The sequence below is a fragment of the Suricata suricatta genome, chromosome 8 (genome assembly GCF_006229205.1).
Source record: "Suricata suricatta isolate VVHF042 chromosome 8, meerkat_22Aug2017_6uvM2_HiC, whole genome shotgun sequence".
Classification (NCBI taxonomy): Eukaryota; Metazoa; Chordata; class Mammalia; order Carnivora; family Herpestidae; genus Suricata; species Suricata suricatta.
The window spans coordinates 69,160,386-69,220,597 of NC_043707.1; the positions used below are offsets into that span (position 1 = coordinate 69,160,386).

General features: G+C 40.3%; 1 protein-coding gene across 1 annotated transcript; it reads left to right on the forward strand.

The window, feature by feature from the left end:
- The first annotated feature begins 17,180 nt into the window (after positions 1-17,180).
- On the forward strand, positions 17,181-49,167 carry GTF2B (general transcription factor IIB). The gene is made up of 7 exons (XM_029948434.1): positions 17,181-17,276; positions 22,007-22,113; positions 40,839-40,972; positions 44,687-44,833; positions 44,966-45,095; positions 46,543-46,824; positions 48,743-49,167. Exons 1-7 carry the CDS (start codon positions 17,260-17,262, stop codon positions 48,874-48,876), a joined length of 951 nt encoding a protein of 316 aa, XP_029804294.1. The 5' UTR covers positions 17,181-17,259; the 3' UTR covers positions 48,877-49,167.
- The last annotated feature ends 11,045 nt before the right edge of the window (positions 49,168-60,212 follow it).

A 60,212-nucleotide genomic window follows, 5' to 3' on the forward strand; every position in this document is an offset into this window, starting at 1 on the left:
AACCACACTGAGATACTACCTCACGCCAGTCAGAGTGGCTAAAATGAACAAATCAAGAGACTATAGATGCTGGCGAGGGTGTGGAGAGACGGGTACCCTCCTACACTGTTGGTGGGAATGTAAACTGGTGCAGCCACTCTGGAAAACAGTGTGGAGGTTCCTCAAAAAACTATCCACAGAACTCCCCTATGACCCAGCAATAGCCCTGCTAGGGTTTTACCCAAGGGATACAGAAGTGCTGATGCATAGGGGCACATGTACCCCAATAGCCAAATCATGGAAAGAGCCTAAATGCCCATCACCTGATGAATGGATCAAGAAGATGTGGTATATATATACAATGGAGTATTACATGGCAATGAGAAAGATTGAAATCTGGCCATTTGTAGGAAAGTGGATGGACCTCGAGGGTGTCATGCTAAGCGAAATAAGTCAAGCAGAAAAGGACAGATCCCATATGTTTGCACTCATATGTCTAACAAGAGAACAGGAGAAACCTAATGGAGGACCATGGGGAAGGGAGGGGGAAAGAGAGTTGGGGAGAGAGAGGGACGCAAAAGTTGAGAGATTATTGAATACTGAAATCGAACCGAGGGTTGAAGGGGGAGGGGGAGGGGGAAAAGGGGTGGTGGTAATGGAGTAGGGCACTTGTGGGGAAGAGCACTGGGTGTTATATGGAAACTAATTTGACAATAAACTATTTAAAAACATTTAAAAAAATAAGCTGGAGTTCTCAGTAGACAGTGTTCTATAATACTACAGTCTGGAACTGTGATCATTGAAGCCTCAAATGCCAGCTCCAACATTGGGGTTCTAGAATTTCTGTGGCCACTGGAGGACTTCCCATTTTTAGTCCAATTATCAGATTAAGACTGGTCCATAGTGAACTCCTTGTCTCAGTTAACAAAGAGACAGAGCTTTCCATCTTTCCACTTGGCTGGGATGAGGAGAGTTTTAAAAAAGGGGGCACCTGGGTGGCTCAGTCAGTTGAGCATCTGACTTTGGCTCAGGTCATGATCTCACAGTTTGTGTGTTCAAGCCCACGTCGGGCTCTTTGCTGGCAGCTCAGAGTCTAGAGCCTGCTTCTGATTCTGTGTGTCCCTCTCTCTCTCTGCCCCTCCACTGCTCATGATCTGTCTCTCAAAGAATAAATAAATGTTAAAAAAATATTCAAAGTATCACTCTGGCTGCTCTGTTGAGAATAGACTGAAGGATCAGCAAAGGTGAAGATAAGGAGACACGTTACAGTAATTCACATAAAAAAAATCACTGTGGTGGCAATGGAAGATTAGAAATGGTCAGATTCTGGATTTTTTTTTTTTTAAAGCAGAGCCAAGAGGATTTGCTAATAGAGTTTTTTTAATGTTTTATTTATTTTTGAGTGAGAGAGAGAGAGACAGTGTGAGCAGGGGGAGGGTCAGAGAGAGAGGGAGACACAGAACCCGAAGACAGTCTCCAGGCTCTGAGCTGTCAGCCCAGAGCCCGACATGGGGCTCGAACTCATGAACTGTGAGATCATGACCTGAGCTGAAGTCAGACACTTAACTGACTAAGCCACCCAGGTGCCTGCTATAAGGGACATGTGACAAATTAAAGAATCAAGAATGAGTCGAGTGTCAATTTTTAATAAAATTTGTATCACTAACTTACTTTGACAGTATTCTTAGTGGTACAATCTCTTCTCCCATGTTTTGCCTCATTATGTTATTTCTTATGCTTCCTTTTTGCCTTTAGGTGGGATTCATGTTTTATATCTCCTCTACCCTTTTCCTCTGTAGTAGAGACTTCTAAATCTTAAAATTACATAACAAGGAATAGAGGCAAAAGTTAACTAAGAAAACCTTATTTATCTAATCCTAACCTTAAAGTTGCAAATACCTGTTTTCTTTGGAAACTGCTGAAGCATCTTTTTTAAATGTTGTCTTTCTGAGCCATTTACTTTACTTTCCAATAGGGGACTAAGGTGTTCTGCATCTTCAGAGCTACTTCGCTTCCGAAAGGTAAGCTGGATATTTCAGCTCTTTTCCATTTTTTTTTTCTTTTCCTTTGAGAGTGGCTTTTGGGATTTAGTAATCTGTACTTCAGGGCCCTCAGATATGGTTCTGGATCTTCTCATTTTACAGTTGCTCCTCTTGCTTGTGCCTATAGTTGGCTTTCTGGTCTGGATTTTGTCTTCCTTCTTCATTCAGCCTTTCTTCTTTTTCTTTTCTTTTCTTTTTTTTTTTTTTTTTGTAACTCCCTTTTCTGTGCTGTAACAATGCTATGATTAGTTTTTATTTCACTTCAACTACATCTACTTACATATTAATGTTAAATGATATGCCAACTACTCTAAGGGCACGAATGAGCTTATTTTTTTTTTTTTATTGTATAAGGAAATAAACCAAGTTCTCTTGGTGCTTCTACTGGTAGGTTGTTAAGAAAGTGAAATAAAATCATTTAAAAAACAATTTATTTTACTATTTAAAATGCAAATTTTCATTGCTTTTCTTTTTTTTAATTTAATTTAATTTTTATTTTTTTAATTTTTTTTTCATTACTTTTCTTTATAGGTTCTGGATCTACCTCAATATTTTGCTGCTTGTTCTTTTGTTTCAAATTCTACAAAGGCAGATCCCTTTGGATCTCCAGTAGACTTATCATGTGGTAGACTTCTATAAAAAGACATGACCAGGGGAGCCCGAGTGGCTTAGTCAGTTAAGCATCCAACTTCAGCTCTGGTCATAATTTCATGGTTCATGAGTTTGAGCCCCACTTTGGTCTCTGTGCTGACAGCTTGGAGCCTGCTTCAGATTCTGGTGTCTCCCTCTCTCTCTGCCCTATCCCTGTTCATGCTCTCTCTCAAAATAAATAAACATCAAATAAAAAAATGACATGGCCACATTTTCCAAATATTTTTTCAGTCCAGCTGTGATGAATATTTTTGGAAAGTAACTCCTTTTTGCTAAACTTCTAAGTAAAAAAATTCTTTCTTAGAAGGTCAATACATTTTTACTTAGAATGTTAACAACAACAACAACAAAAAAGTCCTCTTTTTGCCTGAAGCAACTGGAAGGATTGAGGTCATGAAGGCTCCAGGAGAAGCAGATTTGGGGGAAGGTCAGGAGGTCAAATGTGAACACATTGACTTTGAGATTCTCTTTCCACTTTCAGCTGGAGATTTTGGGTAGCAGCTGGAGAGTCGGCTTGGAGTTTAGGGAAGAGGTTGGACATGTACGCATCTGAAAGGCTGTGGTGTATTGATTGTATTTAGACATCAGCATGGAGAGAAGTACCAAGTATGTCATTATTAGCAACAAGAAGACCAATAACTTAGTTCAGGAGTTTTGCAAAATCTTACTGCAAAGTGGAATAACTTTTGCAAGTTTTCTCATTTGATGACTCCACTTTTGTACACACATGCTGCCTACCTTCAACCCTCTGTAATTCGGATTCCGTGTCAAATATTGTGCTAAGCTCTCTAAAGATCTCCACTCATGTTCTAGACTTGAAGGAAACCTCTTAGTCCCATCTGGCTTTAGCTCTTAGTATTTACCACTGCAGACCACTCTGGCCTTCTTAACCCCTGTCCTTTCTTGTTCCTGCAACACTGCACACCCATGAGGAGCCTCCCCCGTTCCCAGCTGCTCCTTCTCAGTCTTCTTTACCTGTTCTTTAAATATTGATATTTTACTTTCTCACTAAATAACTTCAGTTACTCTCTATGTGTCAGTGATCCCCAAGTTTGTGTCTCCAGCCTCGTTCTTTCGGTTGAATTTCAGACCCATAAACCCAGCACCCCATTTGTCATCTGATATGGATGTTTCACAGGCAAACCGTTTACCCAGTCTGGTCTCCTCTCCAATCCGGGGGGTGGAAAAAGACACTTTCTCTGAAGCTCCAGCTTCACACTGTGTCATATTGGTCCATTCTTGAGCCACATGTTGTGCCAAGTAGATTGGACCTACTAAATACTTCAGGCCAAATCCAAGGTCGATTGAACACAAACTACATTGGTTGACAGAAGGGACAGAATGAAGAGGGAAAATGAATGAGCAAACATCTTAAGTAATGAAGAATCCTCTAATCACTCTTCATCACTCTTTTTTTTTAATGTTTTTTAATTTATTTTTGAGGGACAGAGAGAGGCAGTGTGAGCAGGGGACGGTCAGAGAGAGAGGGAGACAAAGAATCTGAAGCAGTCTCCAGGCTCTGAGCTAGCCATCAGCACAGAGCCCAACGCGGGCTCAAACCCATGAACCATGAGATCATGACCTGAGCCGAAGCTGGACGCTTAACTGACTGAGCCACCCAGGTGCCCCCATCACTCTTTTTTTTAATCTTTATTTTTTGGGAGAGAGAGACACACAGAATGTGAGTGGGGGAGGGGCAGAGAGAACAGAAGCCGAAGCAGGCTCCAGGCTGTGAGCTGTCAGCACACAGGGCTTGAACTCACAGACCACAAGATCATGACCTGAGCTGAAGTCAGACACTTAACTGACTGAGCCACCCAGGCACCCCCACTCTTTATCACTCTTAACGTAAGGAATACCCTCCTCATCAGGGCCTGCAATGCCCTGCATGATATGGTCCCTCTCACCTCCCTAGTCTCATCTTCCTGGTCATTTTTTACAACTCACAGGTCAGTAATGCTGAACTCTCAATTTCTTCTCCTCCTCCTTCCTTTCCCTCTCCTCCTCCTCCTTCCTCTTCTTTTCCTCCCTCTCCTCCTCCTCCTCCTTCCTCTTCTTTTCCTCCCTCTCCTCCTCCTTCTCCTTTATCTTAGAGAGAGATGGACTTGGGGAGGGGGCAGAGGGAGAGAGGGAGAAATTTAAGCAGGTTCCACACTCAGTGCAGAGCCTGAAGCAGGGCTTGATGCCATGACCCAGAGATCATGACCTGAGCTGAAATCAAGTCAGATGTTCAATCAGCTGAGCCACCCTGGTGCCCCTCCTTTTGATTTCTAAATGCGTTTGGTTTTTTTTCTTCTCTCTGCCTTCTAACACATGTCATTGCCTGATGGTCATGCTTAATTTTATGTGTTAGTTTGTCTGGGCTGTAGTTCCCTGATGTGTGATCAAACATTATTCTGGATATTTCATTAAGGGTGCTTTAAATGAGATTAACATTTAAATCAGATTTTATGTGAAGCAAATTGCCCTCCATGATGTGGGTGGGCCTCATCCAATCAGTTGTAGACCTGAGAACAAAAGCAGAGGGAATTCTGCCAGCAGACACACTTCAGACCTGAACTGCAGCACTGTGTGGTCTCCAGCCTGCAGGCCCACCCTGCAGATTTCGGATTTGCCGGCATCCATAGTCGTGTGAGCCAATTAAAAAAAAAAAATCTCCTTTATATACCTATTCATTGGTTCTGTTTCTCTGGAGAATTCTGACTAACCCAGGTGGATTAGCAAAATTAAGAGAAGTCGTCTATAAATTCCCAAAGTTGGGTGAGAAGTCTTTCAGTGACATCACACCATATGATAGTAAGGGATGTTGACTTTGCACAGTGAACAATGATGAATTTTGGCAGATCTTTATGGAAGAGAGAGAGGGATTATGGAAAAAATATGGTTTGGCTAACCAGAAGCCAATTATATTCTTCTCCTTTGGCCACTTCTACAGAGAGGCTAAAAAGCCAAAAGTTCCCATTTCTCAGCTCCCCCGACAACGAATCAAAACTACCTCAGAAGAGCTTCCCTTCATGGAAGAAGATAAAGGCAGAGTCATCCTTAGACTTTTTGTCTTTTTCATCCACTTCACCCTTCCGCCTTCTCCCTGCCTTGGGTGCGGATGGAAGGTCCAGAGGCACTGCCGCCATATTGCATTCGTGCAGCCGCTGGCATGAGAGTGAAGGCCTGTGTGGTAGGGATGACGGAGCAGGAAGATGGGAGAGGCTGGGGCCTTGGAAGCAATTTGAGGCACTGCACCTACCCCCAAACTCTGTAATGCAGGAAACCAATAAACCCCTAGTAGTTTAAGCCACTCCAGTAGGGTTTCCTCTTATTTACAGATGAATGCATTACTACTTGATACACAGAATAGGGTACGAAGATCAAATTTTTCTGCTGGAAGATAAACTGACCTGATGAAAATTCCTCTAGGCACAAAGAGATGCTGGTCAGAAGGCCTCTGATCCTGCAGAAAAAGCAGGGAGAAGGCCCGAAGGACTTAGCGTGGGAGAAAGGCAAATAATCACAAATCGTCGTCAGATTTGTGAACTTTTCCCATCATTCTTATGATGAAAACAATTATATAACTACATAATTACCAAATATTTAAATCAAAAATTACTCCCAAATAAAGCAGGGAATCTCCGTGGTCTCAGTTGGATAAACCCATGGGTGAAACCAAACAAAACAAAAACTTCAACCATGTTCTTGAGACATGAGGATTTCATCTTATTGCTGCCCTGAGAGTACAGCTAATTACTCAATCATGCCAATTAAATAGGAAGTTCACCTGCTGACAAACAGCTATCTTGGGATCTCACAGAATAAATTGTAGAAATAATTGGATTTTCTAATCAATATTAACTTCATCATATTACACAGCTGCTACTTCTACATTTAGACACAGCATTTTCCCCCCTTATATAAACTTTCCATTTGTAGCAAAATCTCATGGTTAAAAAAGATGAATAATAATTTTGTCCTTTTGTCCCTGAGAGTGGTGACCCTGTCCGAAGCATTATTTTCACAAACTCTTCTATCCCTCCCATTAGTTAGCCATTAAAAGTATAAATATCATATTTTAGCTGAAACCTTAAAACTGCATCTTCAAACACCACAACTCCATTACTCTACAGCTGTGTAAATTTCTGAGGTGACTTATTATGACATCACTTCTATAATTATTCTTGGAGCGTCCTGCTGGCCAATATATGCATGAAAGTACAAAACGCATGAAAACTTCATCAGTTTTCTAACATATTTTCTCTCTGGAATGCCCTTCTCCTGGTAAGACCCTGGTTGGCCCTACCTAGCCTAGGAAGTGGCCATTTTAATTTAAAAAAATTTTTTTAAGTGTATTTATTTTGAAAAGCGGGGAGCACCTGGGTGGCCCAGTCTGTTGAGCATCCAACTTCGGTTCAGGTCATGATCTCACCGTTTGTGGGTTCGAGCCCTGCGTTGGGCTCTGTGCTGACAGCTCAGAGCGTGGAGCCTGCTTCGGATTCTGTATCTCCCTCTCTGTCTGACCCTCCCCTGCTCGCACTGTGTCTCTCAAAAAAATAAAAAAGAAACATTTAAAAATTTTTAAAAAACTATTTAAAAAAAATGAGAGCAGGGCAGAGGCAGAGAGAGAGAAAGAGGAAGAATCCCAAGCAGGCTCCGTGCAGTCAGCACAGCTCAAACCCATGAACCCATGAGATCGTGGCCTGAGGCAAAATCAAGAGTCAGGCCCCCCGCATTTTGATCTCCAGTAGTCAGGAAGTGACTGGCCATTGTAAAGGGAAGTCAGCTCAGGAGATGTCTCTGGCGAAAACCCCTCAAGGCCATTTCATCTCCCTCAGAGTAAAAGCCAAGATTCTTACTCTGACCTTCCAGCCCCTGCATGACCTGATTGTGCTCTCCACTAACCTTATCTCCTACAGCTCTCTCCTTCCCTCGAGGCACTCCTTAAGGATCCCTGATCACAAGGTGTGGCTCCAGATTAGCCCCCGCCCCTTTTTAAGATTTGATATGTAAGTAATCCCTCGACCCAATGTGGGCTCGAACTTAGAACCTTGAGATCAAGAGTCTCATGCTCTGTGCCAGCCAGGTGCCGCCAGATCAGGCTCTTTGCACTTGAGGTTCCCTCTTCCTGGAATACTTCTTCCCAGTGTCCACCTGGCTACCTCAGATCTTTACTCAAATGTCACTTCAGGAGAAGTTATCTGACCCGCATTCAAAGTTGTAAGCCCTGCCTCCCTCCATCCCTTTCCTGACTTATTTTTCTCCTTGGCACTTGGCACCATGGGACTTAGAGTATGTGTCTCGTATTTAATTCACCATCTAGGTCCTCTCCTAATACATATTCCGTGAGACCAGGGACTTTAGTGTTCTGCTCACCGCCCTATCTCCAGCACCTAAAGCCGAGTCTGCCAGGTAGTAGGCACTCAACAAACATTTGAATTTCTGCAGATGCAGTTTGGCCCTCAGAACAGCATTGGTTCATTGTTGTTGTTGTGTCTTTAACACTGGCTATCTCTTTGGCCCATGGCCTTCGGTTGTGAATGATTTTTGAAGTGCCGAAGATTGTTCCTAAAACTGCTGATATGATTAGCATGTCTCAGACTCTTCTTCTTGACTCCGGAGTCATCGTGCATGGGCAGCCGGCTAATCAATAATGGGATTCTGTCTGATCTCTGGAAGCCCAGTCCCAAGATACAGAGTTGTACCTGGCTTCTGGCTCCAAGATAATTAGATTCAGTTAGTGGTCTGCAAGCGTTTTTAAGCCATGTAGAGCATATATGCACATGCAAAAGCACACACATGCACAAACACATACACAAAGGTTAAAATTATATCCATCTCCCCTTTGCTTAACAATAAATATTTCTAATCAGGCTCTGCTTTTTTGTTTAAAATCATGTTGAAAGGATATCTCAGCCCCTGCTCTCCAAATATGGGGAAATAAGCACTTAAATCAGTGCAACATTTCTGAAAGGCAATTTCACGGTATCTATCAAAACATTTTGAACATGCCTCTTGATGCCCTGATTCTATCACTAGGTATTTCTGATGTGTTTTTTTTAATTTAAATACTTATTTTTGAGAGAGAGAGAGTGTGTGTGAACAGGGGAGGGGCAGAAAGAGAGGGAGACGGAATTTGAAGCAGGCTCCAGGCTTTGAGCTGTTAGCATGGGGCTCAAACCGTGAACCAGGAGATCATGACTTGAGCTGAAGCCAGACGCTTAACCCACTGAGACTCCCAGGTGCCCCGGTATTTCTGTTCTCTTTACATGTACACATTCACCCATACATATGAACAAGAGTGTTCATGACAGCATTGTTTATAATGCCAAAAACTGGAAATAATCAATTCCTCCATTTTCGGTGGCATAGTTAAATCTAGTCAAAGAATGAAGTTCATTTCTGTTGCTTGAAAAAACAGACTACTGAATATTATATGTTTGTACAAATAAAACAGAAGTACATCAGTGAATTAATTCGCCAGAGTACGATATTGGTACATTTACATGAATTTGAATTGTGCAAATTAGGTATTGAAACATATAAAATTTTTAACAGTTTTTCTTGTGCTCAGAATTTTAAATAATTTTAACTTCCCAAATTAAAAATGTATTTAAAATGTTATATGATTTCAAACCTGTCGGCCCAGTGGTTACAGGATTGTAGCATAGTTGTGTCACCTGAGCTGTAAACAGCGCCATCTTTTGGCCAAAGTGCTAAGGTGGGAGGGAGTTTGGGAAGTCTGAAGCACTGAACGACCACCAGTGTGGTATGGCGCCCTCTGGTGCTGTTTTCAGGAATAGCCTTTTATTCAGAAAATGGGAGCAGCTGTCTGCAGTTCTGACAGCTGACCTTAAGAAGGCATATTAATGTTTCTTTTCTTTTAATCTCACAATCAGTATTTACAGATTTCCATTAACAGATGCAAATACTTTTGAGTTCCAAATAAAAGTCCTTGCAGGTATGTTCTATCATAGTGTAGTTTAGTAGTTTGAAGGCAAGCCATAACTAAATTCTTACTAAACTTAACTTTCTCATTAAAGTGTAGCTAACATGTTGTTCTGGAATGATTTTATGAAAATTTGAAAGAATCAAACACGTCTAGTTTTTTTAGATGTAGAGATCTGTGACCATTTACTTTGGTGGGAAATTCTCAGGATTTCTCTTGTAAAAATCAAACTAACGACCTTGGGTTCCCTGGGAATCATTTTTTTTTTTTAACACTAGCTTCACACATAACAGAAAAGAAAGCAAAAAGATATAACCAATCCCTCATTTGCAATAAACGAAAATGGAAGACTACAACAAGCGCGTAACAGAACTGAAAGGGTGTGGATGATAGTCCACAGATCTGCTAGAAATGAGCATTCGACGAGAGGCTGTGGAGTAGCCTGAGTGGTCAGAACGGAGGAAAAAGTGGCATGGGTTTGTGATGGCACGTTTTCTGCATCTTGATGCAAAAGCCATAGAATCAAGTCGCTAAGACAGTGGAAGATGGCTAACTCATTGTGGGCTTTGTCGTTTTAATTTAAAAGCTACATTCAAATTTACTTCGATTTTTCTTTAACATGAAAAAACCCACTTGCAGTAGAAGTAGTCTATATAACTGACGGTGTACCGAGTGCCATCTGTAGAGGCTCTACTTGAGAATCACTTATCTTACCGTCCCACCCATGAGGTGACTTGGTGTCGCAGCGGGTACACTGTTAATACTCAGATAACAATACCAGCAATGATAGCAGACACTCATGTGATGTCTGAACAGGAGGCTGTGAGCAGACTACCCATTTTGACTAAGATCAGTGTAGAACAGTGGGGGCAAATGCTTTACTTCACAAGTGTGAGACAGGGTCCGTTCACCTCATTAATGTGAGACAGTAAAATACTAGATAGGAAGAGTCAGAAAATAGCAAGAGCGAACAAGTACAATGGACAGTTTTATAGAAGAGGGAAAGCATGAAGGATGCAAAAAAGGAAGAGGGAAAGCTATAATTCAGAAAGCTCTTTTGGTGAAGAACAGAATAATGATATTTTAAATATATTATTTCTTTCATTCAACCAACAAACCACACAAACCAACTTTTATTGGGTGTCTTCTGCATGCAAAGGATTAGTCACGAAGGTCCAAGGAAAATTATGCTTCCGCCCTCAGTGAGCTCACTGCAGTTCCTTTCAAGCCCCTGAAATAGCAGAATCAGCTGTGGTAAAGCATTGCTCAGAACAGATCCTTGGTACATGCATTGGTTTTCCCACTTACCTTGCACTAGGACCTAAGGACCTTCTGTACATCATTCCCCTGTTTCAAAGGCAAAGGTTACTTCCCGTTTTATAGCATTATTACCAAAGCTCCAATTTCCCTATTTTTAGCATTTATCTTGCATCCAATGTTATATTATAAATATCACTGCAATGGACATCTTTCCAAACATAGTACCCTATATTTTACATCATTTCCTTACATTGGTTCTCAGGAGAGGGATTACTGGCTCAAGAGGCTTTAACATTCTTGGACTGTGGCCAAATTGCTTTCTGAGAAGGTGTATCAATTTATACTAATGAGCAATGCATGCTAAGAATGAAAGAAGCCATTTTATATTCTTGTTACATGGTCATCCTTTATAATTAGTACTTCCAGAGTTTTCATTTAATATTCATATCATATGAGTTTATTTGGAAATAAGTACGTAATGTGACACAATAAGGTTTTTAGCATGTGATTTTCATGGAAACAATAAATATCTAATATTAAAACTTAGTCTTAAAGAAAGTGTCAAGTAACAGGTCACATGAATATGAGCATGTTTCATATTCTCATTCCCCCCGCTAATAGTTCATCAAGGCACTTGAAAACCATTAATAAAACATTACAGGTAATCATTAGAAAACATTTTTTAATGTTTTCTTTTTTAAGAGAAAGAGAGGGAACGGGGGAAGGGAAGAGAGAGGGAGACACAGAATCAAATCAGGCTCCAGGCGCCGAGCTGTCAGCACAGAGCCCAACGCGGGGCTCACACTCACAAACTGTGTGATCATGACCTGAGCCGACGTTAGATGCTTAACCAATAGAGCCACCAAGGCACCCCTAAAGGTAAATCTTATGTACACTAAAATAAATATGCTTAAAAACAGCTTTAGGAAATTATAATCATGTATATCATTTAATGTCCCCAGATTTTTTATTAGAAAATGAGGAAGTTGGTATTCTTGGGGAAAATATTAGTTTTAAGACATAGAATAAAACAGCACTAAACAGTGCAGCATAACTTTTGATGTCACATGCTTAATGTCAAATGATATCTTTTTGGAAAAATGTTAATTTTAATAGATACAAGCTATTAATATGAATCTTTTAGAGTTATTTTGTTTTCCTTTTATCAGAGTAATTTAGAAGTAAGGAAAAGGACTCAGTGAGTATTGAATTAAAAAGTGAACTAATTTCTAGCAATCTTTGTTCCTGATTCTGTAAGGAGATAATTGACAGTTAATATCATCTATTTACAGATTATTAATGTTTTAAGCATAAATTCTTACTTCCCAGCGTATGGAGAAGCCGCTGACTTTTCTCAGTGAAAAGCTAGGTGTATTCTCAAATGGAGGACAAGCTGCCAATATGGGGCATAAAAGATGTCACATAAATCACCAAGCAAATGGAAAAGTTAAATTCGGGATCACGTACACAAGTACAGTTAGCAACGGGATAGCAGCCAGGCACATTTCAGTGCGGGCAGCACGCGGTCTGACAAACACAAGTAATCTTATGCAGACAGCTGATTGGAATATTTTAGGGCGCAGCTGCCCCACGAAATCAGGCCCGCGCGACCGCTGCCGGTGCGCTGCTTGTGGAGTCCGTTCCCTGGTCCTCAAATCTGTACACTGAATTTCTGTGCGTTGGGTTTCTATTCGAAGGCACACTGCATGGGCTCTGATGCAAATTGCTAGGGTTCCAATCCCAGCTCTGCCATCTACTAGCCATGTGATTTCAGGCCATTAACCGTCCTGTGCCTCAAATTTCCTTATCTATAAAATGGGGACAGGAATGGTATCCAACTTACAGAGCCGTTGGGAAGATTAAATGAGTTAATACATGCAAAGCCTTAAAACAGTACCAGTCACATAGTAAGCGCTCTATGAGTGTATGCTCCTTTTTCTTTTTTAATAAACCAGGCAAGCCTTGATTCTACCTTTACTTTTTTAATAACTTTTTTAATGTTTATTCCTTTTTTTTAAGAGAAAGAGCGAGACAGAGTGTGAGGGAGGGAGGGGCATAGAGAGAGAGAGGGAGACACAGAATTGGAAACAGGCTCTAGGGTCTGAGCTGTGAGCCTGACATGGGGCTCGAACTCACAAATGGCAAGATCATGACCTGAACCAAACTTGGACACTCAATCAACTGAGCCACTCAGGCGCCCCTAACTTTATTACTCTTTTTAATGTTTACTTATTTTTGAGAGAGAGAGAGAGATGGTGAGAGAGAGAGAGGGAGAATCCCAAGCAGCCTCTGCACTATCAGCACAGAGCTGGACATGGGGCTCGGTCCCACAAACCATGAGACCTGACTTGAAGTCAAGAGTCAGACTCTCAACTGACTGAGCTACCCAGGCGCTCCTGTATGTTACTATCATTAATATCATGATTATTAATTTTTATTACTACTACCTGAATTTAAGGAAAATTTTTGTGTCCTTATTAAAGAATCTAAAGGACAGGGATAGCTGGGTGGCTCAGTTGGTTGAGCACCCGACTCTTGGTTTTAGCTCTGGTCATGATCTCACGGTTTGGTTTGTGGGTTTGAACCCTGCACTGGGCTCTGTGCTAACGGTGTGGAGCCTGATCAGGATTCTCTTTCTCTCTCTCTCTCTCTCTCTCTCTCTCTCTTTCTCTCTCAAAATAAATAAGTAAACTTAAAAAAAAAGAATCAAAAGGATAGTGAATGCTTCTACAAATAGCATCTATACTTCCCAGGGGACAGTAACTTGGCCCCCAAAATATAGTCCTGCAGTATCAGTTACACAGCGGGCATGCATAGCAGGGGACAAGTTTTAGAGTCAGGCTTTCCTGGTTTGAATTCCACCTCCACCACTAACTTATTGTGTGACCCCAGGCACTTTACCTCTCTAAGCCTTTAGAAGGGGAATAATGACATCTTTCTGATATGATAACCCAGAATTAGATAACCTAATGAATGCGAGGCACCTGACAGATGGACTGATGTATAAGGACTGTATTCTGGCAGTTCCCACATGGGCCCTCCTCTTCCCCCTCTGGCTCCCTGCCACCTTCAGCAGGGTCTTATATTTCTGCCTGGTGAAACCAAGCCACCACAAAGCAGGCCCAGGACAATCACTAACTGAAAACTTCATGTGTAAGGATATCATTGGCTATATAGTAGGCATCATAATGCTATTTTTAAGACACATACACTAAAATATGTGTGAGTCAAGGTGATATATGGGCATTGTTTCTAAAATGCCTTAGCAAAGGGAGACGGAAAGGAAGAAACGGATACATGAAACAAAGTCAGCAAAATCTTGATTCCTGTTTAATCAGGAAGAGAGATACATGAGGATTCATTATATTATACCCTAATTTTTAGTGTGTTTGAATGTCTTCATACATGAAAAAAATTTTGAAAAATTAAAAAACCCTCACATTTCTAGGAGTAATAATATTACACCAGTTATCAAGCACATGAGGTTTATCTAATATTCTAGGCATTTCATCCCATTTGTAAGAGTCCAAGTCAGATCTGGTCATAGAATTCACCGAATCCTCCATTCTTCCTAGTACAGCAGACTATGTCCCATAATTTCCAAACGAATATTCGTCAAACCTTGCTTACATTAGGAAAATGTCATTTTCTCCAATGTCACCATAACAGACACTTAAATATCAATGTTTCCAAAAGTGAGGTCACAGGATAGATTTAATGAACCTCCACACATTATGCCAAGTAAAAAAAAAAAAAAAAAAAACAGACACAAGAGAAAATATATTAAGATTCCAACTGCATGAAAAGTCCAGAAAAGACAAATCTGTAAGACAGAAACTAGATTAGTGATTCCTGGGCCTGGAAGTGGAAGTTGCATTAACTGTATGTCGGCATGAGTGCTTTTACTGGGATGATGGGAATGTGCTAAAGCTGGATTGTATGGAGGTGCCCAGCTTGGTAAGGTTACTAAAGGGGCGCTTAGCTGGCTCAGTCAGTAGAGCACGTGACTCTTGATCTTGGGGTTGTGGGCTTGAGCCCCACATTGGGTGTAGAGATTACTCAAAAGTAAAATCTTAAAATGAAAATTTTAAATTACTAAAAACCACTGACTTCTAAGCAGGTGAATTCTACAGTATGTGATTAGACATCAATAAAGTTTTTAAAAATATAGGTGGGTCACAAACTTTTAAAAAATCATTTATTAGTCATGTAAACGCATTTTGTACTTTAGAAGAACCATAGCACATCAAGTTGTGGTTTTACAGTAGTGATGTGAACTTTTAAAATAAATGTTTTAAGTTAAAAAAGATGCATTTGGGGCGCCTGGGTGGCTCAGTCCATTAAGTGTCCGACTCCGGCTCAGGTCATGATCTCATGGTCTGTGGGCTTAAGCCCCACGTTGGGCTCTGTGCTGACAGCTCAGAGCCTGGAGCCTGCTTCAGATTCTGTGTCTCCCTCTCCCTCTGCCTCTCCTCAGGTTGTACTCTCTCTCTCTCAATAATAAATAAAGTTTTTTAAAAAGTTAAAAAAAAAAGATGAGGTAATTTAAATGATTTGAATGAATTATCTTACTTCATTCATTCACATATTTAAGTTAAATAAAAATGATGATATTAACAAACCAGAAGTTTTGTTAAATGGTAGTCTGGGTCATTGATTCCTATGTGATAAAATCCAAACTCTGTGTGTGTGTGTGTGTGTGTGTGTGTGTGTGTGTGTGTGTGTGTGTGTTGTGGTTTTTAGTCTCAGGATCAGATGTAAAGATGAAATGGTATTAACTGTTGATGAAAGGGCTGTATAAATTGCCAATGCTGTACTAACAAAAGAAAAGGAATGGCCTACCTTCATTTTAATATGAAGGAAATCCTAACTAGATTATGATGGATGAGAGACTCTCCAGGTCGGGCAGGAGTAATTTAACAGGTTGCCCAGCTTTCTTGCTCTGGGGTTCCAACGTCCTTCCTTCCCTCCTTCTTTCTTCCTTCTGCAAACATTACTATGCCTACCATAAACCATTCGGTGGTAGGTCCTTATTCCTGATCTTCCAGAGGTGCTCAGTTGTCCTCTTCCTCTTCTTCCCCTTCTTCTTCCAGGTCAAGGTGCTCTACCTACGAAAACTTCCTGCCCCATTGGGGTGGAGTACCTCCCAAGCCCTTTTCTGGTTGCACTTGGCACAGCTGAAATGAACTGATATTTTTGAAACTTTTCCAGACATTAGGGGGAACCCCCACCTCCTACCCCTGCATCAGCCAAAGTACGGTCAAAAAAAATTTTTAATACAGAATTACAGATTGGAAGACTGAAAGAAAAACAAAGCAAAACAAAACTCTCCCATCTCCAGCCAGGTTTCATTTCCTAAACTTCTGCTTCTTACACCCCTTGTTCTTTCTAAGAAAGCGAGTCTTGCCCATCCTTCAAGAGAACAACGAGGGCTCAGTGGCATTTAAGTCCCATGTCCAAGTGAACAAAGCAGCCACTATATTCTAAGTCCTCATCCCCATAGAAACCTGGAGCACCCTCTTTCCTTTGGTTCCCACAGGGACAAGGGCAGTTTATTTTCAGCAGATTGTTGGTAGTGTTGTTATTATTATTACTATTCTGAGGTTACTTTGGCTAATTAATAAATCTAAGGAATTTTGAGGTATCAAACGTTCTACTCAGTTCTCTGTACTTCAGCTAACAAACAAATTTGCAAAGGCGATGAAAATAAATTAAGATAGGGCCCACATTTGCCTGCCTCAGGGGTGCAGAGTGTTCTCACAAGGTTTTGTTTCATCTCCTGCCAATTCTAAAAGGGAATGTAAGGCAGATACTATTACCCCTTGCACGGAAAGAAGGAACGTGCCTAAGAAGTCACAGCTTGCTGGCTGATGACAGAGCCTGAATTGACACCTGCTCTGGATGATCTAAGTGAACTTTTCTCTTTACTCCAAATTCCTTAGTGGAATCACCCATCAGGGCCAGTAAAAATTGCGCTCAAACTGGAGTAATGGATTCCCCCCTGGGAAGGGTATGGTTAGCCCTCGGGAAGGTGGGCTTTGCCCCCACCACGAAGGCCAGGTTGTCTTTGTGTTTTAAATCAGCAGGTTGAGGGTATCTCAGGGGCACCTCGTTTGCAGAGTTCCCTTGAGAATTTTCCTGGGTAGTTTCGTCGACTCCCTCAGCACCATAGCAAAACACAGAAACAGAATAGGAAACGAAAAAACGCAAAGCACGTGGCCTACAGGATCTCACTTTTCTTGGCCTTTCTCCCGACCCGTAGCCGCGCCCTATTACGACTGCGTGTGTGACTCGCCTATAAAAGGCCGGCTCCGCGCGTCTTGTCGCCACAGTCTCTTCCTGTTCTGGGTGCGTTTGTTGTGGCTTCCAGCTGGGACCGCAGTGGCCGTGAAGATGGCGTCTACCAGCCGGTCAGTACGTCCGGCCGGGCCGGCTAGGTGAGGGGCGGGCGGAGCGTGCCAGGGCCGCCGCCGGGCTGCCGCGCGGGGCTGAGCGCTCCGGAGGTGCGGGCAGACGCGGCGGACTGGCTGGCCGACCCGGACAAAGGCACTTCCAGACGGCAGGGCTGTCAGGGGTGTCGCAGGGGGTACCGAGCCGTCTGCCTTACCGCTCCCCAGCCCTGGCTCGTTTTCTCACCCAGACACCAGCACCCTGTGGGAGCCCCTGGCTTCGCAGCCCCTTGCGTCGCATCTTTCTGGGGGTATTTTAGCCGCTCTTTTTCCTTGTTAATTTTCCCTACGCTTGTTTTTCCAGCTGTGGCTCAGCTAGCCCACGGCCCTTTCCAAAGAGCGGGAAAGGGCTAGTTCCAGGCCCCCTATCGATCTGACAGCTGGAAAGTTAGGGACGTCAGCACTGGTAAGCCTGGTGGAAACCGGGTGCCATCCCAGAGGCCTTTCGAAAGCGAGGCATTTCTCAAGAGTTGATAAGTTTCCTTCTAGGAGGTTTATTTTTCTATAGATGTCTTCTACGTACTCCTGAAGGAAATCTTGCCTGCAAAAAATTACTTAACCTATGCCGGGAAGTCACTGTCTAATATATTTTTAAAATGTGATGTATTCCGAGCTACAGGAAATGCTTGCACTGCCCTTAGAGACAGCCTTTCATCCTGTGATCAGAAAAATGCTTGTAGACCCTAATTATATCTCTCATGACCACTATGAGGTAGATATTAGTATTTTTGCATAAGTGTAAACTGAGTCATGCCAAGGTTGACTTTTCCAAGGTTAGTGTTAGAACAAAGTGTAGAATCTCTTCTCTGTTTCCTGTTTTCACACAGTTGGCCCCCAGTTAACTCATAATGTATTAAAAGTATCAAGTTCTGTAGCTTCAGAGAAGCAACTGTGGCATAATTTTTCTGAACTTGTTACCTTCTGGGAAATTCAGTTCCTGATGAAAGCCATTATCACAACATAGTAAGCTGGAGAAGTCCAGGCCATTTTGTGCTGACTGCTAAGACTTGCTACTTTATGTATTTTTTAAAAAAGGTGTTGGGGGAGGCAGTCTTCCCTAAAACAACCTGGAAACAACTCGTAGAGCCAGTGACACTCTTGTTTACTGATTTTAATTTTATGATTGAATGGTCAATCATTCTGTCTGGGTGTGGCTCTGTTGGGAAAGGCTTCCTTGTAGGTAAGTGGATAACTTCAGTTTCCCAAAGGCACCTAAATACGACTTATATTCTCATGGCAATAGATCTGAAAGGTAAATGTGATCGTATTTGGGCACAGCTTTTCCATACAGTAGGACAGGAAATTGTAAGAAATGTTGCAACATTAAATATACTAAATTTATGTGATAGATTCTTTACCTAAGGAATTTTGCTTTGTGTGACTTTTTTTTCTTCCTTGGTTAAAAAATAATCTTTGAAATAATTTTTTTTTTCTGGACATGTCTTAGGTCTTAAATATATGTGTCATTGCAGTTGTCTGTCTCTGAAGTTTTTCTACCAGTGAGAACAAAGGTTAAATGTTAGTATTTCTGCCTTTGGCTTTGCTCCCCACTGAGGAAGATGTGCAATTACTAGCTTATGAAATTGCCTGGTGTTTTCACAGGGAAAAGCACCAATGTTGCGAGTTCAAGTCCAAACTCCACTACTTAGTCTGTGATTTCAGGCTAAGGATTCTCTGATTATAATCTTTAGAAGTGAAATAATGCTTATTTTGCAGGGTTGCTGTGAAGAGTGTGTGTGTATGTGTGTGTGTAGAATTAGACACACTGTGGACACCCAATAAGTGATAGCTGTGAAGTGAGATGTGGTTCCTTAGGTACTTTAAATTGTGTTAATGTCACTGGTGGTTGTTGTTTACTCCATTCCTTTCTCTCCCTTACTTCCCCCCCACCCTACTCTTGTGGTTCCTCTTTTGTGTTACGCTTGTGGGTGTTCTGATTAAAAGTTGACTAGTGTATCGTGATTCATTTGGTTTCATATAGGTAACACGTACAAATCACACAAAGATAAGAAAAGTGAAAAGCAGTTTCTTTTCTTCCCTAACTCTCAGCTGTCTAATTCTCCCTCAAAGCAACCATTGTAACCAGTTTCTTGGTGATTTCCTAATGATTTTGTGGTTTAACAAACAGATGCATGTCGTGCTAACCTCTCTTCTTCCCCCAAAGGCTGTTGTGAATACAGTTTGCTACCTTGCTTTTTATCTTTTTCATGAAGTTAGTACACACATTTTAAGTGCTCAGTTCGGTTAGAAAATGAGCACACACACGTAGCTACCACCAGGTCAAGAAATCAAATACCACCAGCACCCTGGAAGCCTCTTTGTCCCCTCCGTCATTCCCCTTCCAAAGACAACCGCATCCTGACTTCTAACTCCTTAGGTTTGTTTTGCCCACTTTAAGGTTTATGTGAATGGCTTATGTTTTTTCTTCTCTGTCTAGTTTCTTTTGAACATTTTGAGAATCATCTTTGTGAGTGCATAAACTGTAATTCATACTTGGTCCAGTTTTGTATAAAACCCCTACCTTCCTCTTTTCACTTAACATATCTTTGAAATGTTTACATATTGTTTATATACATACAGACAGGATAGTCTATCTACGTTTTAGTAGCACAAAACATATTAGTTTTTATAGTTATAGGCCGTGTGACCTTTTGTAATTACTGTTATTCTAATATTTTTTTATTTCAACATAGTTTTTCATAATTTATACTAAGTTTTTAATTAATTTGTTATAATGTATTAGAATATTTTCCCAGTAGGAATTTATGGGATAAGTGTGACTATAAAGCAAATCTCTATTTCCCCATTTTCCCAAAGAAAATATCCAAGACAATTCCTGGTTAACAGAAATATATAGATATTGGGAATGTGGATTGTTTTAGCACTTTCTCAGTGGCAGTCACCTACGTTGAGAGTTAACTTTCTGATTTGTGTTTGCTGACATTAGAAAATTTATCCCAAACCACAAATACCTACTGACTACTCTAAGAATGGTCAATGGAATCTTCTAAATGTATATTTGTTGATATCTTCTAAATGTATATTTGTGATGACCGTAACATAACCTTGTATTGTAGTATTTCAAATCAGCGTTTAACGAGGGCTTATTTTCCATAATACCAAGTATTTACTAATTTGTTTTATTCAAGTAATCTCTATACCCAACATGGGGCTTGAACTCACAAACCTGAGATAGTTGCACACTCTTCCAACTGAGCCAGACAAGTGCCCCTACAGAGTTCGTGTCCTTTTTTTTTTTCTTTTTGAGAGAGAGACAGAGAGTGCTCATGCATGCATAATCGGGGTAGAGGAGCAGAAAGAAAATCTTAAGCAGGCTCCAGGGTAGGCATAGAGCTCCACCCGAGGCTTGATCCAACAACTCTGGGATCATGACCTGAGCCAAAACCAAGAGTCAGTCACTCAACCAACTGAGCCACCCAGGTGCCCCGATACCAAACATTTATAATTGTGTATAATTAATAAATCCAAGTTAAATATTTTTGTTGCTTTTTATTTTATTTCTTTTTAAAAAATATTTATTGATTTATTTTCAGAGAAAGTGCACTATCTGGGGAGGGGCAGAGGGAGAGAGAGAGAATCCTAAGCAGGCTCCATGCTGTCAGCACAGAGCCCTATGCTGGGCTCTATCTCATGAACCTGAGCCAAAATCAAGCATTGGATGCCTCAGCTGTGCTGACAGCTCAGCGCCTGGAGCCTGCTTCGGATTGTGTCTCCCTCTCTCCGCCCCTCCCGAACTTGCGCTCTTCCTCTCGCTCTCTCAAAAATAAAATAAACCATTAAAAAAAAAGAAAAGAGTTGCCTAACCAACTGAACCACCCAGGTGCCCCAATTTATATACTTATTTATTTTTTTTACTAAGCTCTATGCCCAACATGGGGCTTGAGCTCACGACCCTGAGATCAAGAGTCACGGGCTCTACTGACTGAGCCAGCCAGGTCCCCCCTTTTGTTGCTTTTTAAAACTGATTTTATTTTGTCATTTAAGATTGGTATGTCTTTCACAGACTGCTTTGTTTTCAAAATAAAATGATCAAGCACATTAGTACTATCACAAATAGATTAAAAAGTAGCTTTTGAAACCATTTCTTGAATGATAGCAAATGACTCGATTTCTGGACTAAGTGAAATCATTCTTCTTAAGTTCAGCAGAGGTACATCTACCACCTTCCTTTATGATACCGATTAGGTGCAGTGTACTGTTCTAAATCTATCACTAAACTATCCAGCAAGTAGGAAACAAACACGACTTGAAATTTATTCTCTGACCAGAGAAGTGGTAAATCGCACAATCTGGTTGATTATATGTAAACATCACAGGTTATAAATGGTAGCTGGTCATTTCTACGCTAATCAAGATTTTTAAAAATCTCGGTAGCCTACATGCTAAGAGAAAAAAATATTTGCTTTCCATTTAGGTTTTTAAAGCCTTCCATGTCTTCAAATAAGTTAGATTCCATTGGAACTGTTTTTTTCTAAGAACACTATCTGTTAACGACTGGCTAGAATTAAAAATTACCTCACTGGGATGTTTATTTTGAAGATTTATGGTACATGGATAGTATTGGAAAAGTATTCAAAACCCTCTTTTCCCCTTAAAACACTACTTTTTTACATGTTGGTTGGGAGGATATGAAAAATTTCCTTTTTTTTTTTCTTTTTTTTTCCATTTAGTTTGGATGCTCTTCCAAGAGTCACATGTCCAAATCATCCAGATGCGATTTTAGTGGAGGACTACAGAGCAGGTGACATGATCTGTCCAGAATGTGGCCTGGTTGTAGGTGAGCAATTTATTATGATTTTTATTGAAATCACTGTTTTGGATACTTTGCTTTTATGTATTTCCTAAAGTGTCTTTTAATGAATACATTTTGATTTTTTTTCCCCGTCAGGTAATTCATATTTATTATAAAACAAAAAGAATTAGGGAAAAAAAGAGTAAAATCAGAGACACCATATTTTATTGTTTATACAAATGCATATATTTCATAATGTGAGGTATGAAGGAACATTAAAAATTGAGGACAGCCAATCCAGAAGAAAAGGCCCTCAGTCTGTAGTCTCCTGGGTCCTTAGTCTTAAATATTTGATGGAGTTTGGGGATGTGATGGTGACACTTATGTGTATAAAATAATGAATAAATTTAATCCAACTTTTGTGGCTGTTAGATATTTAAACATTTGTTTCAGGATAGTAAAGGTATATCTGTACTGAGTCTCCTTCAAGGCCTTTTAGTTAATAGAGCAACTAAATAGAATGACATATGAGTTTCTAGTATAAAATTGTTATTGTCAAAAATACTACTTCTTAAAATTTTTCGTTTTGTTCCTGCTTGCTTACTTATCCAGATATGTAGCTCAACTTTAGAATAGAGATGGTCTGTTAAAAATTATTCTATGGTAGAGTTGTCGCTAGCAGCTGAAAAAAGGAGTAATACTTAGCAGTTTGAGATACTTAAAAAATGAAAGTGCTAGTAGGATTATGGGGTGTGTAACAGCAGGTTGGTGGTGGTGTGCTGTGCAATAGTGTCGGAGGGTATAACATTCACCCGGGTAGCCTGCTTGCCTCAGACCTCCAGTGGGAGGCTTAAGTCAGACAGAGTTGCTAATAGGAACTGAAATCCACGTACAGTTGAGTTGTGCTCAGTAAGCAATATTAACAGCCTGTGTGTGCTGGGCATTCTTTAAAATGATTTACATATTCACCACGTTTATCCTCAGAGAAACCCTTGAGGTGAGTACTAATATTACCTTCATTTTAGAGATGAGAAGCTGAAGTTTAGTGTGGCAGTGGAGCTCCACCGTCTGCATGGAGCCAGTTTTCTATCCTGTATTGGCTTTTGTAGTAAAGGGAGTTTAGCCAGAGATTGGCAAACTGACCCATTACCTGTTTTATATATGACCTGCCTGCTAAGAATGGCTTTTACATTTTTATGTGGTTGGGGAAAAAAATCAAAAGAATAATAATATTTGGGGGCATATGAAAATAGTATCAAATTCAGATTTCAGTTTCCATACATAAAGTTGTATTGGAACACAGCCATACTTGCTTGTTACATATTATCTATGACTGCTTTCACAGGGTGACAGTAGGATTCTGTAGTTGCAACAGAAACCATATGTGGTGCTCTTACACTTCATACTGCCGCCCAGAGCACTATAAATCCCAGTAAAGCACTTAAACTCCTCCACATTTTGAGTACAAAGTTTATCTTCATGCTGCAGCATTTTATTTTGTTACCATTGCATAGCCATCGTGTCAAACAAAAAGGAAGAAAGTGAACTTTTGGAAGCCATGCTCTTAAGGCACAGTGCAGTGTGGGTTATTTTGTTATTGATCAAGATGGCAAAACTGTGTTTATTATGCAGTGATATTACAGCTCTGCTAATAGACTACAAGAAACTTAGACATAACCACTCATCCTGGCAATTCAGTAAAACAGTGATCAGAAAATTTAGAAAATATAAAGTGGACTATCTCATCACAGAAGAATTTCTTCACAAAAATAAGAGAAAAATAAGGCTGCAGCTAAATTAAGTTTCTGAGTGACTTATTTGTAGCTTATGCAGGGAAAGCTAATGATTATTTAATGATGAGTTAATTAGTTTATGTTGGATTGTGGTAGTTGAAGAAATGTGTCCAGAGAAAATTTTTTTAAGATGAACTTGTTTAAGATGATTAGCCTCTCAGAAAAACAGTTGCTTGAAGAGTTGAGGATGTTGGAAGCAACACTGATAGTCAATCAGTTAAAGTCCAGGCAAATTTCAGGTATTTTTCCTAGGCTCTTGATGACCAGATAGATGTTACTGATACTGCTGAGTTGTTTATTCAAGGAGTCAATGCACAGTTTCTAGAGTTTGAATCATCTGCTTGGAACATCTGCAGGAGAAACAGTTTTTAAAGAAATCACAAGAATGCTAATTCAGTACAACCTGAAGTGGAAACTGCTAAGATGTGTTATAACTGATGGTGGTAAAAATATGTGTGGAAGAAGGCTTAGTTGGACAAATTTACAAAGGTTGCGAAAATGTAAGATTTTTAAAGCTTATAGTTAGTTACTCATTGTATTCGTCAGCAGGTAGTTGGTAGAAAAGGCTTGAATCTATCCTATTACTGATCAGTAGTGTTAGTAGTGAACTTCATTCACTCTCGTGGACTTACCTGTCATCACTTCATTGAATCTTTGTTCGGAAATAGAAGCTGAATCTTGACTCGACCACCGCACAGTAATTTGATAGCTTAGCTGCAGCAGAGTTTTCTTGTAATTGTTTTTGAGCTCAGGGCCAAGGTTGAAATCTTTCTGAACCAGTAGTGTCTTCAGCCACTACTGTTTAACTGAATGGTTTTAGAAATTAGCTTTTGCTACAGACTCGCTAATATTTTATAATCAATTCAATCTAGAATTGGAAGTCAAAACAGTGCCTATAGTAAAGTCAATTTGATAACAACCAACATTATTTGAATCCCAAATGATGTCAAATTGCTTTAATATATTTTATATACTTTTCACTGTTGTCAAAAGTTAGGACAGGAAGTAGAGTCTTTATTCCCTCACATACCTGCCCCAGGTATGTATTTAAAACTCAAGCTATATTTTAATCCGTGGTTTTCAGACCTGAATGTAAGTGCACAGGAAATTTTCGTATTTCCAAATCCGTTTAACTTTGCAATTAAGGAGCTTCCACCTAACTTTCAATTGGGAGTGATTAATCTACAATGTAATGACATGTTAAAAGGCAAAATATCAGAAGAATGTAATAAAATTCTGTAAATGCCTTTCAAGCAGTGAATATGCTCAATTAAAATCATATGCTTGCAGATTAATATCAGTTTTTGGCAGTACTTATCTGTGTGTGAAAAAGACTTTTTAAAAATGAAATACATAAAATCCTGTTAACAGCTTTGACAGATGAACATTTGTAATTGATTTTGATGATAAAGGACACTAACTGAATTCTAATTAAGTGAAATATCCTCACCCCAAAAGAGAATGCTGTTCTTCCTCAGTAGTAGATTTGTATTATGACAAATTATCTCAATTGTTACATTTTTAATTTCATCAGTAAAAAAATCAGTGGAGTTTTTCCTCTTTATGAAAGTACCTAGGTAGTATCCTCAGTTTAGCCTCTTGACCCACAAAGCCTAAAATATTTACTATATGGCCCTTTACAGAAAAGGTTTGCTAACCTGGAAGTTAAATGAGAGCATTCTAATTCCAAAGTATTAAGATCAAACTGATAATAGGTAGGAGTGAGACAGAAGCTTGAATATAATTCCAGCTTCTTGGGTCTCCTAAATGTAGCCACTTAAAAAATAATGCAGAAATACTGCATCATATCTCCAGCCTCCCATCAGCTTCACTTCTACTTCAGACTAGCAAGATAGTTGGGTAGGATTAACCAACTGGAGAAGGAAGATCTAATTCACAAGGTTAACGTGGTTTTTTTGTGCTTGAAATCCCTAACTTTTACTTGCATTTTTCTGCTTTTATCTAAACCAAAGGAAGTTAATTTTCTTTTAGTTTTGCTTCATTTATTGGTATTGAACACCAGCATTGGAGCTACTGTGTTTTATTCTAACTAAAGCAAGTAGGCTAGATTGTAAAGCCTGAAAATTAAGGACAATCTGATTAAACTTCCTTTTTATATACAGAAATATCTTTTTGTAACAATTGGTTTTTCAGACCTAAACTATAAAGAGCTGTTTTAAAGTATACAGCACTAGCTTCACTCACGTGTTTGTAGTTGAATCTGTAATTTAATCTGCAGCATGTCCTGCAGGCGAAGAAGCTATTCCATGAGGATGGGCAGGCAAGAGTCTGTCTGCTAACAAAGTTCTGTTTTGCTGAAGAGATTATCAAACAAATTATGTTGAAAAGAGCTTAATTGAATAGGACAGACCATGAGTCAAATTTTAAAAACACATGTACACATGAACATAAATACACAAACACATATATTACTGTCATAGATCAATAATAAATTTAGATTCTATATATAATTGGACTTGCATCAACTCGCTGGTTTATTTTTTATTTTTTAACATATATATTTTCAATGTTTTATTTATTTTTGAGAGAGAGAGAGCATGAGCAGGGGAAGGTCAGAGAGAGAGGGACACACAGAATCTGAAGACAGGCTCCAGGCTCTGAGCTAGCTATCAGCACAGAGCCTGACGTGGGGCTCGAACCCAGGAACCGCAAGATCATGACCTGAGCCGAAGCCAGACGCTCAACTGACTTAGCCACCCAGGCGCCCCTGGTTTATTTATTTTAAATCTTTATGATATTTTTTTATTTTGAGAGAGAGTGCATAAATAGAGGATAGGGGCAAAGGGAGAGAGAGACGATCTCAAGCAGGCTCCACACCCAACCAGCGCAGAGCCTGACTTGGGACTTGATTCCAGGACCCTGGGATCATGACCCAAACCAAAATCAAGTTGGGTGTTCAACCTACTGAGTCACCCAGGCACCCCCAACTTGCTGGCTTAAAGGCATAGCTCTTTGTTGCCAGCTCAGTTCTGCTTTTATCTTGTAAGCTGTGGAGACAGGGAAGAAATCAGACGAGGCAAATATTCTGCAGTTCACTGAGGACAGGAAACTTGTGGCTTTTCTCAGATTTGAGATATTGATGTTCATAGAGATTTAAATCCTGATGTCATCATGTATCTCCTAATAAATAGTCTTGGTTTACATGGTTTGAATGTGCTTATTATAACATTTTACTTGTCTGAAACTTTTTAGATTATACCATATTTATTGAGTAAGCGTTCATAGTAGGCATTGATTTAAATAATCACCAGACGACTTTAGAAACTGGAACTCTTAGAATTGTTTTTGGACAACTCTATATTTAATTTGGCTTAAAACTGGGCAGCCCATTGTCACTAACTCCCCTTTTTTTAAAAAAATTTATTTTTTAGCATGTAAGTGGGGTAGAAGGGCAGAGAGAGAGAGAGAAAATCCCAAGCAGGCTCCACACTCAGCACAGAGCCCAATGCAGGGCTTGATCCCATGACCCTGGGATCATGACTTGAGCCAAAACCAAGAGTCAGATGCTCAACCAACTGAGCCACCCAGGCACACCCAGCTACTCTTTACTTTCTAACTCAAGACTAGATACTACTCCCCTGTCCTCTTTTGAGGCGTATATTACCCTTCGTAACTGTTACCTTCTTTAATGAGATAATTTGTAATACAAAAAATATATTTATCCCGTATGATAAAAATTGCCTTTTCTCCAGTCTCTAACAACACTTTTTTTTTTTTTTTTTTTTTTTTTAACTGTCCTTTAAACCTTCATTCATAGGCTCCTCCGTGCCCACCACTGGGTCTCAAAACCAATGCCAAAGTGTTTTAGGTTTTACTTAAAGAAACATCATACTTAGAGGAGGCAGTTTCTGTTTCAATTACATGACAAACTATTGGAGAACTTAGTGGCTTGTGGTAACCATTTTATCTTGCTTATGATTTTATGGGCCAGTAATTTGAGGAGGACTTATCTGGGCCATTCTTTCCACATGGCACTGATTGGACCTGGAGGATTCATTTCCATGATGGCTTCTCCACCTACATTTCTGGTTCCTCTCTGCTCTTTGGCCTCCCCACACAGGCCATGCTCTAGGATTTCTCCTTAGTTATCTTAGAGTAGTCATATTTCGTACTGGTGGTTCTGTGGAGACTGGACGTGGGTAGTTAAGGGCTGTGCCCAGCATCGGATCACTTCTGTACTAGAATAGTCATAGGACCCACCTGTATTGGAAGGAGTAGAGAAACGGGCACCAACCACCTCAGTGTCCTAGACAGGGTCATGTTTCAGAAGAACCTGTTGATGAGAGATATTGCTGCCATCTTTGGAAAATACGATTTGTCGAACACTCAGTGTCTTGTTTAATTTTTTTCCCCCAGTGCTTAAGTTGTGTGATAATTTAGTTTCACCTATAACTTAGGTTCCCAGTATTTTGTGACTATTTTAAATACTGTTTAGCATTTAATAATTGTCTAATTGACTTTCTTTCCTCTTTTATTTGAATTACAGGATTTTTAATTTTTTTTTTTTTGAGAGAGCGAGCAAGCATGAGTGGGAGAGAGGCAGAGAGAGAGAGGGACAGAAGATCTGAAGTGGGCTCTGCACTGACAGCAGTGAGCCCAATGTGGGGCTTGAACTCACAAACCATGAGATCATGATATGAGTTGAAGTTGGATGCTCAATCATTTGAGCCACCCAGCTGCCATTTGAGTTATAGGATTTTTATTTTAAAAGGTGAAAGATTTATGTGATCTGAAGAGAAAACAGAGTGTGGATTTTTATTTTTAACATAGGGCATATTTTGATTTGTCATTGACTATTTATTCTTACCATTGATCTGTAGGATATTGGTTCTGAACTCTAAAATAAGGTCAACTTTTATGGGGCACCTGGGTGGCTCAGTCAGTTAAGCGTCCGACTTCGGCTCAGGTCATGATCTCATGGTTCGTGGGTTCGAGTCCCACGTCGGATTCTGTGCTGACAGCTAGCTCAGAGCCTGGAGCCTGCTTTGGATTCTGTATCTCCCTCTGTCTCTGACCCTCCCCTGCTCATGCTGTCTCTCTGTCTCTCAAAAATAAATAAAAAACAAAACAAAACAAAATAAACAAGATAAAATAAGGTCAACTTTTAAAGCAGAGCTTTGTCATTTCTACCTTGAAACTATAGGCTTTAACAGCACTGTTTTGTGGGATTCCCCCCCAAACCCTAACAGTGTGATTGTGTCACTTTAAAAATTGAGCACTAGATGGCAGTATAATCATATTTAGATTATCAAGTTTTTCATAAATTTGACCTTGTACGTTGTTTATAGTCAGCAAAGTATTAGGTTAGTAAGCTGCTATAATAGCTGCTAAAACATGAAATTGGTTATGGCTTCTATAAATTAGGATTTCAAATAAGGTGGTGTTTAGATCTAGTGGTATCATTTCTAGTAAAAGCTGCATTTTATGTACCATTTAAAACTGAAATCTTTCATTGTTCTTAGAAGGAATATGAGGAAACAACCAGAAAATAGTATAGGTGGATTTGAATAAGAAAAATGAGTCAATTTGACCTCTCTTTCCTCAAGTTATTCTGGATATTGTTTATACCTGATTCTGAAGGATGAATGTGCATTAAGGGGCACCTGGGTGGTTTAGGGCATGATCCCACAGTTCATGAATTTGAGGCCCACGTTGGGCTCTCTGCTGTTCGCACAGAGCCTGCTTTGGATCCTCTGTCTCCTTCCCGCCCCGCGCCCCTCCCCTGCTTTCTCTTACTCTCTGTCAAATATAAACAAACATTAAAAAAAAAAATCAGCTCTTTAAAGATTCCAGACCCCATTTCTCGAAATTCTAGCTTAGATCATACATGAGTAACTTATTAGGGAACATAAATTTATACTGTTAATTTTACGGTTTACCACAGTCTTTTTAGATCTTCTGTACCTTTAGAGTTTTTGTATTTTCCATGTCTCCAGACCTGGACTGCATACCCTGTAGAGCAGATACCTTAAGTGTGTCCGTAGCTCCTAGTATAACTAAGGGGCCCTCAATTCTAGGCTTGGCTCTACTAGTTAATGAACTATGTAACTATAACCAAGTTATATAATCTAAGCTTAACTTTCTTCATGTGTAAAAATAAGCCATCCCCCCCGCCGCCCCAAAATAGGGAGCAGGTACCATACAGCTCAGAATTGTTAGAAATTGTTAAGAATCAAATGAGATAACATATAAAATATGTAGTATGATTTCAGTGATACATTTTTTTGTGGGTACAAGTACTCCTTTTTTCTTGATCTTATGGAAAAGTAAGTGATTCTAAGTCTGAGATGCCATTCTTCATAGCAGGTGACTTGCAAAATGTTTTTGAGTGGGTCCTGCATAGTGAAGCTCTTCAGCTATATCATTTTAAAGATTACTGGGTTGCCATCTTTAAATTTGCATTAGTGTTTCTTAAAGGAAATATTCAGGCTTAATGTTTAAGCTGTATTTTAAAATTAAGGAATATTCACTTTCAAATTCTTGCTTTGGCATTTCTTACAAGCCTTCAGAGACCACCTTCTTATCTAATTTAGAACTTTTTAAATTAATTACTCACACAGTGCTCACACAGAAAGAGACTGTGTGAGCAGGGGAGAAGGGCAGAGGGGGAGTAAGAGTCTCAGGCAGGTTCCATGCTCAGTGTGGAGCCCAGCACAGGGCTCGATCTCACAATCCTGTGATCATGATCTGAGCTGAAATCAAGATTCGAACACTCAGCTGACTGAGCCGCTCAGGCACCCTTAGAATTGTTAATACTTTGATGCTACTTTTCCTTTACCTTAATTAATAAACTTTACTCGGTTTATACAGCTACTCTTTGTGGGACACTGAGGCTTGGAGTAAGTACTAAGATAATTAGCTGAAGATTCCACATCTAGTAAGTGACAGAGCAGTTCAAATCCAGGTCTATAGGACTGAACAGGCCTGTTTCTGTTACAGCATGTTGCAGGTCAGGGAGAGTGATAGAGGATCAGAGGTATAAGCAAGCTCTGGAGCAACTCTGGCCAGTGTGTGAAAGGGAGCAGGGTGCAATAATACAGCACAGCACGGTAAAAGCTCTATTGCGGATCTTCCAAGTTTGGTGAGAACACGAAGGAAGGAAGCAGTGATTTCCTGGGGAAATTACTGTTGAATTTACATTGAAACATGATCATTGGGCATGAGTAAGGGTTTTTGGAGAGAAGGTCATTCCAAGTGGAGGGAAAAAGAAACATGTGCCATAGGCTAGAGGCTTGAAAGTGGGAGTATGGGAATGACTCAAATTATTGTGACTAACGTTAGGATGCATCTTCCCTGAGAGCTGCAGGCCTTTAGCTTAGATGCTACGGCAAACCTGCCTTATTTGAGGAAAAGCAAGATATATTGAGATAGTCAGGGATGGAATTTACTATGCATTTTGCATTTTCCTTTAAAATGGTTTTCAAGATGGTAATTATACTCTTGACTTGTACAGTTTTGTGTTTTTTTGTTTCACTGTTTATTTAATTTAGAATATACACTATTTTTTTTTAACATATGCAATTATTTTCCATCATTTACAATACAGTAGTTACAATGACACTCCAAATGGATAAGCAAAGTAAAAAATCAGAACCCCCACTTCTATTTCATGTAATTAGACTTATACAGAAGTTAGAAGGTTAAGTAACAACTAGTTAATCACCTAATTTCACAGCTATCTGAAGTGGCAATCATTATATAGCAGCTTATCTATGATACATTCAAGATACATGATACAATTTATTTCTTGCCCATAAGCTACAACACCGCCTGCTTAATACCTTTCCTTACATTCCACCTCTATACTACAATATACTTGAGGTCCATGCAAAAAAGTAGCTACCTTTTATATAGGAAATGGATGATTAAGTCTTTGGTGTTGTAAAAGCAACTTCATTTAAACCTAACCACCCCCACCACCAAAAAAAGAAGAGGAAAAAAAAAAGTAATGAAAATAATAAGCAAAAAACCCAAAACACACTTCCTAGGGGGAAAAAAGAACAACAAAAAAACAAAAAAACCCATCATGTAATTTCTGTCCTTGACGGAATGTATTAAATAAGCAAACACCACCAACAAGCAAAACAAATACTACAATGTAAAAATATTAAAAAAAAAAAAAAAAAGAAAACCCTTGTGTTTGTTTTTTAAGGGCCTAAACATCATGGATAAAGTAGGCTTTTATGGGCTGGTCTGGGGAAATTAACCATGATGTGGGTTGTTTTTAAAAGGTAATTCATTTTGAGTTCTTGCCCAGTTTACATTTGGGGAACATAAACTATGATTTAGAGACCAGTTATAGTATTAATGGTATTTCTTTTTAAAGTATCTTGAAAATTATCTTTAATGCAAGCTTTCTTATAACATATAGTAACCCTAAACCAAAAATCAGGAATCTGAAGTATCGCCAGAAGGGATGGTTAGAACAGAGTAAATGACTGAAGAAGGTATGAAAGCCAAAGATGCATTTCATTTTCAGCATTAAATTTAACAAATGTAGTGTGTTGACTTAATTTTCCACAGAACCTTAATTTCTTTAATTAAAAAACTCCAATTTGGGGCACCTGGTGGCTCTGTCAGTTAAGCATCTGACTTCTGCTCAGGTCATGATCTGACAGTTTGTGGGTTTGCGCCTTGGGTCAGACTCTGCTCATGGCTCAGAGCCTGGATCCTGCTTCGGATTCTGTTTTTCCCTCTCTCTCTGCCCACTCCTCACTCACACTTTGTCTCTGTCTCTCTCTCTCTAAAATAAATAAACATAAATGAAAAATGAAAAAAAAACCTCCATGTTTAAGGTTTGTCCACCCTGAGTACTACATTTTGATTACTAAACTTTTAGAGTTGGCGTGTTTTGAAAAATTGTGTAGTTTCAGACAAAATGGTGTGTTTTTTTATTAATAGTTTATTACCAAGTTGGTTTCCATATAACACCCAGTGCTCTTTCCCACAAGTGCCCCTCTCTGTGACCATCACCCCCCCTTCCACTTCCCTCCTCCCTCTTCAACCCTCAGTTTGTTCTCAGCATTCAGAAGTCTCTCATGATTTGCTTCACCCTCTCTCCCCAACTCTCCCCCCGCTTTCCCCTTCCCATGGTCTCCTATTAAGTTTCTCCTGTTAGACTTATGAGTGACAACATATGGTATCTGTCCTTCTCTGCCTGACTTATTTCACTTAGCATGACTCCCTCAAGGTCCACCCACTTTCCTACAAATGGCCAGATTTCATTTTTTCTCATTGCCATGTAGTACTCCACTATATACATACGCCACATCTTTTTCTATTCATCGGTTGATGGACATTTAGGCTCTTTCCATGATTTGGCTATTGTTGACATTGCTGCTATGAACATTGGGGTACGTGTGCCCCTATGCATCAGCACTTCTGTTTCCCTTGGGTAAATCCCTAGCAGTACTGTTGCTGGGTCATGAGGCAGTTCTGTGGATAGTTTTTTGAGGAACCTCCACACTGTTTTCCAGAGCGGCTGCACCAGTTTACATTCCCACCAACAGTGTAGGAGGGTACCCGTCTCTCCACACCCTCGCCAGCATCTATAGTCTCTTGATTTGTTCATTTTAGCCACTCTGACTGACGTGAAGTGGGATCTCAGTGTGGTTTTGATTTGTGTTTCCACGATGCCATAGTGGCCATCTGGATGTCCTCTTTGGAGAAGTGTCAGACCAAATGGTTTTAGGCAAACCTAGCCTATGTAAACAAGTAACTTGCAGACTGTTGTTCTAAGACTCCAACATCTGAATTTCCTACTACTGGTTGTATACCAGAATGCTTAAATAACATCACTTTCCAGAAAGATGGCAGAGAGAATCAAAATTTGAAGTGATTCTTAATACTCTTTTTTAAAATTTCTTTTTTAATTTAAGTTTACAATAAGAAACAAAAACATTCTGAATATAGGTCAAGCCTAGAAAATCAGACTTTCCAATATTGGCTTCCTGGCTATTTTTAGTATGTTGCAGAGTCCCCCTGCACCATTTAGATTGCTGCTATAAGTCATTCTGGGGTTTTTTGTTTTGTTTTGTCTTAAGTTTTAAAGTGTGCAGGGGAGGGAGGCAGAGAGAGAGAGAGAGAGAGAGAGAGGTGGAGAGAGAGAATCCTAAGCAGACTCCTCAGTCAGTGCAGAACCCCATGTGGGGCTTGATCTCACGACTCTGGGATCATGACCTGAGCTGAAATCAAGAGTCAGATGCTCAACCAGATGAGCCTCCCAGGTGCCACAAGCCATTCTGGTTGTAATGTTGTACTACAAAATACCTCTGGTTGGATTTGTAGATTATAGCTGCTTGGTAAGGAGCTCAGAAATCTGTTTGTCTTTGTGTACTGTTTCCTTTATAGTATAAGGCAAAATGTACTAGTTCTTCTGGACATTCTTTCTCGTCTCCTTTCTCTCATAGCTAACACATTTCTTGTAGTAGGAGAGGCCACTGGTTGTCCCACTCTGTTTTTAGTAATAGAATCCCTATGTTTTAACTGGGCATGTTACTGCCCAGTTGGACTGTATTTCCCAGCTTCCCTTGTAGCTAGGTATGACCATGTGATCTAACCAGTGGGTTGTACGTAAAATGGATACGTACAACTCTGGATCCTGCCATAGTCAAGTGCCTCCTTTTTCTCCTTTCCGCTGGCTAGAATGCAGACATGATCATGCGAACCACTAACAACCATGTTAGGCTGGAAAGTGGTCATCATGGTGAGGATGGCTTATTAAAAAGACAGGAGGAGCCTGGGTCACACTAGTCCTGGACTATTAACTGTTAATGTGAGGAAGTTCTAGACTGTTTAAATCACTATTATTTTTGCTTTAATTACAAACCTGCCTGTATCCTTCCTAATAAATATGTAGAGTCATACTGGGAATTTATTTGGGTCATCTGTTAACTGCCAGGCACTGTGGGTACCCAGACAGACTGAGAATTACCGGCGGTGGTGGATTGGAAGGTTTTCCAACATGACCACCGGTACTGGACATGGAGTGTTAGTTCTTTAGTACAGGAGAACAGGCTGCATAAGCACAACAGTCCACCTCAGGCTTCTAAAAACAGATTATGGTGAAGAGGAGCAGTGATCCAGTGGACTTACCAAAATTTTCCTGATGTAGCTCACTAGAAGAAAGTTACAGAAAATAAATGACTTTTTGTGATTAGTGAAATAAAATTTCCCTCATGTTTCTACTAAATGTTGTCAGAGGGGTGCCTGGGTGGTTCAGTCTATTTAGCATCTCATTCTGGATTTTGGCTCAGGTCATGATCTCATGGTTTGTGGGATTGAGCCCCATGTTTGGCTCTGCACTGGTTGGGTTCTGCTTGGGATTCTCTCTCCCTCTCTCTCTCGTCCCTCCCCCCCATGTATGTGTGCTCGCTCTCGCTCTCTCTTTCTCTTTCTTTCTCTCTCTCATAATTTTTTTAAAAAGTCAGAAAGAAATAATGTAGCACAAAGAGACAAACACCATAATAAAACTGTTTGAGTTAATAATGAGCTGACTTAACATTCTAGGAAATTGGATCAGTAAAGCGGAGGAGAAGCCTGACAATATAAAGAGTGAATGAGAAAGTGGTAAAGACGAGATAGCCATTATGGTTCTACTTGAAGATCCAGATGAGTATTGTATTAAAGGTACAATAGAAGAAAACATTACATTATACTGGAAGACCCTCAGGGTTTTGAGTCAAGAATCCACACACCGCTGGGGAATGTATCTTTTAAACATTTAAAAAATGTTATTAGTAAAGACCTGCAAGCAACCAGCCAGTAAAATTAATTGGTAAAAATTCCTTGGTTTGTTGTGTGGCAGAAAAAGGAAGTCCTAGAACAATCTTTTTTTTAATGAATTTATACAAAAATCCCACAAAATACAGTGCTTAATTCTATTTGCTGATTGTCATGTGGTGGAAGAGCATTGATGACTATTTGCTTATATTTCTGGTTCTTCTTTTTTGAGCTACATGGTACATTGATGTTTTTCCACCTTCATTAAAGTTAAGCATCACTCCTAGACTGTCTTTGGCCAAGACGTGTGAGTGGAAATATTGCTGTTAGTGTGTGTAAGTCAGTGCGGAACTTACACGTTCCCTTCCCCCTGGCATGTCTCAAGTGGCAGGGATTCTATTATCCTGAATAAAGATGGCATAGAAAACTGGCCTGTCCCTATATAGACATGTCGTATGAATAAGAAAGATCTTCCCTTTAAGCCACTAATCTTCTGAAATTATTTATTACTCCAGAATAACTTAATTTATCTTAACACATGAGTACTAGAAGACTAATAACCCACAAACAACTATGGCTAGCTTTTTATAATGTAAACAAAGAGAAGACGTAAGAAACGCTATGGTTTATTAAGATGACAGATATTTAAAGAACTCTTACACATTCCTAATACAAGATGCTCTGTAAAATGACGTTTTAATAGATGACTATTTCAAGTTCACCTGTTACTTTTATGCATAGTGTGAAATATTGGAGACATTTCTATTTTTAAATCAAAGGCATTGTTTTGAAAGTTCTGACAAGCGCTTTAGATATAACATAGAAATGGGAGTTAAACATTGGAAGGGGAACAAGTTCTTTGCCACTGATGAGATTCTATATCTAGAATATTCAGATCAAATTTTAAAAATTAATAGTCTATTATAAGTGGCTGAATATAAGCATATAAAATATTGCAGCAATTTCTAGTTAGAAAATGAGATTTTTAACAGAAAAAATTAGATCTAGTCATAAATGTGACATACATATAGTCTAAAAGAGGAGTTTGAGGAGGAGTACATTTTCCCTTGTCTGAGAAGATTGGTAATTGTTCTGTCATTCCCAAAATCATGGACAGGTTTGGTGTAGCTTAATTCAAAATAAACAGTATTTCGATGGGAGTGAGTTTTTATTTTTTATTTATTGAGGTATAATTGCGTGCAGTAAAATGCACAGATCCCAGATACACAGTTTGCATCTGGACACTGCATATCCTGGTGTGATCACACTAATCAAGATGTTTAGACCATTTCCTTTCGTTCTCAAAGTTCCCTTATGTTTCTTTCTAATCTGTCACTTCTGTCCCCCAGTCCAGCAGCAACCACTGTACTGATTTCTATCTTCATAGATTATTTTGCATGTTTTTGAACTTCCTATAATTTTTTTAAAAGTTTACTTATTTTGAAAGACTGCACGTGAGCCGGGGCAGGGAGGGCAGAGAGGGAAAGAGAAAACATCCCACGCAGACTCCACCCTGCATGGGGCTCAGACTCATGGAAACTGCAAGGTCATGACCTGAGCAGAAACAAAGTCAGACACTTAAATGGTGCCCCTGAACGTCCTATAATTAGAATTATATAGTATTTTTTTTTATTAACTGACTTTTTTCAGGCTCAGAATATCGTTTTTGAATGCGTTTTATTACTGCATGTATCAGTTTATTTGCTGAGGGATATCCCATTGTATACATTTTCCTATTAATGGACATTTAGTCTGTTTCCAGTTTTTAGCTAATATGAGTAATGCTGCTATGAACATTCTTGTCTGAGACTTTTGGAGCTAACTATGTAAGAGTGGAAATGCCAGCTCGTGCGGTAGGTGCCAAAGTAGTTGGTGTGAATGTTTTTGGCAATTTTTCTCAAATTCTTCTTGAAAAATGAGATGAAACTTCACTCTCTTTAGCATATGGTAAAATATTTTAGTTCATACTCTTTAGACAGCACTCTACTACCTGGATTGAGAACTGTACATGTGTGTAACATACAATACATACATGTTGCGTGTGTTCACTTCTTTGAGTGGAGAACCTGATCAAAGTGTATGTAATCACACTTTAGATGGATGAACATCCTGTTTCATATGTTACTGTTGTGGTATTTCGGTTATTATAAATCCTCATATATAGACTTTCTGTCCAGTGTACACTTCACAAAAATCAGTGTTTGGTTAAGAACACAACTGATAAAAATTGGCATGTTTTTCCTGTTTGTGGAAGGTTAAAGGATATGGGAGGGTGCATGTGTTTATTGGCAGGCTTCTTGACCCAAGGCTGATTATACACTTCCCCTTGAAAAGACCTGTATTGCAGTTTTCTTTCAGAGCATCTTTTAAAATGCTGCCTCATTTAGGTTTCTTCAAATGAGAATCCTTTATGCGCTCTGATTTTTCTGAATGGTCTGCCCTGTTTTGTTACTCGTGCACTTAATCTGGTGCTCTAGTTATAGTCTCATGATGTGCTATTTAAGTTATTTTGGGAATTTTATTTCTTATAAATGCTATGTTTTGAGCAGTAAAATATAAAAAGAGGGAATGACTTTTAGCATACATCACAGATTGTTGAATGAGTCATGTAGATTGTTCCCACGTATGTAGAAAAATTACATCACTACTCGGTTCTGGCTCTGCTATTTATACTGTCCTAGGCCAGCTCTCCCCAGCCCCCTTTCCCCCAATCCATCTTGTCTTTTTAAAGGCGGTACAAAGCAACCAATGAAAGAGAATCTTGGTAGGTTATTTTGGGGCCAAAAGGAAAATGCTATGAAATAAAGTATTAGGTAAGATGTTTCATCTTTAGATTTCTAGAGAGACTTAAAAAAAGATGTGACCATACCTACGTGCCTTTTCATTTACACTGTTCTCTTAATTCATTCATAAAACAAATTAATGATGACACATGAGTTTTTATTTGAACTTAGAATTTTGCAAGTAACTCCAGATATGAAGGGCATTGTAGTTTTTCATTTTTTGTATGTTTGTGTATTTTTGTTTTTCTGACTAGGAAAGTTAGATTCACTTATTTTTCTTTGAAAACATATTGCATGGACACATCATGGTATCACTTTAATTGGCGGCTGCTGGTAAAGGGGCTGACCTGTTTAAAAATCTTGTGATGTTTTTGACAGATGTGGTGAATAGAGCTTTTCATGGAACAGGCACAGTGTTATCTAATGAAAAGGCAGAAAGTATATATACCAAAATATATATTTACAGTGGCTTTCCCTGGTGTTGAGAATACAGGTAATTTTGTATTTTGCACGTGTCCACATGCACACACACAGAAACGAAGTGATATTAAGCAAGTGTTCTTATAGTTCTTTTATAAAAAGGAAGAAAGATCAACTGGCCTCTGAGATGCAGGCTTGTCTAGTTAGTACTGCAGTAAGACTTCAGTCCATCATTGTAGGTTTTGTTGCTTTCAGGTAAGTTTTTAAAGTCATAGTTTATATAGTTAGAATTGCTTCCCAAGTTTAGGGATGGTTTTTTTTTTTTTTTTTTTTTTTTGAGGGGGAAGCAGAAAAATCTGTCATGATAGTCCATCTTTTTCTCTTTATTTTGGGCCACCTCTTCAATCTCTAGTCTCCTGACATTGCCCGGTAAACGATCTCCCTGCTTTCCGTGCCCACGCTTCCCACACAGGGACCGCAGGTGGGGACCGCGCCTCTCACCTCAGTTCCCTTGTGACGGGAGAGAGTCCAAGTGGTATCTGGTTACTCCCAAGTGTTTCTAGTGTTCAAAGAAAGATAAAATATTCCAGAACCATCAGGAGTGAATGATTGTTGCACACTTAACTGCTTCCTTAAATATAACACTAAGATTAGATGAAGGTTACTGTACTTGGTTCATAAGCATTTTAATTAATGTACTACTTAATATGTCAGATGATTTAGCTGCGTCTACTTTGAGTTCCTGCTTTTGTCTTTGCCGTCCTCATCACACACCTGCAGCAGAGCAGTCGACTACTTTTAAAGTCTCAAAAGGAGGGAAATGTCAGAATACGTGTCACATTGTTTTCATTTTCGTAGTAATAAATAGCTAATATCAAGCACTTACCTTGAACTTTTTAATCACGTTACATGTGCTGTACCTGTTTTGGTTTATTTAATCTTTACAATCTTTAGACTGAGGTTATTGGGGAGATTTAAAGCTGAGAAATGCCATAATTTGTCCAAGGCTAAGTGACAAATGGTAGTGTCCATGCTCATAATCATTGTATTAATTGGCTTTTGGTTCTAGAACTTCTTTTAATTGTTGAGGTAACTAATTTCTGCCATTTATTTCTCCTTTCTGTTTAGGCAACAATGAAAACGCTCTGGTTCCAGCTTTTTGTTTTCTCACACTTTGGGGGAATAGCTCATGTTACAAATACAGTATTGAACAGTCTTTGGGATCTGTTGTGCATTTTTCTGGTTGTGTCATCTTGCACAAATTTTATTTCTAAAGTGGCAATAAAAGTGGCACCTATCTTTATCAGGCTGCGAGGATTAAAGGCGAACATGTACACAATGACTAGCATGGACAGGTGTTCAGAGTTAATAACTCTCGTCGCTGAGGGCATGTTACCAGCTACTGAGCCTTCCCTTTAAATCAGTGACCAACCAGATCTGTTTGTATCTGGTTTCCTAGTGTGACCTATTTTACCATTGGCCCTTTGTTTAAAAAGAAGAGATTCCCTACCTTGCTTTCTTCTCACTAATTCTAGGCATAACATTTTATTCTGTATATATTATTTGGCCAAAAATAATTTTTTCATCCAGTAGTTACTAAAATATAAGCTTCAGCTTAGTTTTCTGCAAAGCATTTCCCATGAAAGCTTAATAACTTTTTATATGAAACCGTGTGCATCAATACCATTGTGAAAAGTGCTTTTTTTTCCTATGCCCTTGTAAATTTTGGTTTTTAAATCACATTTATCTTTGTATCACATATGAGTGGCTTTATTTTGCTGTTTGTGTTTATTTTGACTAAAATTTTTTCTTCTAAGAGTTAGATTATGACTAATCAAAACGTAATGTTTAAAAAGGGTTATGATTGGACTGGCCTCATAGTTAAATGAGCGCTTAGGAAAGATGTATGAGACCTGATACTTAAGCTGGAGCCTAGATGTCCTTGTTGAGATTTCCTAGGGAAAAAAAGGGCTGAGTTGGGCATTAAAGAGTGTTCAGTAGATCCTATTTAGATTTGTGCTTATATTTTTAGGTGACCGAGTTATCGATGTGGGGTCTGAATGGAGAACTTTCAGCAATGATAAAGCAACAAAAGATCCATCTCGAGTTGGAGACTCTCAAAATCCTCTTCTGAGTGATGGTGATTTGTCTACCATGATTGGCAAGGTAATAAACCCACTCAGCAGGAAATAGGAGGTGTGGACTGACCAAAGACCTGGCTGTTGGGGAACTTTGCAAAAGTATCAGTCTCTGCCCTCCTGGGGAATCTTGACTTGAGATAAGATTTGCCAGTAATACTGTTGTGAATGATTATTCCCTGATACATTTCTTCCACACAGATCAAAATTATCTCAGGCCCTTGTTTTCATAAAGCACATTTTGCACAATTGAGTGTAGAATGATCTTTATGAGTTCTTATTGATATGTTCCTTGAATATTATGAATGTCTTTTCTCCCCCCCCCATTACCTAAGATAAATTGTAGGTCAGTGTAGCCTATTTTCTAATATTGGTGAATCTGTGACTTACCTAAATGACATATATAAGTTTCACATTTCCTCATCAGTAAAGTGAGAATAAGAGTGCTTCATAGAAACATTGAGGGTTACATGGGAATGTAATAAATACTGTTATAAATAATAATTTATTATTATAAGTAGTACTGTACAGTATTTATAACACAGCATGTAGTGTGTGTTCAGTGAATGGCAGCTGCTGCTGTTAGATAAGGCAGGAGTGTAATGGCGACATGGCTCTTTTATCGGAATTGGAAGTAGTGGTGGCAGTATTCCAGAGAACTAATCAAGTGATGCTATTTCAGGACTTCATCTATACTACTGCATAAATTATTATTTTTTCATGCTCTATAAAGTATATATAAAATTTGAAAAATGGTGTAAGCTGTTAAAAGTTGATAGTATCTTAAGCAGGTGATTTCTGCATTTGCTTTAGCCTTACAGGCGGAGTAAAAAGTATACGGAGGACATTTTAAAATCTAAGATTGCAATTGAAAGACACTGACTCTTTTAAATGTTTATTTCTTAATAGGAGATACAGGATTCATACACAAACATAAAAAGAACACAATAGACTTTCTCTGCCCTTGTCCCCCAAACTCCGTGCCCACCACAACCCCTTTCCTTGTCAGGAACAGGGTGACCACTATCACTACTTTTGCCCTGTACCCTCTGACAGTTGTTTATGCATGCACGGCAAAGATTCTCAAGATGCTACATCTGTCATATACTGAATTTCTGTATGGATTTGGGAGTATTCCTGGACACTCTGTCTTTTCTCTCTCCTGGTCTAGTCAGTCACATGTCACACCACACTGTGTTAACATCCAGTAGTATTAGTTTTCCCTCATTGCGCTAGTCTTTTCCATTTAAAGGTTAGGATTACTTTGTATAAAAAAATTATTTTCAGTGAGGTTTTGGTTAGACTTATTTGCCAATTGACTTTGGGAAAATAGACTTCCTCCTGATAAATCTTCCTATCCAAAAACATTTCCTGAAGTCATGTGTATCCTTCAGAGGATGTTAGCTTCATAAAGGTCTTGAATGTTTAAGTTGATTCCTAGATACTTATCTTTTTTGTCGTTTTATATTGGCGTATCTTTCATTGTCTTCTGTTTAATTATATACATGAAGGCTATTGATTTCTATTAGTTTTTACCTTGCCTCCAATGAATTCTATTTTTGTAGCAGTTTTACAGTGATTTTGAATGTTCTAGGTATACAGAAATACCATCTGCAAAGAGTTTATCACTTCTCAAATTAGTACTTTTTTCTCTTGCCTAATATTAAAATAATTACACCAGTATAGTTAATATAATTTTATCTAATTACATTATGTAACTATAATTACATCATATTGGCTAGTTTTCCTAATACAGGCCAACCTCAGAGATAATGTGGGTTTGGTTCCAGATGACCACAGTAAAGCAAATATCTCAATAAAGGAGTCAAATGCCTTTTATTAGTTTCTTAGCACATATACAAGTCATATTTACAATACAGTTTATTAAGTGTGCAGTAGCATTGTCAAAAAAAATGCATTTATGTTAAAAAACTGTATTGCTAATAATCATAACCTGAGCTTTCAGCAAGCTGTAGTCCTTTTGCTGTAGTCCTTACACGGTCTTGCCTCGATGTTGATTGGTTTCTGAATGGTAGGTGACTTTTTTAAGTTTATTGGTTTTGAGAGAACACGCATGTGCACATGCAAGCAGGGGAGCGCAGAGGGGGAGGCAGAGAGTCTCAAGCAGGTTCTGTGCTCTCAGCGCAGAACCCAGCACAGGCCTTGATCCCATGACTGTGAGTGAGATCATGACCTGAGCAGAAATAATCACTTAACCAACTGAGCAACCCAGGTACCCTGGCAACTTCTTAAATTGAGACAGTAATGAAGTTGGCTCCATCAATTGACTCTTCCTTTTCACAAGTGATTTCTTTGTAGCTCATAATGGTGTTGGATAGCATTTTACCCACAGTAGAAGTTCTCTCAAAATTGGGAGTCAGTCCTCTCAAACCCTGTGGCTGCTTTATCGACAAAGTTTATGGAAGTCCTAGATGGCATCTTCCAATAGAAGGCTGTTAGATCTACATTGAAAATCTGTTGTTTAGTGTAATCACCTTCATGAATCCTCTTAGCTGGATCTTCTAAGATCACTCGCTGCAGCCTCTCCATCAGCACTTGCTGCTTCATCTTGCACCCTCTGTGCTAGAGACAGCTTCTTTTCCTTAAACCTTACAAACCGACCTCTGGAGTAGCTTCCAAATTTCTCCTGCAGCATCCTCACCTCTCCCCGTCTTCACAGAGAAAAAAGGTAGGGCTTCCTCTGGATTAGGCTTTGGCTTAAGGGAATGGTGTGGCTGTTTTGATTTCTGTGTGGATCACTAAGACTTTTTCCCTTTTAGCAATATGACTATTGCATTTTCTTATTATTGGTGTGTTCTCTGGAGTAGCACTTTTAATTTTCTTCAAGAACTTTCCTTTTGCATTCACAACTTGGCTGTTTGGCACAAGAGGCCTCTCTTTTGGCCCTTTTCAGCTTTTGACTTGCCTTCCTCACTAAGCTTAACATTTCTAGCTTTTGATTTAAAATGAGAAACATAGGACTATTCCTTTGACTTGAACACAGAGAGGCCATTATAGGGTTATTAATTAGCCTGATTTCAGTATTGTTGTGTCTCAGGGAATAGGGAGGCCTGAAGAGAGGGAGCAAGGTGGGGGAACCAGCTGCTCAGTGGAGCAGTGAGAACACACAGATTTATTAAGTTTGCCATTTTAGAAGTGTGCAGTTTGTCCCAAAACAATTATGAGACTAACAACAAAGTTCACTGATCACCATGATGTAAGGAATAAGTTTGAAATACTGCAAGAATGTGACATAGAGATCTGGAGTCAGCACATGCTTTTGGGAAAATGGTGCCAATAGACTTGATCGATGTAGGGTTGCTACAAACCTTCACTTTGTTAACATCATCAACAACAACAAAATACAGTCTTTGCTAAGTGCAGTAAAGTGAAGCACAATAAAACAGAATATGCCTTTTTTTCTCCATTAATCATTGTTCTGGCTTGATCCTGGAAGAGTGACTTTCTAATGTGAAGAAGTACCCACCCATTTGTAGTGTTTTGTGAGTCTGTCAAAAGGTGGCTTGAGTTTTGTTTGCTTGTCTTTATATTATTGGATTCTCTCACAGATGTTCATTGCAACGTCTTCACCTGGTATTTGTTCTTCTAAGGAGTAGGGAGGAAGCACAGGGTAGATTTCTTGGGCAAATGGAGTCAGATCATGTAGGTTATGTTTTCTTAGAAATGTCTGTTCATTCTTTTAAAATTTTTTTGCATAAAGTTATCACACTTTGGTTTATAGGGTACAGGAGCCGCAAGTTTTGATGAATTTGGCAATTCTAAATACCAAAATCGGAGAACAATGAGTAGTTCTGATCGGGCAATGATGAATGCTTTCAAAGAAATCACTACGATGGCAGACAGAATCAACCTCCCTCGAAATATAGTTGTAAGTTCTGTTCTGTCTCCGTTAAGCCATTCTGGCATTGACTTAGCATAATTTAATGAACATATGAAATTTTGATATTGCAGCTAATTAAATGGCCTAGAGTTAATTAAACTTCGTTTCTTTGCTTTGAAGGATCGGACAAATAATTTATTCAAGCAAGTGTATGAACAGAAGAGCCTGAAGGGAAGAGCTAATGATGCCATAGCTTCCGCTTGTCTCTATATTGCCTGCAGACAAGAAGGGGTTCCGAGGACATTTAAAGGTAAGTTTTTAGTTGCAGAGATAAAAATGTTTCTGTGTGCAAGTAACAGGCAAAGTCCAGGAGCCTTGACCCTAAGTGCTGTCCTCCTGGTCACCGCCAGTAATCCATCTTTGTATCATTTTCAGATGCCTTCTTGTTTTGTTCCTTGACAGAAGATCTTAACCGTGTTCTTTTCCAGCTGTTTTAGTCATTCTACTTCATGTAAGCTCCATGCTCCTTGCTCCTGAGATCTTCTGACTGTGTCTTGTGGGCTTTGAGGCCTGGCATCATAGGCCAGAGCAGGCCTTTGTTATCAAGTGCGTGCCCTGGATGCCTAGGAAACCATTTCCGCTCCTAGCACAGGTCTCTGCAGTGAATCAGGCCTTAGAAAGCATGCTTGAGTTCCACCATTTGCACGTTCACAGTTAGGTTGGAGGCTGTGGGAGAGCTCGTATTTTTTATCCAGTTTGCAGTCACGAAGACGAGATAGCCTGTTGGCAGTGCCACTGTGAGACTCACGCGGACTTGCTCTGCCAGAGTTCATTTGAGCCTAAGACTTTCATCACCTTTCATTCATCGGTGAATACTTTCCGATGAGGCAGTGGCTTTTAGCCTCATCATCTCAGAGTTCTCTGTGGGATTGTAACTGTGCTGGAGGCTGGCACCTCCTAACCTGAGTTATTCAGGGGTCAGCGGTAATTTGACATCTGTAATCACTACGAAGTGATCACTAAAAGTCTAGTTACCGTCCATTACCAGACAGTTGCATCCCTTCACTTGTTTCATCTACTCTCCAACTCTTTTCCACTCTGGTAACTGCCAGTGTGTTCTCTGCCCATGAGTTTTTATTTGTTCATTCGTTTGTTTTGTTTTGAATTCCACATACTTCACTTAGCATAATACACTCTGGGGCCATCGATGTTGCTGCAATCTCCACTGATGGACATTTAGATTGTTTCCATTTCTTGCCTGTGGTAAATGTTGCATTGAACACAGGTGTGCATGTATCTTTTGAATCAGTGTCTTAGTATTCTTTGTATGAACACCCAGATGTGGAATAGCTGGATCATAGGTATTTCTCCGCTTAGTTTTTTTCCCCCTGGGTGGCTACACCAATTTACATTCCCACCAACAGTACATGAATGTTTCCTTTCCGCACATCTTCTCCCCTCTCCAGGACTTACTATTTCTGACCTTTTTGATCCTAGCCATTCTGACCAGTGTGTGATGATATCTCATTGTGGTTTTGATTTGTATTTGCCTATAATTAGTGATGTCAAGCATCTTTTCAGATGCCTGTTGGCCATGTGAATGTTGTCTTTGGAGAAATGTCTATTCACATCCTCTGCCCATTTTTAAATCAGGCTGTTTAAGGCATAATTGTTTTTCTGCGATAGGAATGTATTTTATAATCAGAAATGTATTTCTTAACCATATGACTTATGTGCATTAAAATTTTTTTTTTCAGAAATATGTGCCGTGTCACGAATTTCTAAGAAAGAAATCGGTCGATGTTTTAAACTTATTTTGAAAGCTCTAGAAACCAGTGTGGATTTGATTACAACTGGGGACTTCATGTCCAGGTTTTGTTCCAACCTTTGTCTTCCTAAACAAGTGCAGATGGCGGCCACACACATAGCCCGCAAAGCTGTGGAATTGGACTTGGTTCCTGGAAGGAGCCCGATTTCTGTGGCGGCGGCGGCCATTTACATGGCTTCCCAGGCCTCGGCCGAGAAGAGGACCCAGAAAGGTAGGCCTCTGCCTCAGGAAGGGCAGTGATGAAACGGGGAAGTTGTAGCATATAATTGTGTTTCCATCTTAAGTACGAAGCGGGTAAATATCCCAAACGCACATTTAAAGAGGTAGTTTCTTAGAATCAAAACTGACAAGCAAAATGCTACATTTTCCTGAGTGGCTCCTAAACCAAAATGTTCATGGAGCTGTAAGTCTGTGTAGGGACACGGCTTTTTCCCATTCCCTTTAAGTATTTTAGTTTATTACATTTTTCATTTCTAGAAGTTGTTTTCCTCCGACCTAGACATTATTTTGAATAGTTCTCTTTTCCTTCCTCAAGGCTTAACCAAAATGTGTTTTATATCTTGAGAGGTGGGGGCCTGGCCTGTTTGCTGCTGCCCGGCGTGGCCCCACAGCTTGGGCACACGGGGAGTTCGTGCTGGCCAGCAGCTGTCACGTCCTCTCCGCCTCTTCGCTTCCTCCTCTCGTAATGTTATTCACTTTCTTAATGAGGATCCTGACACAGGTCGTTGACCTTCTGAAGCCAGTTTTGAGTTTACTGTCATAGGGGCGTCCTCAAACCGAAGTACTAAGTGAAGTTCTTTACAAGCATGTGTAAATACTTTGTGATCCTCAAAAAGATGTATAAGGAAAAAGGAGCGGTGAGTCCAAAACTTAGAAGGTGATGGAATGACGCTAACACACTCTTCCAAACAGCCTTTCCCCTTGGCCGAGGCCGTATGCGTCTGTTAGTAAACGTTATAAATTACATGGAAGAATGATTAGAAAGCAGCCAACCACGAGTTATTTAAATGTGCCATTATCTGTTCCCTTTGCCCCCCATTCATACTTAAGGAAATTTTGAGTCTTCTGGCAAAAGTGAGAAGTTTGAAGCTAAGCAGTTTGTCCTTACCTTTATTCCGACTTGTTCAAAGCAGCACAGAAACGTTGATCTGGCACTTTCTGCTGCTTGTGTTTTACATGAAATTTTTTGTTTTTAAGGCCCCTGTCTTCCCTTCCCAGCAGCCAGTTGACATTCCCTGGTATCTGTGTCTAGAGCGTAAGAAACTGACAATTAGCGCATTGCTCAGTGATGGCGGCCATCCGCCCAGAAATTTCGTAAAACCTGTGATTTGAACTGTGAAAAGGTTATGGTAAAATGAGTTTGTTTTAAAGCCTGTGTTTTAAAAATCCACTTTAAGTATTTATAGCCAAATAATTGTCAAGTGGCAGTCCTTTGGGACTCTTAATAAAAAGGAAAAAAGGTGACACTTAATGACTTTGAAGGGTAAAAGTGGATCTACTGTAAAAAAAGACTCCTGAGCACCCTGTGCTCAGTGTGCTGTGTTTGCAAGAATGAAAACATCCACATTCTGCCAGGACGAACCGCTGTGTTAAGTAGACAGTGAGCTGGTGGGACAGCATTTCTAGTACGATTCCCTTCAGCTTGAACCTTTTTAACAGAAGAACCTTTTAACCAAAGAACCTCTTAACAGAATTAACTAGAAGGCGAAGTTTTAAACGCAGAAATGCTAAAGTGAGTTTCTTTACAAGACTGTATTCATGGGTCACTTCCAGGATCCTCAGAGAGACTTCCTGTGAAGAAAAGCCTGTTCTAGATACTACAGCCCGTGTGACAGTTACACTCACGGGGCGGAGCCCGGGCTCTGCTCAGATGTTTCCCGTGTGCTCAGTCTTCCCGTCCTGCCCTGCTAGCGCTTTGAGGCGGTCAGGGCCACTGCCCTGTTACTACCTGTAGCCCTTCTTTCTGCCTCTTAGCATATATTTCCATTATCGGGTTTAAAAAACCGATATTTCTGGTTTTGTTTTCTCACTGTCAGTTTTATACTACCTTATCTCACAAGCTGGAATGTAGGTAGTAGAAGGGAGATCCGATGGATATTATACTTAAGATCCTAATTTTTGTCTTTCAGAAATTGGAGATATCGCCGGTGTTGCAGATGTTACAATCAGACAGTCCTACAGGCTCATCTATCCGCGAGCTCCGGATCTGTTTCCTACAGACTTCAAGTTTGACACCCCTGTGGACAAGCTGCCGCAGCTTTAAATCAGGGCACCTGCCGTCAAGCTCCTGGGACACTGACCTCGGCCCGTCGTGCATAGCCTGTACCAAGTGCTGGATTGAGCCTTTCTTTAATAAGGAGAAACAAAGACATGGTACGCATTCCAGGGCTGAATATTAATTGCTTGGCATTCTGTATGTATATACTAGTGAAACATATTTAATGATTTAAATTTCTTATTGGATTTGCTTTCTTTTGTAGCCACCTAGGAAACTGTATTTTGGAAGATATTTGAAATTATGTAATTCTTGAATAAAACATTTTTCAAAACTAAAGTTTTTGTTAATACTTACATGTTCTATGTAATTTATAATTACAGATGCATATCATTGCAGCTAATAAAGCTGATAGAGGTCCTTGTTTTGTTTTCCATTGATATATTTAGGGTTTTGTTTTTAATTATAACAAAATCAGAGGTTTGGGGAACCACTTTTGACCTCATCAGAGAGCGGGGATATGAGTGTGATTAACGACATACAGAAAAGCGAGAGGTGATGAACTGGACCTTGAAAGGCACTGGCTCGAGAGAGAGAGACATTTCTGTGTTTTCCTCAATGAGCTTATGGAGCAGAGAAGATGATGTTGGTAAATAGACCAACAGATTTCAATTTTTGGATGGTAACATTTCATTTTATGATTACTTATTTTTATTTACTGAGATACTTACGGGGTAAAGAATATTTTAAATGGAGATTATCAGGCCTCGGAACGTCCAGGGAGACTTCCTCGTAAGCGTGGCCCATGTAGGTGGTGGGGATGTGGAGGCGTTTTCCAGTGTCACTCTTAGAGGGACTTGACTGTTGGTCTTTGCTTACAGCGCCTACCAAATTTTTTGCCCTTTTACCAACTGGTTTGTAAGGGGACTTGAATCCGTGCCAGGCACCACTGTAAACACTGCCTCGTGGCCGGCGTGTGGCCCTGACATGTCCGTACGGTCAGCGCCGGGTCAGCAGTACTGCCCCTCCTGTGGCCTCGCAGCGGGCTCAGACTCTAGTCCACAAGGACTTGCCTTTCTAGAAGATCAGACCTCCTCCCTCATTTCTGTTGACCACGGACGGTGGACGGCTGCTGGACCAGGAAGACAAATGCTATTTCTCCCTTGCACAAAATCTGGGACACGCAAACGACACCACTCGAAGTCAGGGGAGAGCACCAGAGAAGCAAACACAAGGACACTCTAACCAAATATAGGATCGCAAGGCTGGTGAGGACTCCAGGCAGAACCTGTCCCACCCAGAACGAAACTCAGGACAAGAAATCTGAGGACAGCCAGTGTCCACCTCGTGGGCACCCGCATCATCGGTCCCCAGCACCGCACCTCTCCAGGTACGGACTGAGAGCGGGGGCCTGCCCTCTGGTCTCCCCTGCTTCTAGCGACTGACCACAAATCTTCCATCCACTGAGACTTCTCTGCAGGCTGCAACCAGTTAACTAGATCTTAAAATACTTTCGCTATTATCAAAAGTTCATACATGTGCATTATAGAACAGTTGGAAAATGCATAATGATAGCACCCAGAGGCCACTTAGAACTGACCACGAGTGTTTTGGTATTTTTTTCTGTCCAGCTGTTTTGCTATGTTGTACTTTTAAAATCTTGTTGGCAGTTCAGGTATGGTAATAGGATTAGTATTTACATTTACTGGCTACAAACATGTATTTGAGAACTAGAAAAATGGAGGTAAGCATAAAGGGGATAAAAAACCTAGCCCCTGCCGCCCAGCTCTGTCAACATTTTGGTCTATTTTTTGTGTTCTATACATTAAAAAAGCATGGAGCAGAACTGATTATTTAAAGGTTAACAGGGCAGAACGTATTCCTTCCCTAGGATAATTTATATTCTGGTATTTCTGAAAAGAAAATTCTAGTTTTAAAAAACACCCCCTATGCCACCCAAGTGGTTTGATCAATTCAATTCAATTGCAGATATTGAAAGAAGGGCTTCATCAAGAGCTAGAGTAGCAGGACCACCGCTCTCTCCTCGCCCCCCCGGCCCTGGAGCGCACGCCCTCGACAGTGTTTGGAAGCGGTGCACTGGTAATGGCCCTGCTGCGGGGCCCTTTGGGGGGACCACTAGAACATCTTCACATGGGGAAGGGGGACAAGCCACAGCAAGGCCACGTTCTGGGCTCTGGCCCCTGTAGCGTTCTCTGCATCTCTGTGGGACTTACTCCTTATTTGTCCATCTGCTTCCCGGCTGGTATACATACAGGTTTGTGGCTGGCTGATTACCAAAATCCACCCGTGATGTGGGGTGTTCAGCCGCAACTACTTGATTACTTCGTGTGGCAAAATTAGATTGAAAAAGTCATGGCCAGGTCTTTCTGACCAGCGAAAGGCATCTGACACATGTATTATAAGCCAGGGACTGTGCCTGTTTTTTACTTTTCTCTTGAGGTATAAAAAACCCCCCGTACACAGCCCCAAACCCACCTTGTTGAGAGCTGATCACACTAGGAAATTGAAGCCAGCTTCTGTGTGGGCCTGCCTGTTGGCAAGTTAGGAATATTCTCCACGTGAGGCAATTTCTGTGAACATAAAGTGGGTCCATCTCGTTAATGCTGTCATCTTTAAACAGCTGAAACCTCAGTTAAGGTGGTCCATTCCACCCCAGTATTTAAAACAAGGACTCAAGCCAGTCCACCTGGACAATCTCTGCTGTGACTACAAGTTCAAGGATTTGATCATTAAGTTCCACAGAATCTAGGGGGCCTGGTGGCTCCGTCAGTTAAGCCTCTTGAGTTTGACTCAGGACATGATTTCATGCCTCATGGGATCAAGCCTTGTTTCAGGCTGACAGTGCACAGCCTTGCTTAGGATTCTCTCTCTCCGTCTCTCTCTGCCCCTCCCCATGCTCTCTCTCTCAAAATAAATGAACATTAAAAAAAATTTTCATGGAATCTGAGTTTGAGCACTCTGGTCCAATCTCCTCATTTTTTAGATTAGAGAAGGCTGGAGAAACCAAGAGATCTGTCCAAGTTTACTTATGAGGAGAGAGGACAAACTCCAGTCCCTTGATCACTCAATCCAGTGTTGGTTTCTATTAAACTATACCATCGAGGCTTATGTCACAGGAGGATGCCTTAGGGCTGACTTTAGTTGTAACTTTCAAACACAATTCTGTTCAATTACTGAATTAAATTATTCAATGCAATCCTTGTATCTGGCTTTTTGGGGAAAGCTCTTCAGAGTGAGTTTCTGAATTACTTTTAAATCTGCTCAGGCGGCAAGGAGTTAATAGCTAGAGATCACTCTGTAGCTCTTTCTCCAAACGAAATGCTTCTTAAACTAGATGCCTCTTGATAGTAAGCCTTTGTGTTCAAACCAACAAATGTACTTTACCCATGGTTGTCTCTGGTTTCTGAGCTAATTTAATATCACAGGTGCAAGATTTACTTTAATTATCAAGACGAACAGCTGAGGGGGTCAGCCTATTACCCATCTGGTCCTAATCCAGCCAGGAGGCCTCTCTCTGCCCCTTGCCAATATTTCCAATTGTCAGTGGCCCTGACTTTTCCTGTTGCTGGAGTTTTAATCTCATCTGCCAATTGTGGAGCTCCTGACAGATTCCCGGGTCCCCTAAACACCTCCTCACTCGCCCCTCCCGGAGATTTCACACACACACACTCTCATCAGGATCTCAAGGCTTCAAGGTGTCACTACGAAAGTCCCATTCAGCTGATCTCTAGGCCACAGAGGCCCAGCCTCTGGCACAGGCCTGACCTTCCATTCACAACCTTCACTGGCATTCTCTAGCCAAGGGGCTTTTAACTGCCCACCCAGGGACTGAAATTTCTGTTAGTGAAAGAGGAAGGGAGGGGTGCACGATTGGGAGGCTCGGTAGGTTGAGCATCCGACTTCCGCTCAGGTCATGATGTCACAAGTCATGGACTCAAGCCCTGTGTCGGGCTCTGTGCTGACAGCTGGGAGCCGGAGCCTCCTTCAGATTCTGTGTCTCCCTCTCTCTCTGCCCCTCCCCCACTCGCGGGCTGTTTCTCTCTCTCAAAAATAAACAATAAAAAAAGAGGAAGAGGAAAGATGTGACCACAGAGCTGTTCTTTTCCTCTGTACATTATCAGGACAATTCTCCAGGAGCCCTCTCTGATCTGCAACAGACGCAGCCACTATTGGAAATCATGTTTTCAGACATCTGAGAAAGGAGGAAGAGGACTCGTAGGCAAGGTACTTAACAAGAGGAAGGAAACAGAAGTGGTATTTTGTTGAATTTAAGGCTCTGTGGAGAGATATCTTTTTCAAATTGGCACAGGTGACAAAACCACAAAAGAACTGGGCCGAGTGCCTTTAGAGGTATTGGAAAGGCTAGCTTGTTCTACATTGTTCCAAAAGGCAAGTGTAGGAGGGAAGAGTCACATGCAGCTCTCAGCTGAAGACATGCCAGTCACGTTGAATACTTCACTGAAAGTATTTAAGCAAAGACTTGGTTGCTCCATCAGAGACCCCTCTGGCCTGTTCTTATGCCCTCTGGTTCCTTCTAGCTCTATGGCTGTGAGCCACCAGGAAACCGAATGACGGACTCAGAACTTCAACCCCTCCCACCCTGCGATGCCAAAGAAATCTCACCTGCTATGTGATCAGTTTCTCTCACTGTCCCAATCAGTTGACGTGAGGGTGATCTTCACACCCCGGAGCAGCGCTGAGGTCGAACAGAGAAGCTGCAGGCCTACACAGTTGACGTCCTTGCTCTCAGAGGACCACAAAAATGCCTTTTAAAACCATTACTAAAGGGGCTCCTGGGTGGCACAGCCAGTTAAGCGTCTGGCTTCAGCTTCAGATCAGGTCATGATCTCACAGTTTGTGGGTTCGAGCCCCACATTGGGCTCTGTGCTGACAGCTCAAAGCCTGGAGCCTGCTTTAGATTCTGTATCTCCTTCTCTCTCTGACCCTCCCCTGCTTGCGCTGTCTGTCTCTCTCTCAAAAATTAAAAAAAAATTTTTTTAATTAAAAAAAAAACATTACTAGGGTACATGGGTGGCTCAGTTGGTCAAGCTTCTGACTCTTGGTTTCAGCCCAGATCATGATCTCATGGTTCACAAGTTCAAGTCTCTGTCAGGCTCTGCACTGATAGCACAGAGCCTATTTAAGATTCTCTCTCTGCCTCTCCCCTGTTTGCTCTCTCTCAAAGTAAATAAATGAACATTAAAATAAAGCTACTAAAAATAAAATAAAACTGTTACTGAATACTCACCATGTGTAATATGTAGATAGAAGACAGTAGTGATAAAGTTAAGGTCACAGCTAAACTGTGGTGTTGGAGCCAGAGCCCAGGTGTCTATTATGCATGAATAACCCCCCCCCCAGCCCTCTGCTACTGTTCTGGTTATTTTACATGTTAAAGTCACACTGAAGACGGTGTTTGAAAGGGAAGCTTACAAATGAATGAGCAACTATAAGTCCTTCACTTAACAGATGAGGACCCTGGGGTGAAATGCTCACATGTCACTATTGAGGTGAAACCACATGTCCAAGGTCACACAACTAGCAGGCAGCAAAATGCTGGCTCCTCCTGGTCCTCTTGCCCCCTCCATGGGCTGATTTTGAAAACGCTTCCTAATCTCAAAGGACAGCATGCATGCAGACGTTCTCTAGGTTAGGAGGGAATAAACTTAAAGAAGAGATGATGCTTGTGGGGTGCCAGCAGGACACCTTTGTTACGTTGGAGCCCAAGTTCCTTTGGACAAAGTAGCAATTACTTTTTTTTTATACTTTTGATAGCATAAACCTTAACTGTAAAGAAAGTTCTTTGAATCTTAAGTTTCCCTTTGAAATCAGCTGTTCCCAGAAATAGAACAAACACTCCTAAAACTTGTATGGAACCACAAAAGACTCTGAATAACTGAAGCAATCTTAAGACAGAAGAACAAAGTTGAAGGTATCATCCCCCCTGATTTCAAGCTATATTAAAAAGCTCCAATAATCAAAACAGTATGGTTTTGGCATAAAAACAGACACAATGGTCAATGAAACAGAAGAGAAAGCCCAGAAATAAACACATGGTATATGCTTCACTTAATTTATGAGAAAGGGCCAGGAATACACAATGTGGAAAGGAAGTCTCTTCAGTAAATGGTTTTGGGAGAACTGGACAGTCCCAGGCAAAAGTGAAACTAGAGTCCTGTCTGAAGAAAACATAGGTGGTAATATCCTTGACATTGTCTTGGCAATGGTGTTTTGGATTTGACGTCTAAAGCAAAAGCAACAAAAGCAAAAATAAACAAGGGGAACTACATCAAACTAAAAAGCTCCAAATAACAAGGAAACTCATCAACAAAAAGGCAACCTACTAAATGGGAGAAAATATTTGCAAACTATGTATCTGATAAGGCGTTAATATCTAAAATATTAATAAAGAGCTCAAACAATTCAATAGGAAAAAAACGTAAATAATTCTGCTTAAAAATGAGCAGGGGTGCCTGGATGGCTTAGTTAGCTGAGCATCTGACTCTTGATTTTGGCTTTGGTCACGATCTCAGGGTCGGGAGATGACTTGGGCTCCATGCTGAGTGTGGAGCCTGCTTGAGATTCTCTTTCTCCTGCTGCTCCTCTCTCCCACTCTTTGTCTCTCTAAAAAGATAAATAATAGGGCGCCTGGGTGGCCTAGTTGGGTAAGTGTCCAACTTTGACTCAGGTCATGATCTCATGGTTCAGGATTTTGAGCCCTGAGTTGGGTTCTATGCTGACCTCTCAGAGCCGGGAGCCTGCTTCAGATTCTGTGTCTCCCTCTCTCTCTGCCCCTCCCCTGTTTGTGCTCTGTCTCTCAAAAATAAAAATAAAAACATTTAAAAAAGAGAATAAATAAATAAATAAATGGACAGAGGACCCAAATAGACATTTTTCTAAAAAAGATAAACAGATGGCCAGCAGACACATGGAAAGACACTCAATATCATTCATCAGCAGGCAAATGCAAATAAAACCACAATGAGTAATCTCATACCTGTTAATACGGTGACTGTGGGAAAGGACAAGAAAGAACCAGTGTTGGCAAGGATGTGGAGAAAAGAGAACCTCATGCAGAGTCAGTGCAGCTGACAACAGTATGGAGGTTCCTCAAAAATTAAAAATAGGACTACTGTATAATCCAGCAATTCTGCTTCTGGGTACTTATCTGAAGAAAACAAAAAGATACTGCACTCCATGTTCATTTCAGGACTATTTACGATAGCTAATCTACGGAAACAAGTGAAGTGTCCATCAATGGATGAATGGATAAAGAAAAAAATATATACAATGGTGTGTGTGTGCGCGCGCACACACACACACACACACACACACAAATATTATTCAGCCATACAAAGAAGGAAATCTTGCCATTTGTGATAACATGGATGGACCTTGAGAGCATTATGCTAAGTGAAACAAGTCAGAGAAAGACAAATGCTGCATGAGCTCAATTATATGAGGAATCTGGAAAAGAAAACAAAACAAACTTATAGATAGGACGGATGGAGGCTGCAGAGGTGGTAGGGAGGGGTGGGTAAAATGGGTGAAGGTGGTCAAAAGGTACAGGCTTGCAGTTATAAAATTAATAAGCCCTGGGGATGTAATATACAGCGAGGGGACTATGGCTGACACCACTGAACTGCGTAGTTGACAGTGGCTAAGACAGGAATGGCTCAAAAGTTCTTAACACAAGAAAAAAATTTTTGTAACTAATTATGGTGACAGACATTAATCAGACTTACTGTGGCGATCATTTTGCTATATATACAATGTTGAATCATCATATTGTACACCTCAGATATATGTCAATTATACCTCAAAAAAAAAAAGCTGAATATAACAAAAAGAGTTGGTTTGTTTTAGGGGGGATTACAAATTTATGACTAAAACTTTATTTATGCTTAGATCAAATGGTAAAACACCAAACTGTTTAGATTTCTTTTCCTACTCTATGTAAGTTTCTAGAACAGAGGAAGCAGACTTCAGTTAAAAAGAGAAACTTCAGGGAAGCCTGGCTGACTCAGTCAGAAGAGCACGTGACTCTTGATCTCAGGGTTGTGAGTTTGAGCCCCATTTTGTAGAGATTATCTAAACAAACACACTAACTAAAAAAGAAAGTAAGTTCAAACTCTTACTACAAATATGGCTCTGAAAATATTTCAGAAGGAAAAATGAGCTGGTTTGGTAAAAGCCCACCTTGTATTTTGTCTGAATGATCTTAAATAAAGGTGGATTTGTTTCTTGTCTCTTGATTGCCTTCAGCTTAAAACTGAAGAAACTGTTCAGAATTCTGAAAACAAAACAAACTTGTGAAAGGGGACCAGGGGGAAACAAAGGCAACTTTTAGAATGACTTAAGCAAGTCTAAATCAATCTGTAGAATATAGTGTAATTATTAAAATGCATATATTTATTTAGGGGCACCTTGTTGGGTCAGTCAGTTGAATGTCTGATTCCTGGTTTCAGCTGAGGTCATGATCTCATGGGTTCAAACACCACATTGGGTTCTTTGCTGATTATGTGGAGCCTGCTTCTTTCTCAAAGATAAATAAAATAAACATTAAAAAAAATTTACATTTAATCACTGAGAAAATATTTTGGATAACATTCTGAAGAGAAATAGAATAAAAATTTATAGACCAGATGATGGGTTTGTAGGTCAGTGGCGAAGCAGCATGTTAGAGGAATGAACATCAAGCCATGGGAAGAACCTCACTAAACCTCTTGGAGCCAAATTTTCTCATTTGTAAGATGGAGTTGAAAAAGATAATAGTAATCACTAATACATTTTGGCAACTCATGTGGATTGGCTTGTCCAACATTCGACCTCCTTCTAGAATGCTTTCTTGAACGGAAGGCTAGAAGCAAAAAATACAACCCACCCCCCCCCAAAAAGAAAAAAAACTCCAAATTCCAGATTTATCTAAAGCTAAGATTTTAGATACAAATTAAGTTCTGACCAATCAGATGCACCCACATGATACCTGAATTCAAAAAGGAGTCAAATGGGGGAAGACATGAGGCATCCACTTTGTTGGTATATAGTGTGTAGCAAACGCAGCTACCAGATTCTCCAACAACTGCTAGTTTGTGGCTCGAGCCGCTCCTCCTTCTCGGCCCGGCACCAGGGCTGTGGTTAGTGTGTTAGTCCTAGTTCACTCTGGCATCAGCTTCCTTGGTCCTCCTAGTTAATAGCTGGAACTAAATCCTTTCTGGAAAGAGTTCTGTTTTTTCCAAGTCCTAAGAAGTTGTGTGGACAAGGCCAGTGTTATGCTCATGGACGTTACAGAGAAGTTTATTAACAGGGACTATCACTAACTCCCTTTTACAGATGAGTAAAACTGAGGGGCGCCGGGGTGGTTCAGTCAGTTAAGCGTCCAACTTCAGCTCAGGTCATGATCTCATGGTTGTGGGTCCGAGCCCCGTGTTGGGTTCTGTGCTGACAGCTAGCTCAGAGTCCAGAGCCTGTCTTCGGATTTTGTGTCTCCCCCTCTCTCTCTGACCCTCCCCTGCTCGTGCTGTCTCTCTCTGTCCCTCAAAAATAAATAAAAACATTAAAAAAAATTTTTAATCCTGAGATAGAGAGAGTAACCTGCCCAGGACATGCACTGTGCTTCATTACTCTATATTGTTCGCCAACTAGATGATTCCAATGAGTGGTTTCAAATCCAAAGTTCTAACTCTGAATTTTCTAGATCTTGGCATTGAACAGAGATATAAAGTTATCAGTCCATGATCGGAGGAAATTTGAGGTCCTAACATTCCCAGAAATGATTTCAGATTATTTCAGACATGAGATGGCTTCAACATGATTCCAGCAGGGGGCGGTCCTGGGCACCATGAGCTCTTCCTTTCCGGGGCTGGGGGGCAGTGAGGCCCAGCACTCGCGGCCAGTGCAGGCTCGCGGTGGCTCTTCATGCCTGGAGCAGGAGTGGACAAATGAGTTTGCGTGGTCACTGCAGGCAATCATTTTAAAGTAAACGCCATTCTCTTCTCTCAGGAAGAAGTGGTCTTTTTAAAGTACCAGTAAGTTCTTGGACCACTGCAGTTCACAGATGAACAAAGAGAGGATGAATGTTAATCCTTGCTTGTATTCTAGAAAGAGAATAAGGGGGCTCCAGTGGTTGACAGACTTATAATTGTTCCTTCCCCCCAAAAATTGTTTATTGAACAATCATCCTTTGAATATGTGTTACATTTGTAACAGGTGTAGGAGTTCACTTGTGGGAATTTTTTCCTTTTGAATCCCTTTCTCTTCCCATCCATTTATGCATTCATTCCCTTATCAATTGAGTATGGTGGGGCTAAGAACATGAATCTTGCTAACAGATGAGGTCTGAGTCCTTGCGCTTCCAACCTACTGTGTGCTTTGCACACATTACTTAAATCTCTCAAGCCTCTGGTTCCTTTGGTTCCTTATTTCAAATATGAGAATACTTAGAGTGCTTTTTCACAGGGTTGCTAGGAAGATCCAGTATGATCACACAGATACTTCATTTTATTATAATTTAATTTTTAAAGTAGTTTATTGTCAAATTGGTTTCCATACAACACCCAGTGCTCTTCCCCACAAGTGCCCTCCTCCATCACCACCACCTCTTTTCCCCCCACCCCCATCCCCTTCAACCCTCAGTTCATTTTCAGTATTCAATAGTCTCTCAAGTTTTACGTCCCTCTCTCTACCCAACTCTCTTTCCCTCTTCCCCTCCCACTGGTTCTCCATTAGGTTTCTCCTGTTTTCCTGTTAGACCTATGAGTGCAAACATATGGTATCTGTCCTTCTCTGCCTGACTTATTTCTCTTAGCATGACACCCTCGAGGTCCATCCACTTTCCTACAAATGGCCAGATTTCGTTCTTTCTCACTGCCATGTAATACTTCATTGTGTGTGTGTATATATATACACACACACACACACACACACACACATACCACATCTTCTTGATCGATTCATCAGGTGATGGACATTTAGGCTCTTTCCATGATTTGGATATTGTTGACATTGCTGCTATGAACATTGGGGTACATGTGCTCCTATGCATCAGCACTTCTGTATCCCTTGGGTAAATCCCTAGCAGTGCTACTGCCTGGGTCATAAGGGAGTTCTATGGACAGTTTTTTGGGGAACCTCCACACTGTTTTCCAGAGCAGCTGCACCAGTTTACATTCCCACCAACAGTGTAGGAGGGTGCCCATCTCTCCACACCCTCGCCAGCATCTATAGTCTCTTGATTTGTTCATTTTAGCCACTCTGACTGGTGTGAGGTGGTATTTCAGTGTGGTTTTCATTTATGTTTCCCTCATGATGAGTGATGTTGAGCATCGTTTCATGTGCCTGGAGGCCATCTGGATGTCCTCTTT

Excerpts from the sequence above, each read along its gene's own strand:
- GTF2B (XM_029948434.1), top strand. Across the intron at positions 44,834-44,965 it reads ACCTCCCTCGAAATATAGTT|GATCGGACAAATAATTTATT; the intron begins GTAAGTTCTGTT and ends TTTGCTTTGAAG. Across the intron at positions 46,825-48,742 it reads CGAGAAGAGGACCCAGAAAG|AAATTGGAGATATCGCCGGT; the intron begins GTAGGCCTCTGC and ends TTTGTCTTTCAG.